Below are 60948 nucleotides of genomic sequence, written 5' to 3' on the forward strand. Positions count from 1 at the left end.
GCACTACAGAATGTTCTCAACAAAATATTCCATGAGGAGGAAATGAAAAACAACAATGTAGATCAGCAAAGGGAGGAATTTCCTTAGAGAAAAACCACTCATAGGAGAAACCAAGCCAACTTAAAAACCAAAAATAAGCCAAATGCCTGGGAAATCAAATCATATCTCAGTAATAACCCTGAATGTTAATGGCCTAAACTCATCAATCAAAAGACACAGACTGCCAGGATGGGTTAAAAAGAAAGACCCAACAATATGCTACCTGCAAGACACTAATCTCATAGAAAAAGACATCCACAGACTAAAGGTGAAAGGATGGGAAAAAACCACACACATGGACTCAGTAAAAAAGCGGGTATTTCCATCCTTATATTATATAAAGTTGACTTCAAGCCAAAGTTAATCAGACGGGATAAAGAAGGACATTTCATACTGCTTAAGGGAACCATAAATCAGGAAGACATAACGATAGTAAATATTTATGCCCCAAACAATGGTGCATCCCTGTACATAAAACAAATCCTTCTCAATTTCAAGAATCACATAGAGCACAACACAATAATTCTGTGTGACTTTAATGCACCGCTGTCACCACTAGATAGATTTTCCAAACAAAATCCAACCAAAGAAACCATAGAACTCAATAACACAATCAATAACCTAGACTTAATAGACATATATAGAATAATCCATCCATCAACATGCAGATTCACTTTCTTCTCAGCAGCACATGGAACCTTCTCGAAAATAGACCATATGTTATGCCACAAAGGAGTCCTTAGAAATGCAAAAAAATAGAGATACTGCCTTGTGTTCTATCAGATCATCATGGACTGAGAGTAGAAATCAATGACAAAATAAAAAACAGAAATTACTCCAATACCTGGAAATTAAATAATATGCTATTGAATGAAACATGGATAACAAAAAACATCAGGGAGGAGATAAAAAAATTCTTAGAGGTCAATGAGAATGACAATACAACATATCAAAATCATTGGGACACTATGAAAGCAGTACTAAGAGGAAAATTCATTGCATGGAGCACATTCCAGAAAAGAATGAAAAGTCAACAACTAAATGACCTAACCTTACAGCTCAAAGCCCTAGAAAAAGAAGAATAGACTAACAGCAAAAGTAGTAGAAGACAGGAAATAATTAAAATCAGAGCTGAGATCAATGAAATTGAAACAAAAGAAACAATTCAAAAAAATGACAAAATAAAAAGTTGGTTGTTTGAGAAAGTAAACAAAATAGATAAACCCTTAGTCACACTAACAAAGAGAGGAGAGAGAGAAGAGTCAAATTACTAAAATATATGATGTAAAAGGAAATACCACTGAGATACAGAACATAATGAGAAGCTACTTTGAAAATCTGTATTCCAACAAAATAGAATCTACTGAAAACATTGACAAATTTCTAGAGACATATGCTCCTCCCAAACTGAACCAGGAGGACATACGCAATTTAAACAGATCAATATCAAGCAATGAAATAGAAGAAGCCATTAAGAACCTACCATCCAAGAAAACCCAGGACCAGATAGATTCTCAGCCAAGTTCTACAAGATCTTTGAAGAAGATCTCATTCCAATACTTCTCAAAGTATTCCAGGAAATAGAAAAGGAGGGTACCCTACCAAACTCATTCTATGAAGTTAATATCCAGAGTAGCTGCACTAATTTGCAGTCCCACCAGCAATGTATGAGTGTACCTCTTTCCCCACATCCTCTCCAACACCTATTGTTGCTTGTGTTCTTGATAATCACCATTCTAATTGGGGTGAGATGGAATCTTAGTATAGTTTTGATTTGCCCAAACCAGGAAAAGACTCATCAAGGAAAGAAAATTTTAGACCAACATCCTTGATGAATATAGATGCAAAGATCCATAACAAAGTATTGGCAAACCATATCCAAAAACATATTAAGAAAACTGTTCACCACGATCAAGTGGCGTTCATCCCTGGAATGCAAGGATGGTTCAACATTTGTAAATCAAAAAACGTAATCCATCATGTCAATAGACTTAAGGGTAAGAATCATATGGTTATTTCAATTGACACAGAAAAAGCGTTCGACAAAATACAACACCCCTTCAGGCTAAAACACTAGAAAAAGAGGGATAGTAGGAACATACCTGAACATTGTAAAGGCTATTTATGCTAAGCCCATGGCCAACAACATTCTTTTTTTTTTTTTATTTATTTTTATTGTAAACAAATGGGATACATGTTGTTTCTGTTTGTACATGGAGTAACAGCATACCATTTGCATATTCATAAATTTACATAGAGTAATGATGTTTGATTCATTCCATTATTTTTTGCCTTCTCTCCCACCCCTCCCACCTCTCTTTTCCCTCTATGCAGTCCCTCCTTGCTCCATTCTTGTCCCACTACCACACCCCATTGAGTGTCATCATCTGCTTATCAGTGAGATCATTCCTCTTTTGGATTTTTGAGATTAGCTTATCTCAGTTAGCATGATATCCTCCAATTTCATCCATTTGCCTGCAAATGCCATAATTTTATTATTATTTATAGCTCAGTAATATTCCATTGTATATATATATATATATATATATACCACAGTTTCTTTATCCATTCATCAATTGAAGGGCATCTAGGTTGGTTCCATAGTCTGGCTATTGTGAATTGAGCCGCTATGAACATTGACGTGGCTGTATCTCTGTAGTGTGCTGATTTTAAGTCATTAGAGTATAGGCCGAGGAGTGGGATAGCTGGGTCAAATAGTAGGTCCATTCCTAGTTTTCTAAGGAATCTCCACACTGCTTTCCAGAGTGGCTTCACTAATTTTCAGTCCCACCAGCAATGTATGAGTGTACCTCTTTCCCCACATCCTCTCCAACACTATCATTGCTTGTGTTCTTGATAATCACCATTCTAATTGGGGTGAGATGGAATCTTAGTGTAGTTTTGATTTGCATTTCTCTTATTACTAAAGATGTTGAACATTTTTTCATATATCTGTTGATTGCTTGTAGATCTTCTTCTGTGAAGTGTCTGTTCATTTCCTTAGCCAATTTGTTGATTGGGTTATTGGTATTCTTGGTGTAGAGTTTTTTGAGTTCTTTATAGATTCTGGAAATTAGTGCTCTATCTGAAGTATGGGAGGCAAAGATATTATCCCACTCTGTAGGCTCTCTCTTCCAATTGCTGATAGTTTCCTTTGTTGAGAGAAAGCTATTTAGTTTGAATCTATCCCAGTTATTGATTCTTGCTTTTATTTCTTGTGCTATGGGAGTCCTGTTAAGGAAGTCTGATCCTAAGCCAACAAGGTGAAGATTTGGACCTACTTTTTCTTCTATAAGATGCAGGGTCTCTGGTCTGATTTCAAGGTCCTTGATCCATTGTGAGTTGAGTTTTGTGCAGGGTGAGAGATAGCTGTTTAGTTCCATTCTGTTGCATATGGATTTCCAATTTTCCCAGCACCATTGTTGAAGAGGCTATCTTTTCTCCATTGCATATTTTTGGCACCTTTGTCTAGTATTAGAAAATTGTATTTATTTGGGTTTGTGTCCGTGTCCTCTATTCTGTACCATTGATCTACCTGTCTAATTTGGTGCCAATACCATGCTGTTTTTGTTACTATTGCTTTGTAGTATAGTTGATGTTCTGGTATTGTGATACCCCCTGTTTCATTCTTCCTGCTAAGGATTACTTAAGCTACTCTGGGTTTCTTATTCTTCCAGATGAATTTCATGATTACTTGCTCTATTTCTGTGAGGTATGTCATTGGGATTTTAATTGGAATTGCATTGAATCTGTATAGCACTTTAGGTAGTATGGCCATTTTGACAATATTAATTCTGCCTATCCAAGAACATGGGAGATCTTTCCATCTTCTAAGGTCTTCCTTAATTTCTTTCTTCAGTATTTTGTAGTTTTCATTGTAGAGATCTTTTACCTCTTTGGTTAGATTGATACCCAAGTATTTTATTTTTTTTGAGGCTATTGCAAATAGAGTTGTTTTCCTCATTTCCCTTTCAGCTGTTTCATCACTTGCATATAAAAATGCTGTAGATTTATGTGTGTTGATTTTATAGCCTGCTATTTTGCTGAATTCATTGATGAGGTCTAGAAGTTTTCTGGAGGAGGTTTGGATCCTCTAAATATAGAATCACTTCATCCGCAAATAGTGACAGCTTAAGTTCCTCTTTTCCTATTCGTATCCCTTTAATTTCTTTAGTCTGCCTAATTGATCTGGCTAGAGTTTCGAGGAAATGTTGAATGGAAGTGGTTGAAAGAGGACATCCCTGTCTTGTTCCTGTTTTTAAAGGGAATGGTTTCAGTTTTTCTCCATTAAGAATGATGTTGGCCATGGGCTTAGCATAAATAGCCTTTACAATGTTCAGGTATGTTCCTACTATCCCTATTTTTTCTAGTGTTTTCAGCATGAAGGGGTGTTGAATATTGTCAAATGCTTTTTTCTGCGTCAATTGGAATAACCATATGATTCTTATCCTTAAGTCTATTGACATGATGGATTACGTTTATTGATTTACAGATGTTAAACCATCCTTGCATTCCAGGAATGAACCCCACTTGATTGTGGTGCACAATTTTCTTAATATGTTTTTGGATATGGTTTGCCAATATTTTGTTAAGGATCTTTGCATCTATATTCATCAAAGCTCAGAAGCTCTCCCATAAAAATAAAGACTTAAAACTTCATCTGAGAGCCAAGTCTTCATTGTACTTGCTGGACAAGACAATTGGTGCTGAAACCCTGGATCCCTCACACCGCCACATAAAGAGCCATCATCCTGACATGACTGAGATGTTCCTGTGGAAGTGACAGCAGAACTTCCCGTGTGCATCCTGCCTGAGATGTCTCTACCCAGTGTGCCTACTACGACCTTGCGGCTCTCCTTCCCCTTTCCAACCATCCTTGCTGATCAGGACTCCAGCTGGAGGGAGCCCCCCAGTGAGATCTCCTGAGTGGTCTTCCTGACTGACTTCTGGGAGTCGCTGCCCTTGGACTCAAGAAACGTCACACCGGAGTGGACCTTAGGAATGGGTCTCAGTAAGAACAGATTGACCTCAGTCCGCCAGTGGAGAACCAGCTGCCTGCTGCTGCCTGGAAGTTCACTGTTACAGTACCGGCAGGACCCCCATACCAACTGACTGTGCCCTATCACCAGGAACCCAGACCAACTGATTGCACCTGGCCTCCTGGATCTCACAACCACACCAAACACACCTGACCTCCAGGAGCACTGCCTGACCAACTGCATCCTGCCTCCAGGACCTCCAGCTGACCACGTCCACCCCTAAGCTGCATCCCCACATTTGCCAACACATTTGGAAGCCAGAGCAGCCATCTTGGATAATCCTGGAAGCCGTAGCTCCAATCTTTGGGTGGGGCAAATCCCATAACAAGATGCCTGCTGGAAGCTTGAAGCTCATTGTCAGGTACCTCTCATACATCAGGCTACTGAACACTGAGAGGTTTCATTAGTATATGACTATTATACAGTAGATTTTCTTTTTTTTTTCCTTTTTTAAAAATATTTAAGTTATATTTCTTTACGTTTCTTGCTTTGTTTTCCTTCTGTTTACCTGTTCCCTCAGAGTCCATTTCTCCCTCATTTACATGATGTTATTGTCCCCATAGGGGCTATTTGGTCTAGGATTGCATAGTGTCTGGTTTGGGCACTGCTAATATTGATCTCCCCTTAAAGAAAGGGTTTTGGAAACCTATAGGGCCACTATAAGCCTATAGGGGGAAATCCGAAATACCCCAGATCTGCACTGCTAGAGGGGAAGATACATGAACAACATGGAAAACAAGGGAAGAAAGAAAATGATCCAAACAAATCTAGATTCTTTAGTAATAGAATCCAATGACAGTATGGTAGAAGAAATGTCAGAAAAGAACTTCAGATTATACATGATTAATGATGATTCGCGAAGCGAAAGATGAGATAAGAGAGCAAATGCAAGCAATGAATGATAATACCAATAAGTCTGAAAGAGCACCTGCAGGAAGCAAAAGATCATTTCAACAAAGAGATAGAGATTCTCAAAAAAAAAAAAAAAAAAAAACCAAATGGAAATCCTTGAATGAAGGAGACAATAAACCAAATAAAAAACTCAATGGAAAGCATAACCAACAGACTAGACTACTTGGAAGACAGAACCTCAGACAATGAAGACAAAATATTGAATCTTGAAAATAAAATTCCCCAAACAGAGAAGATGGTAAGAAATCATGAACAAAATCTCCAAGAACTATGGGACATCATGAAAATACCAAATTTAAGAATTATTGGGATTGAGGAAGGCACAGAGATACAACCAAAGGAATGAACAACCTATTCAATGAAATAATATCAAAAAATTTCCCAAACTTGAAGAATGAAATGGAAAATCCAGTACAAGAGGCTTACAGAACACCAAATGCACAAGATCACAACAGATCCCACCAAGACACATTATAATGAAAATGCCTCACATTCAAAATAAAGATAACGATTTTGAAGGCCACAAGAGAAAAGCATCAGATTACAATAGTGGGAGACCCCATACGGATAGCAGCAGACTTCTCACCCAGACTCTAAAAGCTAGAATGGGCCTGGAACAACATATTTCAAGCTCCTGAAATGAACATGTTTGCCAACCAAGAATTCTATACCCAGCAAAAACTAACCTTCAGTTTTGAAGATGAAATAAACTCCTTCCATGATAAACAAAAGTTAAAAGAATTTACAATAGAAAGGCCTGCACTTGCAGAATGTTCTCAACAAAATATTCCATGAGGAGGAAATGAAAAACAACAATGTAGATCAGCAAAGGAGGAGGAACTACCTTAGAGAAAAACCACTCTCAAAGGTGAAACCAAGCCAACTGTCTAAAAACCAAAAATAGGCCAAATAATGACCTGGGAATAAAATCAAATCTCAATATAACCCTGAATGTTAATGGCCTCTAAAATCATCGATCAAAGACATAGATCTGCCAGAATGGAATTAAAAGGAAAGACCCCAACAATATGCTGCCTGCAAGAGACTCATCTCATAGAAAAAAGACATCCACAGACTAAAGGTGAAAGGATGGGAAAAACCTACCACAGACATGAACCCAGTAAAAAAGCAGGGGTTCCCATCCTTATATCAGATAAAGTGGACTTCAAGCCAAAGTTAGTCAGAAGGGATAAAGAAGGACATTTCATACTGTTTAAGGGAACCATAAATCAGGAAGACATAAGGATAGTAAATATTTATGCCCCAAACAATGGTGCATTCCTGTACATCAAACAAATCCTTCTCAATTTCAGGAATCACATAGACCACAACACAATAATTCTGGGCAACTTTAATGCACCGCTGTCACCACTAGATAGAACCATGTGTTATGGTTCTCGAAAATAGACCATGTGTTATGCCACAAGGCAGCCATTAGGAAATGCAAAAAAAATAGAGATACTGCCTTGTGTTCTATCAGATCACAATGGACTGAGAGTTGAAATCAACAACCAAGTAAAAAAAGGAAATTACTCCAACACTTGGAGACTAAATAATATGCTATTGAATGAAACATAGATAACCAAAAACATCAGGGAGGAGATAAAAAAATTCTTAGAGGTCAATGAGAATGTTGATATAACATATCAAAATCTCTGGGACACTATGAAAGCAGTACTAAGAGGAAAATTCATTGCATGGAGCGCATTCCAGAAAAGAATAAAAAGTCAACAGTTAAATGACCTAACATTACAGCTCAAAGCCCTAGAAAAAGAAGAATAGACTAACAGCAAAAGTAGTAGAAGACAGGAAATAATTAAAATCAGAGCTGAGATCAATGAAATTGAAGCAAAAGAAAGTATTCAAAAAATTGACATAACAAAAAGTTGGTTGTTTGAGAAAGTAAACAAAATAGGTAAACCCTTAGCCACACCACATCATTCTTAATGGAGAAAAACTGAAACCATTCCCTTTAAAAATGGGAACAAGACAGGGATGTCCTCTTTCACCACTTCTAGTCAACATTTTCCTCGAAACTCTAGCCAGAGCAATTAGGCAGACCAAAGAAATTAAAGGCATACAAATAGAAAAATAGGAACTTAACCTGTCACTATTTGCAGATGACATGATTCTATATTTAGAGGATCCAAAACCTCCTCCAGAAAACTTCTAGACCTCATTAATGAATTCAACAAAATAGCAGGCTATAAAGTCAACAGGCATAAATCGAAAGCATTTTTACATGCAAGCAACGAAACAACTGAAGGGAAATGAAGAAAACAACCCCATTTGCAATATCCTCAAATAGAAAATAAAATACTTGGGCATCAGTCCAACCAAAGAGGTAAAAGATTTCTACAATGTGAACTACAAAACATTGAAGAAAGAAATTGAGGAAGACCTTAGAAGATGGAAAGATCTCCCATGTTCTTGGATAGGCAGAATTAATATTGTCAAAATGGCCATACTACCAAATGTGCTATACAGATTCAATGCAATTCCAATTAAAATCCCAATGATGTACATTACAGAAATAGAGCAAGTAATCTGAAATTCATCTTCATCTGGAAGAATAAGAAACCCAGAGTAGCTTAAGCAATCCTTAGGAGGAAGAATGAAACTGGAAGTATTGCAATACCAGACTTTGACTATCAAGAATACAAGAATACAAGCAACAATAGGTGTTGGAGAGCATGTGGGGAAAAAAATACATTCATACATTGCTGGTGGGTCTGCATATGAGTGCAGCCACTCTGGAAACAGTGTGGAGATTCCTTAGAAAACTTGGAATGGACCTACCATTTGACCCAGCTATCCCACTCCTCGGCCTATACCCAAAGGACTTAAAATCAGCATACTACAGAGATACAGCCACATCAATGTTCATAGCTGCTCAATTCACAATAGCCATACTGTGGAACCAACCTAGATGTCCCTCAGTTGATGAATGGATAAAGAAACTGTGGTATATATACAATGGATTATCAATCAGCTATAAAGAATCATAAAACTATGGCATTTGCAGGCAAGTGGATGAAATTGGAGAATGTCATGTTAAGTGATATAAACCAATTTCAAAAATCCAAAAGACGAATGATCTCAGTGATAAGCGGATGTTGACACTCAATGGGAGGTGGGAGGGGGGCAAGAATAGAGGAAGGAGGGACTGTGTAGAGGGAAAAGAGAGGTGGGAGGGGTGGGGGAGAAGGGAAAATAATGGAATGAATCAAACATCATTACCCTATGTAAATGCATATGGTATGCATATGGTATGCTGTTACTCCATGTACAAACAGAACCGACATGTATCCCATTTGTTTACAATAAAAATAAATTAAAAAAAAAAAAAAGAAATAAAGAAATCATCCTGTCAAACGCAGCTTTCACTTCCAGACTGTTTCCATTCTCTCATGGAACTGAATATTCCAAAAACTCACTCTATGGGTGTTTCCAGATTCGAAGTCATGCTGATAAAGAGATCAGAAAAAGAACTGACATCTGTAAGAATGCAGTGTCATCCAAACATCAATCTCTGCATGACCAGAAGCATAAGAACTGGTTATTACTGAACCAATGTAGGCATGATATAGTTCATGAATGTTAGGTCCAGCAGAAGGGCATTATACCTCACATGACCCAAAGACACGGGTTTATGTCCAAGTATGGGACAGGCCAGAGGCAAAGGAAAGGACTCTTTCCCCAGGTTCGTCAATGGACCTTGAGGGAAAAGAAAAACAAAACAAAACAAAAAAAAAACAAAAAAAAACAAAAAAAACAAACAAATAATATTACTAAAAATAGGTAAGTAAATATATAACCCTTAAATAGTTGTAGCTTTCAATGTTTGGAAATGAGGAAGGCATATGTTCCCAAAGTGTATTTTCCATTTAGGTAATTATTTTTCCTTATGGTTGTGTACATATATCCCAGGTTCCTGTGGCTGGACCAAGTATTTTCTTCTTTGAACTTGTGAATGTGTGTCAGTGTATTTGTGTGGGAATGTGTGGGCCGATAAGTATATAAAACTATGTTATTAATTTACACTCAATTTGAGGAGCTCCTTGACTGTAAAAAAACAATAACTTCTTAAAATTCTAAATTTTCACAAGTGAAGGCAATTAATGATGAAAATAGTGAATCCTCGTTGGTCACATGGCGATCTAGCTAGACATTACATTTTACAGCTTCCTGTCCAGGTTGCTATAGTCCGTAACTAAATTTTAACCGGGGGATTCTTCCTGAAAAGTCTGCAAGACTTTTCTAGTTTGGGCAATTGGAAAGGTATAGTAAACACTGCTTTTCATTCCCCTTCTCTCCCTTTCTTTATGGGGGTGTTGATGAAGTCTCAGTACCCAGTGTGCATTTATAGGTGGCATACTCCTGTTGAAGAGGGCAGGAGCAACTGAAGAGCCTGAAACCTCTTGAGAACTTTTAATGACACATAAACTAAACTTCATTCTAATTGAAGGCACTGAACATTTGTAGTTTTGTTAGAATATCTTTATTTGTACAATAATTAATTTGCAGTTATAAATTGTTGATTTCTCAGTGTTTATAAGTGCAAAAAGGAAGTGACACTGAGAATATAAGGGCAGAATAGCCATTCATGTTTTAGTGTGTTAAATTCCTTGAATAGCAGGAAATTAATTTCCTCCATCAGTAAGCTACCTGGGAAAAGACTAATCCCCAGGGCAGACACTATTTCCTACCTCAGGAGCACTGTCTATTTTTTTATTTTTCATTTATTTATTTATTTTTTTCCCTGAGAGTAGAATATATATTAGACAAGGCGACCCTCTGTTACAAATGAAGGTAAATTCCTAACACATGAAAAGAAAAAACTTCTTTATTATTTTCTGTCTTTGAACAAACAATGAAGGTAAGAATTAAGATTAATTCTAAAATAGATAATTCTAAAATAGATAAGCATGGAATACTTTTGACATATATAGAATTTGTTTTCATATCTACCTTTATCTTTATGAACATGAACAATAAGAGAAATTTAAAATTTTAAAGGAACACTTTATTGTTTACTTTTTCAATTCCAAATTGATCTTGTAGATTAAATTTGTTCTCTTGTGACTTTTGCTATTATTAGGTGAACTGAGAGCAAAATGGAAAATCCTTCTCAATATAAAGAGAAAACATGAGAGTTTATTGTTCATATAATCTTCTTACATGCTAATATTTCCTAAACAATTATGTGATGAACATATATTTAACAATTTCACATCAAAAGACTTGGAGATCATATCTCTTGAAAACCCAATTATATAAAATGCATTAGAAAAAATATTAAATACACCTTATAACAATGGCTCTGTATCAAACTACTATTGAAAAGTTTCCTGGTTTAAGAGTCAAAATCCATGATAAATGAATCTAAAAATGCTAGAGAAATGTTAGCATGCTTATATTTTTTTCTATCTTTAGAGATTTCTGGCAGAAAGATATCCTTCTGCTTTGTGTACACTGATATATCCTTTCATTTCTTATTTTTAATTTGGTTCTATCAACTTCCTCTGAATATACTATGTATAACAGAAGATCTGATTAATTCAACACTATTTGTACCAAATTAAATCATTGTTTCAAAGTAGCTAACAGTTAAATAAACATGAAGTATCAGAACTCTGAAAAGGTGGTTATATCTAACTGAATTACTGGTGATTTTCTCTCTGAGTAGTATAAATGAAAATTTCTATAGGTTTTCCAATCAGAGAAACCAGCAGGAAAGTTGGGTAATTTAAGTAAACTTCTTATGTTTAATTATATCTAGATTTAAGAACAATTTGAATAATTATAATTATAATTTTTCTCTCTTATTTAGGTATTGAGTATTGAATCCAGGGCACTGTAGCAGAAGCTTCATCCCCACGTCTTTAATCCTTTATTTTGAGATAAGATGTTGCAAATTTGCCCAGGCTGATCTAAAAAATTTCATTCTTCACTCTCAGACTTCTGAGTAGTAGGAATTATAAAATGTTTTCTTTATACAGTTAGGCATAGAGAATCAACTTAAATATTCATACAATTGCTGGTCCATTTTACAAATGGAAATTTGAGACTCTCCCCCCTATGAAAAAAAAAAAAAAAGGTAAGATATCATTAGGTGTAGATGAAGATGAAACACAAGTTCTGTTCATATTGCTGTTTCTTGCTTATTATATTTTGAAAACTTGGTCATAAATTGCTTTATCAGTGTACACTCCTACTTGAACAGAGGGAAATGAGAGCCAAAGAAGATTACCTTGTGTAGAAAGCATTTAAAAGAGTGAGCTGATGTAGCAAAGAGAAAGAAGAGGATGGCACTTCCTAATGATTAGGGTTAGATTATCAATTGTGGGCAATAATACATGATAGTCCACAATAAAGTAATGATTCAATGAATGGTTTTTATAATTATCCATGTAGGGCTGGGGAAATAGTTCAGTTGGTAGAGTGTTTGCCTTGCAAGCACAAGGCCCTGGGGTCAATCCCCAGCACCGTAAAAAAAAAAAAAAAAAAAAAAAAAAAAAATATATATATATATATATATATAAAACTGTAAAACTGTTCATGTATTAAGCTCTCAGATTAATTATATACAAGAATATTTGTTTAAAAAATTTTATGTCAGAAAATAAAAAACTTTGTGGTAGAGTTTTATATCCTTAAAATCACAGTAAAGCCACATTTTTTTTTTTTCAATCTGGTAGTTTGTGTCATCGAAGAGTCTCAGATACACAATTTTATATTGTAATATCAAGTTTTCATTTCAAGTAATTGTATAATTATGGAAGAAGTTTAAAGAAACTTAGAACATCAATATTTGGTGGAATATTATGCATGTAATAGAAATTCTTATTTAACTTCCCCATGTTTATCTAGAGAAAGCCCAAATAATGACCAAGTCCAGGATGAACTTTGTTCTTTCTCCATTTTAATTTGTTTTTGAAGCTGAAATCTTGACCACTGTGTACACTTTACAAAATAAGATTAAAGGTACACATCCTAATTGCATTTAGTCCCTTCGTATGTGAAATATTTATAACCAATACCGAAAATATTTAGCAAAAAATGAGATGATAGGATTTTTCTGCAAGAGTGAAGGAAAATAAAATAATTCCAACATACCAACCTCCAAAAACACAAATAGATGTATACACATACAGAAGACTTGAAAAGGAAAATCAGAAATCAAGGAAACTGTACTTGAGTCTTGGGCATTACTTCAATACTACAATTATTTGTAATTTATCCAAATGTCAGTAAATCAAAACCTTTGAAAATCTATACTATACCTATAAAATGGTGTACATAACATTAAAAAAGCTATAATATAGATCAAGAAATGAAAATGAATATATTCATAATGTAAATGAATAATAGCATACAAACACACTAATGCATGAACCCACATATGCACAAATACAGGAATAAAAAAATGAAGCAAATGAACTCAGTAGAACAGCAGCCATTTCTGAGGACATGAATGATTGAGCGAAATGTCCAGAAAATGAATGTGCTTAATGTCTTATGTATGAGTAGATCTGCATTAAGAATAAAGAGGCCTACATTCTAGCAAAGACTAGTTCTTTGACCACAGATGCTAATTAGATTGCCTCTTGAATAGTGAGATTCTCTCTATAGGAAAATCATCTTAAATGTCCCTTATCCTTCTTGAGATCCTAAATACATCCTCAATGCCAATTGTACTACAAAATCTGAACAAAATCTGTGACTTCTGATACTTACACTTAAACAAATACAGATTTTTAAAGATTGAATAGTATTGCATTGTATTTACTGGACAGTTAATCATTAATTTACATAATGGAATATAAAGAATATCAAAGCTAAATCAGTTTTTGGAAATGTACAAAAATCTGTTTCAAAGATTAAATATACTGTTCCCAAAAATTATTAGAGATGTCTTAAGGTTTGAATTGATCATTATATATAAAACAATGTTTGGAGAGCTGAAAAATGTAAACTAAACTAGTAAAATTATTGCTTCAGTTGAACCTAGATTCAGATATAGAATTTTGAGGGTTTAAATGAAAATTAAAGTGACATACCTTATCAGAGAAACAGGAGGATTGTTTAATAACCCTCAACAGAAAATAAATACTAAAAATTTGGAACCAAAAAAAATCTTCACCACAATTTCAGCCAAATGGAAGTCATAGACTTTTATCTTACGCATCTGGGAAATTGGGAAGCAAACCATCTTCTGTGTACATTTAAGGAAACAAAAGGAAAATGAAGTTAATTCTCTATTTTTGATTGAATCTTTCCCACAGATGAAGCATGAAGAGGTAGAAGCAGAAGAAAATGTCTCCACAGTGGTCCAGTTTGTCCTACTGGGATTTTCTGATCTTCCAAACCTCCAGGGGTTTCTATTTGGGGTGTTCTCCATTATTTACATAGTTGTCCTCATTGGGAACAGCCTCATAGTCATAATAACCAGGCTTGACCCTGCACTTCACAAACCTATGTATTTTTTCCTGGCACATTTTTCTATTCTGGAAATCTGTTATGTTTCAGTCACTCTCCCTAGGATGCTGGTCAGCCTTTGGACTCAGGATAGGAGCATCTCCTTACTGGGCTGTGCCACCCAATTGTGCTTCTTCCTTGTGCTTGGAGCAACAGAGTGTTTCCTCCTGGCTGTGATGTCCTATGACCGCTATGTGGCCATCTGCAACCCTCTTCACTATCCCCTAGTCATGAACCCAAAGAAGTGCCATCAACTGGCAGCTGGTGCCTGGCTTGGGGGAATGCCAGTCCAGGTAGGGCAGACATGGCAGATATTCTCTCTGCATTTCTGTCATTCTAACCAAATCAACCACTTCTTCTGTGACATACCTCCTATTATCAAGCTAGCCTGTGGGGACACCTCTGCACATGAGGTGTCTGTCTATGTTGTGTGTATGTCGTTTGCTGTAGTCCCTTTTATGTTGATACTTGCTTCTTATAGCAAAATTGTTCTTACTATTCTGAGGTTGCCCACAACCCAAGGACGTGTGAAGGCATTCTCCACTTGCTCCTCTCACCTACTGGTTGTGGTTTTATTTTTTGGATCAGCATCCATTACCTACCTTAGGCCCAAATCTAACCATTCTGGAGGAACTGACAAACTGCTCTCTCTTTTCTACACCATAGTGACTCCAATGTTTAATCCCATGATATACAGCCTTAGGAATAGGGATGTGATTGCTGCATTGAATAGATTGTTGTTTAAATGATAGTGTCACAAATTAATGTATGAATGCTTGCATTGTTTGTCATGAAGTTATCAGAAAAATGTTTTAAATCTTACATTCTCCCTTTGAGATACTGATTACTTCCAATTCAGTATCTCTTTGTGTTACTTTTGAACACAAGCCTGAATTTTAGTCTGGTTGTTCCTATTTTGGGCAAATTACTTTATCTTCAATAATTGGTATCTAAAAAAAAATTTTCTCACCAAAAACATTGCAGTGTATATGAAATACCCCTTGTAAAATCCACAATCAGAATCAAATGTTATGACTAGCAACTGAAATAAACTGGCAGATTATTTACCTAAATAATTTCTTATGTACTCACAGCTAAGGTTGTTAGTTTTCTTCTTTGATTCTTAATACATTTACTTACCAATTGTAAGTTGAATATTAAAATGTTTGTTAAGTGAGTGCTTAAATGAGTGCATAAACAATATTTTTTGCTTCATTCCTCAGACACTTGGCCATCTCTACAGATTTTAGAGCATCGCTAAGAATTAAGTATACATTTATTTAATTCACTATGTCTCAGTGTGAAATTACTCCAGAGACAATATAAAAAAAAAAAATCTTACAAGCATTTAATTCTCTTCCTTAACATTTCCTATCTGAGTACATGATAAAATATAACAAGCCTATCTGGTAAGTTATTCATTCCATTAACCAATTACAGTCATTGGTTAATATGAATGCATTAGAATTTAGTCTAAGAACCTAATCAACTTTCCCTGGAATGCAATATTATATGTGTCAGTTAATAATGTTAGTAGAGATCTGATCAAATAAAGACCATGTAAACAAGTCATTGCATTTCACTGTAACACTGTGATAGGCAAAAAACCCTAATTCATGGGATCATGAATACAGTAAGGACATGACAAATGGAACTTTGCACAAGTGTGCCAGATTAAAAACTAGGAGATTAAGAGGTCATCAAGGCAACCCATGACATGAGACCCTCAAAAAAGAAAGATGAAAGAAGAGTATGTCAGGTACATGGAACAACAAAGAGAAAGAGAAAAGGAGGCATAAGAAGGATTCAGTTTGTCTTTACTGCCTTTCCATAAATGGGCCATATACACCAAAGTGGTCACTTTGGAAGCCACCAATGACAACCCAAAAACAATTATCTGACATTCACTAAGAAAGCAATTTCACATTTCAGTGTCCTCAAAGAACAGAATTCTTCCAATAATGTAATTGACCAAGTAAATGGATTCCCCAGGATAGCCTCCTGAAAACATGCAGTGAGACTGAGCAAGAGAGAAGACACAGGTGGACCTACAGAATAGCTTAATTTCAACTCAGGAGTCTATCAACAGAGTGCATGAACAACCTACAGAATGGGAAAGAGTATTTTCAAACCCTAACTGTTTAATATCCAAAGCATACAAAAAACTCAAAGTGCTCAATACCAAGAAAACAAATAATCTAATTTAAAAATGGTGAAAAAAGTGAGCAGACATTCCTCAAGGTATAAAAATGACCACAGTTACATGAGGCAACTACTCAACATGACTGTCGTTCAAAAGCAAATAAAAGCAAAAATGATATCACTTCATGTCTGCAAAATGATGTCTTCCAAATATGTTGGTCAGAATAAGAAAAAATAACACTTTGAACACTCTTTGTGGGAATGTAAATAAATTCACCCAATGTGGAAAAGAGCATGGAGCCTCCTCAGAATATTAGAAATAGAACTGGAGTATGGTCCAGCAATCACACTAGTGGGTATGTGTCCAAAGTAGATCGACCAGTGTGTTCAGGTGATACCTGTACTGCTGTGTACAGCATGAATTACAAAGACATAGAGTAAGTCTATCAGTACCTCAGCAACTGAATCCATACATAGAACCTGGTATATAAACAACGTGATGTTGTTTTTTCTTAAAAACCAAACAAAATCCTGTCATTTTTAGCAATGTGGAAGAACCGGGAGGACATTAGAATTGGTGATGTCGGCCAGACGCAGAAAGAAAAACAAATCACAATCTCACTCCTGTGTGTAATCTTCATTTGTGAACTCGGAAGAAGAGTATAGAATGGAGTGTGTGAGGGTAGAGTGGAGGGATTGCAGGGATGCTTATCAGAGCAGGGAAAATCACTCAGAGGAGGAGCAAGCTGAAGTGATCTGGTACTTCATGCTGAGTGTAGACACCAATATAGCTTGATGACTATAGTTCATGTTTATTAATTTTAGATTATATGTAATTACACAAAAGTTTACATATTAATGGTGTACCATGTAATGTTTTGGTACATGAATAAGTTATGTACTTTTTACATCACAATAAACCTATATGTCCAAAAGCTTTCATCATGTCCTTCTGGGAATATTTTCAAAATCCCGTTTTTCCAAGGTTTTGAATGATGGAGTAGAGTACTGCTACCTCTAGTCACCGTAATGTGCAATAGTGCAGCAGAATTCTTTCTCATTTGTAACTAGGAACCCGTTGATAAAACTTTCCCTTTCCCTTTCCCTCACAACCCCCTGCTCTTCCCTGCTTCTCCTAACCAGCAAGGTACTCTGAATGTACGTGAGATCGACTTTTTTAAGATTCGACATGGGAACGAGATCTGTGGTACCTGATCTGTTCTTGTTTTTTTCTCATTTAACATAATAATCTTCAGATAAATCCATGCTGTCACAAATCACAGGATTCTATTCTTTTAGTGGCTGACTCATAGTACATTGTGTGTAAATAAAATACCTTAGTTACTCAACTGTTGATTGATGGATAGTTAGAGGGTTTATATTTCTTGGCTGTTGTGAATGAATACATGAATGTGCATTCATTCAATATTCTGGTTTCATTTCCTCTGAATATTTACTCAGAAAAGGGCCTGTTAGATTCCATGGTAGTGTTATTTTTAATTTTTTGAGGAAGTCCCATACACTTTTCATAGTGTCTGCACTAATTTGCAGTCTCACCAACAGCGTGCAAGTGTTCCCTAGTCTCTACATCCTCACTAACTATTGTTTTGTTCTGTTGATCACAGTCCTTTCTGTCAAGGTGATGTTTCAGTTTGCATTTCTGTCATGATTAGTGAGGTTAAGTATTTTATCCCATACTTGTGGATCATTTTTTTGCTTTTGCAAAATATCTATTCACCTCTACTGTCCATTTCTAATTGAGATGTTTGTAATTTTTGCTCTTCAGTTTCTGCAGTTTCTTATATATTCTGTTTAGCCAGAACTAGGTAAATAAAGAAAAATTACTAGACTTTTGTAGTCTATACCAATTCACCACAAGTTGTGAATCAATTTTGTATTTTAGGTGAATATTATAATTATGTAGTTTTTCAGTGTTTCACGTTTCTTTGCTTTTTGTTCTCTTTCACTCTACATTATGTTGGTAACATTTCTTGATGTGATTGATATGCAGGTAATTCATTCACTCTCATTTCTGTGTAACATTCCAGTAGGAAATGTATCTTAATGTTATTTATTTAATTTAAAACTAAAGTCAGCATGGTATGGCACACACGATATTTGGAACTCAAAGCAAGATGTTATTAATATACTGTGTATTACTGTTTATATGACAGAAAGGTAAACCTGAGTGGCTGTAATAAAGTTCAGGGCTGCAAACCTTAAGATATACGCTTGTTGATGCCTGGTTGTAATCCCCAGCACTATGTGCACATGAATAAATATACACATGAAAGTAGCTCTTCATTGGAGAATTAATAAACAGGTAAGTGTCAAATTAGGATGGTTACAGATGATATTGCTCATTGCCCAATTTATATTAAATAGTAAAATGTTCTGTGTATTCTATTCCATAAGGAGCCTGAAGATGGTGTATTCTGGGTATAATAAGAGTTTTCTGGGAAAAATTATATAAAGCAAATAATCAGATGCCTAGGAGCTACTCTTAATTAGAAATTTAAATGTGTAGGTTGAAGAAGTCCCTGGAGTAGACAGAATTGTTGATATTTGAAGAGCAATTTATAAAGAACGAGTATCTTAAAAGCAGAAGGAATATCTATGTTGATATAAGTGGTCTCACTTTAAGCAATTTAAATATAAAAATATTTAAGACTTACAGTGAGAAAGAAAATCTACCCATTCAAGAAAGGTAAGTATGGACTATTTTATCCTGATAGTGAGCTTTACTTCATAAGACAAATTCAATATTTATGATCAGAACATAATAAGAAAATGTATTTTTATTAAAGTAGCTCATATATAATTCTTATTATATTAAATATAACTTGCAATGAAATAATAATTATTAAACACTGATATGAAGTTATTTGAAGTGAAAAAAACTTTTCTAATTGTTGTATTTTAAGCAAAGATAATATAGAAAAATTTCATTTCAAGCAAACACTGTGTAAGCAATACATTCCATATATACCTATTCAGTCTAGATTATATTTTAATAGATGATTTAAAGTCAAACAATTCATGAAGTGAACTTATAATCATTGAGGAATACAAGCAATATAGTAGTTAGAAATATAGGATAATTTTTTAAAAAAATAATTATTTGTGAAAAAAAGACCTATAGGATGTATTTTTTTTTCTTTAATTTTAATTTAGAATTTAAGTTGTTAATGTGCAGGAAATATACACACAGAGTTGAAGCTTAGGGAGATTGTAGTCATTGTCCCCACTTGATATAATTACTTATTACTTTAATCTCTTGGATTTTTCTGAATATAGGAGCTTGAATTTAAAAGAGACAAACTAGAGCATTAAGTTTTTTTATGTTTGGCTAATACAAACATAAACATGTACCAAAATGAAGGGCAGTATAATTTTATTTGAGCATATTGACAAATTTCTGCTCTTTCTACCTTGCTTCCTCTAATTGAAATAATATTCATTTCATTTTTAGGTACTAATAACTTCGTAACAAATGTTGGGGTTTTACAACATTAATTTAGATTATATTTATCATGAAAGTTATTGTAATAGGAAATTATTATTTTAAAATATTGCCTTTCACCATAACAATAAAGGTTGAATTCTTTTTATTTTCTTTCTCTTAAGAGGGATAATTTTAAAAGTGTCTTTTACTTTTAATCATTTCTGAGTAAAATATTGAGCACTATAAAAGGTGGACAACCACTTTTTTACAATCTGTCTTGCTCCGACATAATAAATAGTTATAGTCTTTACCTCTCAGATCATTTACTGATAATAAAAGGCATACAGAAAAATTGGACCAAATTTCAACACACTGGGCTGAGGAGTCATTTGTATTTTGGGTAGTAAAACCACAGAATAGAGATAAGAATATAAACAACAATGTGACAGAGAAGCTATGGATATTTCATATTGAGAGTTCTGGAATTCCATAAGTTTAGAAGATTATTCAAAGATCTCTTTCTATGCCCACAATATATATATAGGTCATGGAAAAGAATAAGAATTTTAAAATGTTTTTCCCCTGTTGCTGGAAATTGAATAAAATTAAAAGAATCTTAAAAAGAATAAGCAGCATTTAAATAGGCTTACATGAATATCATGCCCTCTAAAGCTGCTTCACATATATTAAGATCAGTAACTGACATACTAATCCTAAGTCTGGGTACAACTCGTAGACTATTTTTTTTGAAGACCCGTGGCACAGGGAATAGAGCAATTTGCATGAATCTCACACCAGTAGGAAGAGGAGCTGTAATTCAATTCCAAACCATTGAGGTAGGATTCCGTTACACTTCCATGACTACCCTTATTTTGTGTTTTGGGGACAAGGTCCAAAGCTGCAGGTTTGGAGGAATGACAGGCAAGGCTGGGATTAGTGAAGAGCCAGAAGCAGAAGACACCTTGGCACATATCTAAACTAGCAGTACCTTTTAGAATTGGGCACTTACTAAATGGCCCCTGAGAACGAAGGAGTACCTCTTAATTATTTTACCAAAGGAGTCAACTTCAACAATTGTCTATCATTATCAAGTCTCAATATGTTATTATCTAAAAAAAAAAAAAAAAAAATGAAAATTGGAAAGTTTGTTAAAGATTTTTGGTTTGGGGTTTTTTCTTTGTTTTGTTTTTGTTTTTCATTTTTAGAACAGCAAAGACTTTGGTCCCCTGGACATGGAGTTTAAGATAGTGGCCAGTCTCTTTTATATACATGTGCCATAGCCATGCACATGATCACATACCTCACTCCCCATCCTGGTTTCCCTCAGTTACTTTCTTAATTGATTCTATCCAAGTTCCCATACTAAGTAAAATCCTGTGGTACTTCCCACTTAATATCCTACTGAAGGATGCATTTTTCCTTTGGTCATAAAATATTCTCAATTTTGCAACTTCCTATAATTGTGGAAAATATAATAAAGGCATTATGTTAAAATTAATCGATGGGAAGAAATGGACAGTTGAAATGTCCACATAAAAATGTACTTTATTCTTGGTGTAAAGTTTTTTGTGTTCTTTATATATTCTGGAAATTAGCACTCTATCTGAAGTATGTGTGGCAAAGATTTTCTCCCACTCTGTAGGCTCTCTCTTCACATTGCTGATAGTTTCCTTGGCTGAGAGAAAGCTTTTTAGTTTGAATCTATCCCAGTTATTGATTCTTGCTTTTATTTCTTGTGCTATGGGGGTCATGTTAAGGAAGCCTGATCCTAAACTCACATGATGAAGATTTGGACCTACTTTTTCTTCTATAAGATGCAATTACCCTATGTAAATGTATGATTACACAAATGGTACGCCTCTACTTCATGTACAACCAGAGAAACAAGTTGTACCCCATTTGTTTACAATAAAAAGAAGTACTTTAATTTGAAAAGTTAGAAAAAAATGATCATGAAAATTTCACAATAAGGAAATAATGTTTGTGGCAATAGATGTGTAACGTGATTTAAATATTTTGCAATGCATTCATGCATCACACGTAACATGGTACCCCATTGTTATATACGATTTTAATGATTTTAAATAACCATTAAATTTTGAGCTATGAGAGCTGAGAGTGTAGCTGTATGGATGTAGGTATGAGTACCAGCTCCACCAAAAATATAAATAAATACAATTTTTAAAACTGTGGGAAAAGGTAATCTATGATACAGTGTGATTGAAGCATGCCTGACAAAATACACAAAACATTCTAGAGGAGTTTCATGAAATGCAATTAAATAACCTAATTAAATGTAATTAATTAAACTCGAGATACCACAGCAGACCTCTGAATTCTTCCTCAGGAGTTGCCAGTACTACAGATGACTACGCGTAATTTGGATTATCCTGAATTATTGACAAGGAGGTACCCTGGGATGATTCTGAAGAAATTTCAGGGCAATGTGTACAGTGATCACCCATAGGGTCTAAGGTAGGAAAAGGTGGAATGTGTAAGAATTCATATTTTGGAAGCACAAACAATCCCAGTGGCCTTGAGTATTGCTCTGGATGACCAAATTCATTTACAGAGCAGCACCTATCCCTGAAGGTAAAGTGAGAAGCACATGCTGAGATTTGCTTTCCACAGATGAAACACCAGGTAAAAACACCAGAAGGAAATCTAACTGCATGGATGGAATTTGTCCTTTGGGGGTTTGCTGATGTTCCCATCTCCAGTGGCTTCTGTTTGGAATGTTCTTTGTCATCTACATGATCATCCTGCTGGGCAATGGAACTATAATGGTAATAACCAAAGTGGAACCTGCTCTCCACACCCCCATGTACTTTTTCCTTGGCCATTTTTCCTTTGTGGAGATCTGTTATGTTTCAGTTACTCTCCCCAGAATGCTCATGAATCTCGGGACCCAGAGAAGGACCATCTCTTTGGTTGCCTGTGCTACACAAATGTTCTGGTTTCTTGTTCTGGGAGCAGCAGAATGTTTCCTTTTGGCAGTGATGGCCTATGACCGCTATGTGGCCATTTGTAACCCTCTGCAGTATCCTCTGGTCATGACCCACAAGGTCTGTCTCCAGCTAGTGGCTGCCTCCTGGATCACTGGAATTCCTGTCCAGGCAGGGCAGACCCTCCAGGTTTTCTCTCTGCCATTTTGTGCTTCCAATGTAATCAACCATTTCTTTTGTGACATCCGCCCAGTGCTTAAGCTGGCTTGTGGGGAAACCTTCACTAATGAGCTCATGATCTTTGTGGCTGCTGTGATGTTCGTTTCTGCCCCATTTCTGTTAATACTTGTATCTTATAGCAAAATCATATCTACAGTTCTTAAGTTGCCATCAGCCACAAGCAGGGCCAAAGCCTTTTCCACCTGCTCATCTCATCTTACAGTGGTGCTATTATTCTTCGGATCGGCCATTATTACATATTTCAGACCTGAGGCTAGTCATTCAGCAGAAACTGACAAAGTGCTTTCTCTTTTCTATACTATTGTGACTCCCACATTTAACCCTATTATATATAGCTTAAGGAACAAAGATGTCATATTGGCATTGAAAAAATTATTATTTAAATAGTTTACTTGACGAAAGCATATATTTTCAGAGCTTGCTTTTTTCTCCATTTGTAATAAAATTTCAAGTGGTGTATATTTTTAGCTCTGTTTCTTACGAATTTCTTCAATACTATTTTCAAATTTTTTTCTATGTTGAGAGATGTTTCTGTCTTCATCTCTATGGGTGATATATGTTTCATCAAATTTTAAATCATTGCATTGATAATTATTTATTTTTGTATGTTTGTGCAACACCTATTCTCAACATACTATTAACAGCTCTTACTGTAATGATACTACTAATATTACAGACTCTGTTGTACTACTTATTGAAAATCATGTCATTCACATCCATAGATTTGTTACAACCATTTTTAGAAAAGGTAGATAATGGACATTAAATGAAGAACACACACACTGACACACACACATATGCACACATATTTTCAACTAACAATTGACTATTCAGAGAAACCATTTGTTAGAAGAATGAAAATATATTTTCATAAATGATGTTGGTGAACATTATGCATGGTTTATGTACCCTTAAAAATTAATATTCCTATATTGTAATCATATCATATTATAATGAAAGTTATTAAAATATACACATGTAATCTGAAGAACTGGAAGAAGGAGAACTCTGTAAATAACTGAAAAGTATTTTTTAATGAATGCTGACAATTTGTTTTTCAAAATGAAAATCTTGGGGAGTTAGGAGATAGAGTTGAATTAGGAAAGATAATTACATATTTTATGAAAGCAAGTATCTGCTATAAAATCACTGGTATATCACACTTTTACACTGTACACACTGAAAATGATGAATTAAATATAATTACTAAGGTTTATCTGAGAATAAATTTTTCTCTGTTGTTTCACAGAGTTTATTATTAATTTGTGCTATTTATGTAGTAAACAAGCAAATGATAACTTAATATCCATTGTGGATAAAGAGAATCTAATAGTTTTTTGTGATATTTTAAAATTTATATTGATACAGGTAAACTTATTACTGTTGCACAAAGGTAACATATTTCTGGGAAACCGTGACCTGTCACCAGGATTTATGATTTAACCAAATGTAAAGTTTGCCCCTGTTCTTAAAAGCATTTTCCTTTAAGTGAATATTCTTTCTTAGCACATTTATATGGAGATGCCTAACCCAAAGTGGAAAGAAAATGTGGTACTCCTTTCTGTGTAGCAGAAGACATCCAGAATAAGTGTCAACAACCTAAATGACAACCCAAGAAGTCTACCTCAGCTGAGATCAAAGAAAAGCATGAGTAAATCACCAGTAATCTCAGATAAAGCCTCTATCAGAAGCTACTAAAATCTAACATAAATGATTGGTAATAGAAGAATGATAAAGGAAAGAAAAATATAGTAAGAATAATTTCAGAAAAAATTTCCAGGAAGAAATTGGACAAATCACAGGCTATTGCCTTTCAGAATGGAGTGAAACAGAACTTGAGGAGTCTTTCCATTCTTACTGTTCCACCTTTGGAATATAGAATGAGACACTGTTTGAGAGAAGAGAGTTTGTGAAGAAGCAATGTCTACTCTAGTGACCACAGGGCTCTTATCATGGTGAAATATATCCAATGTATTCAACCTGCCATTAGAGAGCTGGGAGGGCCCCCCCAGAAATGATATCATACCAGGAATTTGTGGTTAATCCCTGCTTCTGACAGATTGGCTGTTCATCAGTGGCTCTAATCAGATTTAGGATGACGATTGGAAGTTAGTGTGGCGGTGTCCATGCATAGCTTGGCCCCATGTCTGCATGGTCATTTGGCACAGCAGCCCAGTGGACAATACTAATGGTAACTGGGAAAGAGGCTGCTGGTAATCACAGAATGGGTTTCCTTGCCCATCTGATGATTCAAAACCTCCTCAGCTGAGGTTAACCTTTGAAAAACATTCACATGGTTCACAAATACCTTCACTTTTTTTTTGATGAGAGAAGTATGTTTATGTGTCTTTAATAAAGACTTCTTAATGATCAATTTTCAATTTAATTTCTTCCAAATCTCAGATTATTCACTCACACCGTTACCTTTAACCCATGGATGGGTACACATCTGGCCATTTTTCTTTCTAAACTAAATGAACAACCAGAAGTGCGGCTCAGAGTCCCTCCCCTGGGAACCTATTCCCTCACCAGTGCGCTTGAGTCAAGTCCCAGGAGGGGCTGCATTGTGACAGAAGTCAGCTCTAGGGTTATTCCTGAGTGTCACATAGAAACAGGTAAACGATGCCCATACATTTTTTTATTAAGTCAATTTTCATGAGGTCATAATTATACAATTAGAAAATAATGTAGCAGAAAAAATATAATGTAGCAGCTGAAGAAAGGACCCTGAGAATTTTGACCTTTCTCTGAATTAAATTACTTGCAACATCCGGTCTTGTTGAAGACCTTCATACACCACTTCAGTTTGATTCTTGGCCCTTTTAAATAAAAAAATAAATTTCCCTGCTAGTTAGATGGACTATACAAATGATCTATTTCATTTTGAGAAAGGAAGACTGTTTGTGGATTTTAAGGAATTCTTTTTATCTATCTGGCATATTTATAGTTTTAAAGTTATTAGGAGTGTTTTCATTAGTGCTTTAATAATATCTATGAGTTCTGATGTGAAATTTCCTTTTTTTCATCTTAATTTACTATTTGTGATGAATCTCTTTATCATTCTCAATCATCTTATTATATATACATATATATTATTGAACTTTATGAAAATGATATTTTGGTTTGATGATCTTTACAGAAAGGGAAGAGGGAAGGGATAAACAAGACATTGGGAATGGAAATGGAACAAATTAAATCCATGCCAGTAAGATTATATCAAAATAAACCCAACTATTACATATAATCATACATATAATTATAATGCAGTATAAAAGCATTAAAATTGATGATAAAAATTGAAAGTAGGAAGAAGAAATAGATTCATTAGTGAGGCCATCTGGTACTTGGCATTTTAGGCAGTGATGTTTTTAATTTTTAATTAAATTACTCATTAGTAGTCTATATGGATATTTTATTTCACATTATTGCACATCATTTTTGTGTGATGTCATTCCAGTAGTTGATTTGCCTAGCTGTGCAATTGTTTGTGATAAAATTGTTCATATTATCTTTTCAGAATCAGTTGTAATATATGCAAAATCACAGTTTTTAATTTTTGATTTGGAATTACTACTTTATTTAAGTGGAAAATAGAAAATACTTAAACACTATGCCTTATAATTCCTGGTATAATTAGCCTCACAAAGGCTCTCTTTGTTTTTAGTAATTTTGACTTGCTTTCTGGTGTCACTTCTGTTCATCTCTAAGACTTTATTTAATATTTCTCATAGGATAGGGCTTCAAGCAGCAACCTGCTTTTGACAATGTTATTGAATTTGTTTTTGTATACAGGTTGCAATTTCTTGTTTAGTTACATATTTCATAAAGTCTGGTTAAAACTGAACAATTTCTAAACACACTATAGCAACTTCAGATTCTAGTACCATTTAGAAAAAGTTGTTGTTGACATTTGTTTGTTTTGTCTTGCCTGGACTAATTTTGCAGAATCTGTTTTCTTTATGTTGTGAAACTACTGATAAAACCTGGTCATTATTATTATTATCATCATTATTATTAATTATCATTGCTTATATTCCAATATCTGAACTCCTAAGTAGTCCCCATTGACTAGTATAGCTTAGTGAAAAGACAATGACCTTGTCCTTAAATACCCTAGTTAGGGAGGTTTCCAACACTCATTTATGATGAATCTGGGACTGGCTTGAAAAATGAATTAAAATTTCAGGAACTTTGCAATGTTGGTTGAATTGTACTCTCTGCATGTACACAATCATTCACCAGATCCCTCTTGGGACAGCCTTGAGCGTGTCTGTGGGCTTGCACTTGCACCCAGTCATTCAGATCACTACAATGATTAGGATTTCAATAGTATCCACTTATTTTCTCATTCTCCAGAAACTCCTGTTAAATTGTTGACTAATGTGTCCCGAAGTCTATGGACACCCAGGTATAACAATACTTTTACCCTAGTCTTGATGATTTCGTACTGAGATTGACATCATTTATAGTAATAATCCAGGAAATTTCATTGCTATATGCTGCTTGAATTTACATGAAACTTCTATAATAATCAGAGAAGAGCTAACCTTTCTGGCATGTGGAGTCCTGGTAGATATTCTGTTCCATGTAACTCAAAGTGGGTAAAGAAAGTTGTCTCATGTAAAATGCAGAAAATTTTCTCTATTCTTATTCAGGGTAGTTTAATTTTCTTAAAAATGTTGTTGGTGCATTGTTGTTGTACGTAGTATTTTGAGAAGTACGCAAAGACTTTTCTTAAGAAACTTGAACTTCTATGCACAAAAACTGTAAACTTAAAATTCTTGCTTCAAGAAATCTAACTCAAAATGTCTTATTGATTTAGATGTAGAAGGTTTAAAAATATAGTTGTTGGAAGAAGACGTATGAAAAAATATATGTCACTATGCATGGACGTATATCATGAATGTTACCAAAAGCACCAACCAAAAAAAAAAAAAAATCTTATATTAAATTAGACTTCATCAATATTAAGTATTTTGTTCTGGGTTAGAAGTCTTAGAAAAATATAAAAACAGACTATAGACTCAGGAAAATATTGGCAAATCACATATCTGACAAAGAAAATGTACATAAAATATATGAAAATATATATAACATAGCAGGATGAGAAAGACATGGCCTAATTAAACAATGTACAACATTCAAGTGATATTTGAAACAAAAATTAATGTTTCATGTAAAATTTAATGGCTAAAATTAATTGATCACAAAAATTATCACTCAACATAGGTAAATAAATATAGAACCCTTGAATAGTTATAGCTTTCAAAGTTTGGAAATGAGGAAGGCATACGTTCCTGAAGTGTATTTTTCATTTAACCAAAAAACACACACACATATATATATAAATATATATGTATTTATATATAGTGTGAACAGACACGACGTGTGTGTGTGTGCGTGTGTGTGTGTATTGTTCCTGTGGTTGGATCTAATATTGTCCCCTTTGACCATGTGTGTCTAAGTGTGTTTGTGTGTGGATACCTGGAGCTCCTTGACTGGAAACTCAAGCAATAATTTGTTGAAATTCTAGGTTTTGACAAGTTCAGGCAATTAATGATAAAAATAGGGAATCATAGTTGGTCACACTGCAATCCATCCTGAAATTACATTTTATAGCATCCTATCCAGGTTGTTATAGTCCCGATAACTAAATTTTACACTGGGGATTCTTCCTCGAAAGTCTACATGACTTTTCCAAGAAAAGCAAATACTAGTCTTCCTTCCCCTTCACCGTCTTTCTTTATATGGGGGATCACGAGGACTAACCTCTCAATGTGGACACACAGAAGGCAGATTCACGTGGAAGATACTGAGACTGCCTAAAGCACCTTGAAACTCTTGAGAACATTTCATGACACAAACTTCTTTCTAACAGAGGGCACTGATCATTTGCAGCTTTGTTAGAATACTTCATTTGTATCATAATTAAAATGAAGTTATAAATTTCAGATTTTTCAGTGTTTATATGTCTTAATAACCACAGAAAGAAGAGAGACTGAGAATATGAGGGGTGGTATAGCCATTCATGTTAGTTTGTTCACAAAACTTGAGTAGAAGGGAAATGCTTTCCTCAATTTGAGCTAACTAGGAAAGGATTTATTCCCAGGGCAGTCGCTATTTCCTACCTCCGGAGCACTTTTTTGTTTTTTTACTATCCTGACAGTAGAATATACATTAGAAGGGTTTACCCTCTGTTACAGAAAAAGGTAAATTCCTAAGTTATCAAAAGGACAAAGTTCTTTATTACTTTGTATCCTTTACCAATCAAGAAAGTAAGTATTATAATTAAAGTAATTCTAAAATAGATATGCATGAACTACTCTGACAAATAGAATTTATTTTCAGGTCTACTCGTGTCTTTATTAGCATGAGCAATAATAAATATTTAGAATTTAAAAGGAATACTTTGTTGTTGGTTACTTTTTCAATTTAAACATGCTTTTCAGATTATATTTGTACTTGTGATGTTTGCTATTGTTAGATGCTATTATCCTTTTCAATAAAAAGAGGCAACATGAAAGATTATTGTTTACATCATTGTTTAAGGTGCTAATGTTTGCTAAATAATTATGTGTTAAGCATGTGTTTATTTTACATTAACAATATCTGGAAAGCATATCTCTCGAAAATCCAATTGTATATAATGGGTTAGAAAAATATTGAATACACAGTATTAAAATGCTTTGCATTCTACTACTATTAAGAGGGTTCCTGCTTGTGAAGAGTCCAAATGCATGATAAAAGAATTTAAAAATGCTAGAGAAATGTTAATATGCTTTTTTTATCATTAGAGATTTCTGACAGAAACACATCCTTCTATCTTATGTACACTGATATCTACTTTTATTGCTTATCTTTAATGTCATTTCATCAACTTGATTTGAATGTGTTATGGATTATAGAAGCTCTAATTTAACTCCACACTATTTGTACTAAAGAAGATCATTGTTTCAGAGAGGGTAACAGTTAAATAAACATGAAGTATCTGAACCAAAACAAACAGGGATACATCTAGGTTAATTACTAGAAATTTTCTCTCTTAGTACTATAAATAGATGTTTCTAAAGTTTCTAAACGTTAGAGATAGCAACAATAACGTTGAGTGATTTGAGGAGGCTTCCTAAGCCAAATTGTGTTTAGAGTTTAAGAACAATTTGAATAGTTGTGAGTAATCATAATATTTCTCTTTTTAGGTATTGTATATTGAGTCCAGGGGCACTCTACCATTGAGCTTCACCCCCAGATCTTTATTCTTTTCTATTTTGAGATAAGGTTTTGACAAGTTGCCCAAACTGGTCTGAAACTTTTCATCCTCCCACCTAAACCTTCTGAATAATAGAAATTATAATATTTTTTTCCTTCACATACAGTGGTACATGAAGAATTACGTTAAATATTCATGAAATTGCTGGTTCATTTCACAAATGGAAATTGAAGACTCTCCCACCTAGTAAAAAGAAAAGGAAAGGAAAGAAAAGAAAAGAAAAGGTAAGATTTCAGTGGCTATAGAGGAAGTGCAACTTCTTTCTGTTCATATGGCTCTTGCTCATTATATTTTTGAAGCTTGGTTGTAATTTGCTTTATAAATGTATACTCCTACTTGAACAGAGGAAATAAGAGCCAAAGGAGATTGCAATGTGCAAAACGCATGAGAGTTAGCAGATGAAGCAAAGAGAGAGAAGAGAATGGCAATATCTAAAAATTAAGGTAGAATAATCAAATGTAAGAACACAACCTATGAAAGTCCACAAGGAAATAATGACTCAAGCAACAATTTTTATAATTGTCCGGGTATTAATATCTAGGCTACATTAATATAATAATAAAAATAATAATGTTTAATTTTTTTTATTTTGTTGCAACAGGAAAAATACTTAGCGGTGTAGTTTCATATCCTTGCAATAATAGTAAAGCCACCTATCATCTGGTAGTTTGTGATCCTCTTAGAGTCTCAGTTACACCTTTTGAAATTGTAATATCAAATTTTCATTCAGAGTCATCGTACAATTATGGAATAAGTTGAAAGAACCTTTAGGACTTCAATATTTGATGACCTGTTGAAGATAGAACAAGAAATTATTATTTGATTTTCCTATGGTCAGTTACAGAAAGTCCATAGGATGCCGAAGTTCAGCATGGACTTTGTTCTTTCTTCATTTACATCTTTTTTCGAAGCTGAAATCCTGACCACCATACACACTTTAACAGTTTTAGAATAAGATTAGTGGTATCTGTCCTTATTGCAGTTAATTCTCTTGTATTTAAATCATTTATTACTAATATGGAAATTATTTAGCAAATAATGAAATTATGGATTTCTTCTGCAAGAGTAAATAAAAATATAATAATTTCTACATAACCAAGCACACAAACATGTATACGTACACACGAGGCATGCATACAAACTCAGAAATCCATGAACTTGTACTTAAGTCTTGGGCATTACTTCAATTAGTTGACTCATTTATAATTTACCAAGAAGTCAGCAAATCAAAGTTTTTGGAAAACTATACAATATCTCATATAACATATTGTATATGGTATCACATATAATATTATAGTTATAATAAAGGCCAAGAAATAAAAAGTAATTCATTCATAATGCAAATAAACAAAGCATTCAAACACACTCAAGCATGAACTCACCACATACACAAGCAAGGGAATAGACTGAATGGAAAAAATGAACTCTGTAGAAGACCAACCATTGCTAAGGACATGTAAGATTTAGGAAAATCTCCAGAAGACTTGCTTTTAATGTCTTATGTATACAGTAGATCTGCATTAAGAATAAAGAGGTGCACATTGTAGTTAGGACTGGTTCCTAGACCACATGTGCTAATGATCCTGTATCATTACTATTGAGATTTCCTGGTTAGGAAAACCATCTTAAAGGTTCTTACTCAATCTCCAGATTCTAAGTAATCCTATCAACATTGATTATACTACAAAATCTGAATGAGATCTGTTACTTCTGATTTCATAGGCCTTATAGTAAATGAACACAGAGTTTTAAAGATTAAATAGTACTGCATTATATTTGCTGTACTGTTAATAATTAACTTTTATAAAAGAGTATGAAAAATATCAAAGCTAAAACAGTCTTTGAAAATATATAAAATCAAATTTCAAAGATCAAATATACTCTACCCTAAAATTATTAGAAATAAAGAACTATGATCTCATAAATTTAATTTTGACCTGATAATTAATCAAAAACTACATTAGGAAAACAGAAAACATAATCTCAAACAGTAGAATTATTGTTTCTCTTGAACCTGGATTCAGATTTAGACTTCTGGGGATTCAAATGAAAATAAAGTGAAATGCCTCATCAAAGACACAGGAGGGAGGTGTAATAACACTCATCAGAAAATAATACTGAAATATTTCTTATAAATATACTTAGAAATTTAAAAAAATCTTCACCACAATTTCAGACTGTATGAATTTATCTTATAGATAACTGGGAAATTTGAAAGCATGCCATCTTCAGTGTACATTAAGAAAACAAAAGGAAAATTGCCGGGGTCCAGCCCCAGCAGGGGTCCATGGGTACCACACTGGTAAGGGGTCCCAGGGAGACAGTGTCAGCGATGGATGGAGAATGAGAGACACAGACTAGTTCTGGTGCAATCATTCCCACTTTATTCTGGGGAAGGCTGGGTTTATATAAATTTTTTTTCAGGCTTTGATGACAGGCTTGTGACTAACAAAATCAAAGAAGTTTCCAAAGCATAGGCAGAAATGGTTTTTACTGAAAGATTATGAGAAAACAGTAACCTTACAGATTATCCTTACTTAATCACCAGGGCTTGCCATTGATAAAATAAGCTGGTCCATATCTAGTATCTACTGTGGGAGGTGCTTTGTGCTTAGAACTTGGGGAAACATTGTTATCTATAAGTTTCTGTGCCCCAACAGGTTCTGGCTGTGCCAGTAAATGTAGTGTTTGGTTTTTAACATAATAAAAACATTCTGCTGTAGTGAGGTTAATCATCACAGGGTTTCAACATGTGTTTTGTCTCCATGATGTTTTTCTGGAAATTTGTAGAATTATTCCCATCACCTCTACCAAGATCCCCAGACTGAAGTGAGTAGTATATTATTAGGAAAACTCCAAGCTAGGGAGGCATACATCTGGCATGCAATCCTTTTAGGATAAGACTTTGCAATCATCCTTCAGTGGAACTCTGTCAAGCACTATAAGGAGAGCCAGGCGCCCCCACAGAAAATGAAGTTAATTTTCTACTTCTGACTGAATTTTTCCCACAGATGAATCATGAAGAGGTAGAAGCAGAAGACTATGTCTCCACAGTGGTACAGTTTGTCCTGCTGGAATTTTCTGAAATTCCATACCTCCAGGGGTTTCTCTCTGGGTTGTTCTCCATCATTTACATGGTTGTCCTCACTGGGAACAGCCTCATAATCATAATAACCAGGCTTGACCCTGCACTGCACAAATCCATGTATTTTTTTTTCCTGGCAAACTTTTCTATTCTGGAAATCTGTTATGTTTTAGTCACTCTCCCTAGGATGCTGGTCAGCCTTTGGACTCAGGATAGGAGCATCTCCCTACTGGGCTGTGCCACCCAATTGTGCTTCTTCCTTGTACTGGGAACTGCAGAATGCTTCCTCCTGGCTGTGATGTCCTATGACCGCTATGTGGCCATCTGCAAACCTCTGCACTATCCTCTAGTCATGAACCCAAAGAAGTGCCATCAACTGGCAGCTGGCTCCTGGCTTGGGGGAATGCCAGTCCAGGTAGGGCAGACATGGCAAATATTCTCTCTGCATTTCTGTCATTCTAACCAAATCAACCACTTCTTCTGTGACACATCTCCCATTCTCAAGCTAGCCTGTGGGGACACCTCAGTGCATGAGGTATCTGTCTATGTAGTTGTGATATTGGTTATTATAACCCCTTTTATGTTAATACTTGCCTCTTACACCAAAATTATTCTTACTATTCTGAGGTTGCTCACACCCAAGGACATGTGAAGTTATTCTCCACTTTCTCCCCACACCTAGTGGTTGTGATTTTATTTTTTGATCTGGTACCATTACCTAGCTTAGACCCAAATCCAACCATTCTGCAGGAACTAACTACTCTCTCATTTCCACACCATAATAACCCAACGTTTAATCTCAGGATATACAGCCTTAGGAATAGGGATGTGATTGATGCATTGAAAAGACTGTTGCTTAAATGATAGTATCACGGGTTTATGTATGAAGGTTTGCATTGCTCATCACACAATTATCAGAAAAATATTTCATATCTGTACATTTCCCTTTTGAGATGCTTATCACTTCTAACTTATCCATTTGCATTATTTCTGAACATTTGCCTGAAATTTACTCTGCTTGGACATCTCTTAGGCAAATAAATTTATCTTTAGTATTTTGTATCTAATGAAAATTATTTTCTCATCAATAAAATTGCAATGTATGTTACGTGTCCCTTGTAAATTATATGAGCAGAATTCAATGTTATGACTTGCAATTGAAATAAACTGGCAAATTATTTACCTAAATAATTTCTTATGTATTCACAGTTATAGTGGTTGTTTTTCTCCTTTGATTTAATATATAGACTTGCCAATTGTAGTTGAATACTAAATGTTTGTTAAGAGAGTGATTAAATGAGAAAAGCATAAAAGATATTGCTGTTGTCTACCTCAGCCTCTTGGCAATCTCTTGAGATTTTATATTACCACTAAGCAAGGATAGCACATTTAACTCACTGAGTGTCAGTGTTAAATTTATCCAGAGATAATATCAAAATAAAAGTTTATGAGCATTTAATTTTCTTCCCTAACCTTTCCTATCTGAGTACAAAATAAAATACAACATTCTTTTCTGATAAGTTATTCACTCAATTAAACATCTAAAGCCACTCATTAATATGAATGCATTAGAATTTGGCCCTAGGTAGCCTAACAAACTTTCCATAGAATGCAATATCATATGATGTGCCAGTTAATAATTTTAACAGTTAGAGATCTGATCAAATAAAGTCCTTATAAACCAGTCATCCAATTCACTGGAACACTGTGATAGACTAAAAATCCTAATTCATGGGGCTTTTGTATACAGTAAGTACATGACACATGGAACTTTGCATAGTTGGGCCAGATCACATACTGTGAGTTTAGGAAATTATCCAGGTATCCCATTGATGACATGTGCCCTAAAAGAGAGAAGGAACAAAGAAGAGTATGTCGGAGATACTCAATGACAAAAGGAAGTAAAAGTGAGAGATAATAAGGTAATAAGGACCCAACGGCCTTTGCTGTCTTTCCATGAATGGACCACATGCCAAAGTGGTGACTTTGAGAAGCCACCAATGACATTTAACCAACACTCACTGAAAGCAGAGATCACAGTTGAACTTCCTCAAAGAACAGAATTCTTTCAATAAAATAATTGAGCAATGAGGGGTTTTCTCAGGCTATTCTCCTGAAAAACATGCAGCTCTGCTGATACCTTTATTTTAAAATGAATAAAGCCACTGCTGGACTTACAGAATAGCTTAATTTTGGCTCAAAGCTATAAAATAATCATGAGAGTGAATAAACAACCTACAGAATGGGAAGGAGCCTTTTCAAAATCTAATGGGTTAATATCCAAAGCATATCAAGAACTCCAAATCTCCATACAATGAAACAAATAATCTAAATTTTCAAAAGGGGAAAAAAAAAAAAAAAAAAAAAACATAAGCAGACATCCTCAAGGCCTAAAAGTGACAGTTATATAAGGCAACTACCCAACATCACTACTTGTCAGAGAAAAACAAATTAAAGGCACAAGGTGATATCACTTCACTTCTGAAGAATGTTGTTATCAAAAGATGAAAGATAAAAGTCTTGGTCAGGATGTGCAGAACATGAAACTTTGAACACATTTGTCAGAATATAAATTAATTCAGTCAATATAGAGAAAAGCATGGAGGTTCTCAGAATATGAGAAATAATGCAATATGATCTAGCAAGCACACTAGTGAATATGCGTCTGAAGGAGACTGGTCAGTATGCTATACTGCCATGCTAATTTTAGCATTAATTACAAAGTGTGAACATGGAATAAGTCTAACTGTACATCGACGGCTGAACAGATCCATAGAAGCTGGCATAAACACAATGGAATATCGTTTGTTCTTAAAAAATGAAGAAAATCGCATCATTTGTGGCAATGTAGAAAAAACTGGGGGCCATTAGAGTAGATGATGTGAGCCAGACAATGAAGAAAAAACACATTATGATCTCACTCCTATGTGTAACCCACAAATGTGAACTCAGAGCAGAGAGTAGAATGGAAGGTGTGAGGACAGAGTGGAGGGATAGCAGAGATGCTCATCAGAGCAGGAAAACAACTGAGAGGAGCAGGCTGAAGAGGTCTGTGTACTTCTTGTTGAGTATAGACACCAAAAATGATATAGCTTTATGACTACAGATCATTTTAATCAATTTTAAGTGATATGTAAACACACTAAAGTTCACATATTAATGATGTACCATGTAATATTTTGATATTTACATAAATTATGTACTTTTTACTTCATGATAAATGATGTATCTATCTCCAAAATCTTTCATGATTTCTTTCTGGGAATAATTTCAAAATCCCATTTTTCTAGGGATTCAAATGATGGAGTACAGTATTGCTATCTCTAGTCACCCCGAAGTGCAATAGCACAGCAGAATTCTTTCTCATATGTAAGTGAATCTGAGAACTCATTGAGAAAGCTTTCCGTTATCCTCGTAACCTGCTACTCTCCCCTACTTCTCCTAACCAGCAATGTACTCTGAATGTATGTGATATTAACATTTTTAAGATTCCATGTGGGAGTGAGATCATGCGATACCTGATCTGCTCTTGGCTTACCTCAGTTAACATAATGATCTCCAAATATATCCATACTATCACAAATCACAGGATTCTATTTTTAAAATATTTTTGGATGTTGATGGAGGGTTATTTTATTTAATTATATATGGTGCTGAGAATTGAACCCAGTACCTCACATATGCTAGGCAAGTGCTCTACCACTGAGCCACAACCCCAGTCCCTGGATTCTATTCTTTTAGTGGCTGACTAGTAGTCCATTGTATGTATGCAGAATATTTGATTACTCAACTGTCAGTTGATGGACACTCAGATGGTTTGTATTTCTTGGCTGTTGTGAATAGTACTGTAATGACTACATGAATGCAGATTCCCTTTAATACTTTGGTTTCATTTCCTCTAAATATTACTCAGAAAAGGGACTGTTAGATCACATGATAGTGCTATTTTTAATTTTTTGAGGAAATCACATACACTTTTTCATAATGTCTGCATGAACTTATAGTCTCACCAGCATTGTGCAAGTGTTCCCTAGTCTCTACATCTTCTCTAACTATTGTTTTGTTCTGTTGATCACAGTCTGTTCTATCAAGGTGAGGTGATGTTTCAGTTTGCATTTCTGCCATGATTAGTAGGTTGAGTATGTGGACACACGCCTGTTGACCATTCGTCTTCTTTTGCAAAACATCTATCGAGGTCTCTTATCCATTTTGAATTGCGATATTTGTTATTTTTGGTGTTGAGTTTTTGGAGTTTCATATATATTCTGTTTACCCATAACTATGTAAATAAAGAAAATTACCAGTAATGTATGGTCTCTGCCAATTCATCATGAAATGGCCATCGATTTTGTATTTTTGCTGAATATTGTAGTCATGAAGTTTTTACACTATTCCATGTTTCTTTGCTTTTTGTCTTCTTTCACTCTACTTTATGTTTGTGATATTTCCAAATGTGATTGATATGCAGGTAATTCATTCACTCTCATTTGTGTGTAAAATTCCAGTATAAACATCATAATTTTTTTGTTTAGTATAAAGCTAAAATTGACAAAATATGGCACATAAAATTTTGGGGACTCAAAACACAAAGTTATTAATAAACCACCTAATTCTGTTTATATGATAGAAGGGTAAACCTGAGTTATGACAGAGTGTTCAGGTCTCCAAAGTCTAACATATATGCTACCTGACATTTTAAAGAAAAGCTTGTTGAATTGATGTAATAAATTTTTAAAAATTGAGTTTTTTTTCCCATGTGTGCTATTACAAATAAAGCAACAGTGAAAAAATTTGCATCTCGGGGTATGTCTCTCAGAGCACAATTCTCTTGAGCATGAATCTAAGAAAAAACTGGTTCTTGTGGCATTTGTATATCTAGGTAGAGCAGAAATGGTCAGGCAGGTTTCTGAAGTGAAATGTCAGTTCTCATTCCACTGTCAAGAAGGTTGTTACACATCTTCACCAGTGTTTTGTATTTTCAATGCTTTCACTTTGACTTTTGTAAATTAATCATAGTAGTGCACCATGGTATTATTTTTAATTCACTTGGGCACAAAATAAGTTGTGTGTCCACCGTGATATCACACCTATGAAATTTCAAGTTCGAATAAGAGACCAGTTGAAGAACATATGTTTATGAGTTTGGGGCCTCATGACCCCCATGCTACCACTATCTCCCTGACACCATTATTCTTTTGACTCTTATTTCATTTAGGAAAAAAAAAAAAAAACTAGAGACATTTTAATGATTTATATAAGGTATCCCCCAAAGCTCATGTGAGAGACCATGCAAAAATGTTCAGACGTGAAAGGATTAGATGATGAGATGTATAAGCTAATCAGTGGGCTAATCCACTGATGCGGATTAACTGAGTAGTAACAGCAGTCATGTAAGGTGTAGCTGGAGGAAAGAGATTACTGGGGGCAATCCTAGGCAGTTTATATTTTGTTTCTGGTGTGTAGATCTTTCTTTTTTTTTTTTTTTTTTTTTTGCTTCCTGACTGTGATGTTCTGAACTGCTTTCCTCTGCTATTACTTTCTGCAATGATGTTCCACCTCACCTGAGGCCCAGATCTATTGAGTTAGTGGATGATGAACTGAACCTATGAAAACAGAGCCACAATGAACATTTTCTCCCTTAAGCTGTTCTCCTCTGGTCTTTTGGTCACAGCAACACAGAGCTGACTAAAACGGATGTAACACAAACTTTTTGTACAAACAAGAATTCATTCAAATTAAAGTCATTTCAGTAGTGGGGATGGGTTCACATGAGATTAAAATAATAATTCATAGAGACAGAATGTTCTATCTGGAAAGGACATTACAAATAATCTAGACTAAATTCCTGTTTTATGCAGAAATAGATTAAATTATATTGTGTTGCATATCTACACAGATATCCCATCTCCTTCTCATTTGTATATTTAGTATTTTCAGCAGCAAAGATGAAGAATAATGTCAAGGTGTGGAAACTATGATATTAACTCTCCACAATCACTGGTACCACAATATTTGGACAGTAATGCTTGTTGCCAGAATCCGATTTGAACAGATGGAGAAGGGAAGGAATTTCAGCATGAACTAGACAGTATGAAAGAGATCATAACATTTCACGTTGCATTGACTGTGTGGAATCTTGAGATAGAAGAGTATGACCATCTGCCCAAGTTTCCATTTGTCATGAATTCCCGCAAACTAATTACATATAATGAATACTCCACTTTAAAATTCAAAGTGAAAAAGTCATAATTAATCAAATCAGTACACTCTTCTGGGATACCCTTGTGTAGGATTTTAACTTTCCTTCTCTTTAGTTCTTACCCAATGATTCTAAAAATAAGGGAAATTGTGAAGCTCAAAGCAGTCTGTAGATGCTGCAATAAAAGTGCATATAGGAGAGGGAGGTGAGTTAATGTGGAGGACAATCTGCCTTTTCTAAATTATTGGCAATTCACTGCCATTCAATTTTGCTAATATTTTAATATAATTCAAACAATGTTTCTGCCATCTTTCTGTTTGTCTCCGACTGTTTGAGCTGGTATGATAAAATACTAACAATTGGCTGGCTTATGTTTTAATCCACTTATGCATCCCTATGACAAAAAGACCTGAAGAGAACAATTTGGAGGAGGAAAAGTTTATTTTGGCTCCACATTTCAGAGTGTCAGTCCATGGTCAGACAGTTTCAACTCTCTGAGCCTCAGGTGAAACAGATCATGATGGTGGAAGTGTATGGCAGAGGAAAGCAGCTCTGTACGTGGCAACCAGCAAGCAAAGAGAGAGGTCTACTCTCTCTGTTTGTTTGCATACAAATCATGTAGGCATGCCCCCCAGTGACCTCCTTCCTTCAGTCACAGCCTACCTGCCTACAGTTGCCACCAGTTATTCCATGTTAGTGGAGCAATTCACTAATTAGACTATAGCTCTCAAAATGTAATCATTTTACCTCTGAAAATATTTTTAAATGGGAAATACATCTTATTCAAAAGATAGAATCATATTTATAAAGTTTTCTAAAAATTTAATTTACCTACTGTTATTTATATATATATATATGAAAAATACTTTTTGGAATCTATAGCAATGAAAATAAATTATATTTGTATATCTAATAAATATTAAATAACATCTGTACATCTAAAATGAATTTGATGTTAACATTACAACTTGTAGAATATAGTAATTAGTTGATTCTAATAATAAATAGTACTCGATGATGCATGAGGAAAAATTCAAACTAATTTTAGAGAGAAATGTATAATTAATAAACAGATGAACACATAAAAAGTAACATTGTACTTATTTTAGCCAATACTTCTGTGTACATATATTGTCTCAAACAGGAGATTTGGGGGGACACAATATATCAAAATCATAACATTTCATCTCTGACCTCAAAAGCTCCTGACTATCACACAATGAAAAAATGCATTTCATCAATTGCCAAGAGACCCCATAGTCTTAACAGTTTCAGCATTACCTCAAAGTGCAAGTCCAAATTCTCAAGAGACCCAAGGTGAGTTCCTAGCTCTGAGAGTGAAAATAAAATGAAAACTGTGTATTTAATTATAATGGAATTATAATGGCATTATATATGCAATATATTATTATAATGGAATTAGATGTATGCAATTTGCTTTTGATTTTCATTCTCACAGCTAAGATCTCACCTTGAGTCTCATGAGATTTTGGAGTTGGAGTTTTGGGCAATACTGCAACTGTTGAGACTATGGCTACTCTTGATGATGGATTACTGGCTAAGGAATTGAACAGATATTTCACAGAAAAAGAAATACAATTGATCAACAAATATATGAAAATATGTTCAACATCTCAAGCAATTAGAGAAATGCAAATCAAAACTACACTGAGATTCCATTCCAATCCAGTTAGAATGTCAACTATCAAAAATACAAGCAACAATTAATGTTGGTGAGAATGTTGGGGAAAAGGTACACTCACAGATTGCTGGTGGGAATGCAAATTGGTGGAACCACTCTAGAAATCAATATAGAAATTCCTAAGAAAACTTGGAATGGAACAATCATTTGACCCAGTCTTCCCATGTCTAGATTTATACCCTAACGACTTAAAATCAGCATGCTATAGTGACACAGCCACATCAATGTTTATAGCACCTCAATTCACAAGAGCTAAATTATGGAACCAACCTTTATGCCCTTCAACAGATGAATGGATAAATAACTGTGGTATATACACAGTGGAATATTACTAAGAATTAAATAAGAATGAAATTATGATATTTGCCAGTAAATGGATGGAACAGGAGATTTATTCTAAGTGAAATAAGCAAATCCCAAAGAACCAAAAACTGAGTGTTTTCTCTAATATTCAATGTTAACTCACAATAAGGGGTGGGAAGAGAATAGAGTTATTTTGGACTAGACAGAAGGGAGAAAAAGTAGAGAAGTGGGTGTGGGGGTAGAAATGATAGTAAAATGAATTGAACATTGTTACTCAGTGTGCATATATGCTTACATGACATGTGTGATTCTACATCATGTTTAATCTCAAGAATGAGAAGTTATACTCCACTTAGGTATGATGTGTCAAAATGAATTCTACTGTCATGCATAAATAATTAGAATAAATTTTAAAAATTGTTAAGAAAATAAAAACTTCCTAATTCACACAATAATAAACATTTCCTTTCCACAAGGGAGAAACAGTGGAATAGAAAGAAGGAATGGGACCAAAGCTAAACCAACATCCAGCTGAGAAAACAAGCTCTATAGCTGTAAGTTCAGTATGTGGAGCATTTTACATCATGATGTTCTCTCCAAACCCTCTTTGCCCCAGGCCAAACCAGTTATCATAATCAATATTAACATTTCCTTGAGCATTATCCTCAGTTTGAACATGGGCTAAATCAGAATATTCTTATAAAAACATTATTTTGGGCAAAGAAGTCACCATTTTCCCCAATGCTTTCCAATCTCTAGGAAACAAGGCTTAACCCATTCCCTGTCCCTCTATTATATTGTGTGAAATTACATTAATTCCTCTTTCCAACACTGTCCTTCTTAATTCTTTAAACACAACAAGACAATTGTTCATATTCTGGTTTATTAACATTGTTTAATCTACGGGGGCAAAGAGCCAAGGTCTGAGTTTTTCCCTCTGCAGCTGCTTGTCTGAGACATTCAGATAAATGAGAATGTGCTAGAGGTGGAAAAGGAGGGGAAGGAGTAGGAATGCAAGTAGATGGCTGAGAAAAAACTTCAGTCTTAGAGACTGCCAGAGAAGTTTGCAACTCCATCAAGGCTATTTTTGAGATAGTGTCTTGACACAAATACCAAGCATGTAACACAGGTATAGGAGTTCTCATCTCCTCATGCCATTTTTTACCTATGTCTTCCCAATCTTTGGGTCTGAAGGACCTACCCTCTGGTTACCATGGAAGGCAAGAATCTATTTCAGACAGCAAAGCAGCGAGATCAGCATTACTTACAGAATGTTTAGTCTTACTAAGCAAATAAGAAAGTTCAGTCCAACGATGAGGTTGAGCATCAGACAGGGAATTCCCTGTAGCTTACAGTGAGATCAGTACCAGCTGATGAGTGTTGCACGTCAAAGCCTGTTCCAGGCAGTAAGGTATCCCCTTCTCCCATAAACAAGTCCCAAAGTATCCCTGCTCAGGGTGCCAGCTGTAAAGGTTAATTCGAGTCCAACTATAAGGGTTAAGGGAGAGCAATAAAGAGGCAAGCACAGAGGATGGCGAAGAGAAGAAGTAAATTCCTGGGAAAGTCAGTCCAGTTTTATATCTAATCCAGGGTCATATCAAGTTACCTAGGTTACATAGTACAGTTAGATTTGTGCATGTGCAGATCACATAACTTGCTTGCTTCTCAGAGTCCACTACTACCAAAGGTTATTATAATAAGATAAAGTCTCCAGGCCTCAAGGACAGAGGAGTTGCAGAACATCTCTAAGCCATTTAAACAGAGTACCTTTTGTCCTGAGGAGTTTGCTCCACTCAAAGGACTTTTGCTCCTCTGTGCATTGACTGACCTAAATTCCTACAGATAACAGTATAGGACAACTTGATTTCAAGTTCACACTTTGTAGGAAATGTTTTCTGTATATATTTTCAGTCTAGATTATATTTTAATAGATGATTTAGAGAAAAAAATTCCATGAAGACAGACTTACAATCTTTGAGTAATATAAGCACGATAGTAGTCGAGAAATTAGGATAATAATTTTTTAAAAATAGTTATTTGTGCATTAAAATGCTTATAGCATCAAATTTTTTCTTTAATTTTATTTTATGGTTTAAGTTTTTTTTAATTACAGGAAATATACACAGAAATATGAAGCTTAGTTAGCTTGCAATTAGTTGGTAGAACTTGAATTTTATTACATCTTACTTTAATCTTTGGATTTTTCCAGAAAGTAGGGGGCTCAAATTTAAATTAGAAAAAAAAATAGAGCATTAAATTTTTTTCTATTCACTGGTTATAGAAATGTAAACATTAGCAAAACTTTATTACCTTTGGTCATAAAAATATGAACATTTACTAAAATGAAGGGTAGCATAATTTTATTTGAGCATATTGGACAAATTTCTGCTCTCTCTACCTTGGTTTCTTTGCATGAAATAATATTTATTTCATTTTAGGTACTAATATCTTCTTAACAAATATGGAATTGTACAACATTAAGTTATATTTTGTTTATCACGAATGTTATAGTAATAGTAAAATTACTTTTATTAAATATTGGCCACTCACTTAACAATACATAAAGTTTGGATTCTTGTCATTTTCTTTCTCTTAAAAGGAGTAATTTATGTAGTGTTTCTTACTTTGAATCAATTCTAAATAAAATATTGAGCACCATACAAGGTGGACAACCATTTTTTAGATCAATACTAATCTGAAGTAATAAATGATATAGACCTTACCTCTCAGATGATTATTGATAATAAAAGGCTATAAAAATAAGAGGCCAAATTTCAACACATGGACTGAGAAATGATTTGTTTTGGGGTAGTAGAACAACAGAATAGAAATGACAATAAAAAAAAAAAAAAGTGGCAGAGAAACTCCTGAATATTCATCTTGAGAGTTTGGGGATTTCATGACTTTAAAGAGATTGCTCTAAGATCTCTCTCTGTTCCTCCAAAAAACAAGTCATGCAAAGGAAATTACTGTAGAGAATATTTTTTCATGTTTCCTGAAACAGTGAATAAACTTAAAAGAATATTAATAAGTAGCATTTATAAAAGACTTGATAAATGCCATGGCCTTCTTAAAGGTGTTTTACATATGTTAACATTGGTAATTTGCATACTAGTCCTAAGTTGGCATACAACTCTTAGCCTGTTTTTGGTTTTATATTTTGTTTTGTTTTGTTTATAGACTTGTGGCACAAGAAATAGAGCTATCTGCATAAGTCTCACAACTAACAGGAAGAGGAGCTGTAATTCAATTCCAGTCTATACAGGTAGAACTCTGTCCCACTTTCATGACTCCCATTATACTGTGTTTAGGGGACAAAGTGAAAGAACCAGGTTTGAAGGAATAATAGGCAAGGCTGGGATTAGTGAAGACAAAGAAGCAGAAGACACCTTGGATGGAACATCTAAAGTAGAAGTACTTTTAGAATTGTGTACACACTAATGCTCCCTGAGAATGAATGAGTACCTCTGATGTTTTATCAAAGGACTCAACTCAACTTCCCATCATCCTGACCCAAAGGAAAAGAAAGAATGGGATAAAGTGCCTAAAAAGTAAGCCGATAACAATATGAAATAAAATTTCCTAAGCAATGTGACATCATGCTGGGGTGATGGGCTAATGATGTGTTAACCGGAATGCCCAGTTTTTATTGTGTACCTAAGTATATGTTTAGAGACATAACTAGATGCAATCACCTTAAAATGGGTCACTGATATTTTGCCAATGTCATCTCATTTAATTTTCACAAATAAGTTACGTTAGAAATGTTAATACATTTTTCTTATATCACCGAAAATAATACTGGAGTCAGGATTCAAACCCACGTTCAATAAAAGATTTGTATTAACTTGCAATCATAAAACCTATGGGTAAATGAAGAAATTTTCCAGTTTCATCGAGCCAAAATATGTTTGTTTCTAAAAGATAAAATAAAATTTGAGTAGTTTGTAAAGGTTTTTTGATTGTTTGGGGTTTTATATTGTTTGTTCATTTTGGTTTTTGTTTTTGGAACAGCAGAGACTGTGGAGGGTCCTCTGCGCATGGAGTTTAAGTTAGTGGCCAGTCTCTTCTTTTCACATGTGCCACACGCTTACTCCCTATCACGTACCTCACCACAACTGCATTTCTATCAGTTACTTTCTTACTTGATTCTATCTGGATCCACGTTCCCATACTAATTAAAACCCTCCAGCACTTCCCACTTGATAACCTACAGAAGGATACATTTTTCCTTTTGTCATAAAATATTCCCTGTAACTTCCTACAATTATGAACTATAAGATAAAGGCATTTATTTTCAAATCGAATGATGGGAGGAAATGAAAAGTGGCAATATTCACATAAAAATGTACACTATATTTCAAAAGACTAGAATGAAAGATCATGAAAAATTTCACCATAAGGAAATAATGTTTGTGATCATAAATATGTAACATGAATTAAATATTACTCAGTGAATTCCTGTACAAAAACATAACATAACCCCATTGATATGTACAAGTTCATGTTTTTATATAATTGTTAAATTTTTTTTAAAGATGAAGGCCAGGAATGTACCTCAATGGACCTGAGTTGAGCCTCAGCACACTAAAAATAAATAATAAAATATTAAAAGTATGAAAGATGAAAATCTGTGGACACAGTGTTATTGAAGCAGGATTGAGAAAATACACAAAGTCGAAAAAGAAGAGGATTTTCAAGAACTGTAATCAACTAAACAAACTAATTGTAATTAATTAAACCTGAAATACTATGACAGGCCCATGGATTCATCTTCAATGTGGTCAGTTGCACCCGCCTGTGAATAGCTTGAGTTATCCTGCACTATTGACAGAAGACATCTGGATAATTTTAGGAAATTTCAGGGCAATGTGTGCAGGATCATTCATAGGATCTAATGTAGAAAGGTTGGATGTGTTTCTTGCAGGACAAACAATCAAAAGTGGTCTTAACTATCAATCTGAATTACCAGATTCATTTAGAGAGCAGGCTACTATCCATGAAGTTAAGTGAGAAGCAAATGTTCAGTTTTTGCTTTCCACAGATGGAAACACCAGGTAAAAACACCAGAAGGAAACCTAACTGCATGGATGGAATTTGTCCTTTGGGGGTTTGCTGACGTTCCCCATCTCCAGTGGGTTTCTGTTTGGAATGTTCTTTGTCATCTACATGATCATCCTGCTGGGCATGGAACTATATTGGTAATACCAAAACGGATCCTGCTCTCCATACCCCCATGTACTTTTTCCTTGGCCATTTTTCCTTTGTGGAGATCTGTTATGTTTCAGTTACTCTCCCCAGAATGATCATGAATCTCGGAACCCAGAGAAGGACCATTTCTTTGGTTGTCTGTGCTACACAGATGTGTGTTCTTGTCCTGGGAGCAGCAGAATGTTTCCTTCTGGCAGTGATGGCCTATGACTGTTATGTGGCCATTTGTAACCCTCTGCAGTATCCTCTAGTCATGACCCACAAGGTCTATATCCAGCTAGTGGCTGCCTCCTGGATCAGTGGAATTCCTGTCCAAGTAGAGCAGACCCTCCAGGTTTTCTCTCTACCAATTTATTCTTCCAACATAATCAACCACTTCTTCTGTGACATCCCCCCAGTACTTAAGCTGGCCTGTGGGGAAGCCTTCACTAATTTGTTCATGGTCTACATGACTGCTGTGCTGTTTGTTTCAGCCCCATATCTGTTCATATTTATCTCCTATATAAAAATCATATCTACAGTCCTAAAATTGCCATCAGCCACAAGCAGGGTCAAAGCCTTCTCCACCTGCTCATGTCATCTTACAATAGTTCTATTATTCCTTGGTACATCCGTTATTACATATATAAGACAGGAGTTTAGTCATTCAGCAGAAATTTACAAAGTGCTTTCTCTTTTTTTCTATGCTATCGTGCCTCCCATGTTTAACCCCATGATGTATTGCCTGAGGAGCAAGGATGTCAAAGGGCTTTGAGAAAATTAATAGGTGAATAGTTTACTTGAATCAATGTAAATTATATTTGCAAGACTTGTTTTTTTTTCTGCATCTGTAATAAAATCTCCAGTGGTATGTATCTTTAGCTCTGTCTTATGGATCTCTTCAGTGATAACTATCTTAAAATTAAATTTTATTTGTGATGTTGGGAGATGGTTCTGTCTTAAGCTATACATGTGTCAAAAAATTCCAGATCATTTCATTGATATTTATTTTCGTATGTGTGTGCAACACTTATTCTCAACACACTATTGACAGAAATAATTTTAATTTAGTAAGTAATATTACAGACTCCTTTGTATCACTTATTAAAAATCACATCCTTCACATCCATAGATTTGTGACAACCATTTTTAAAAACAGGTCTGCAATGGAAATCAAATGTACAACAGATACAGTAACAAATACACACACACACACAGACACACACACACACACACACACACACACACATATTTACACCAAACAATGACTATTTAGAGAAGCCACTTGTTACAGAAAAAAAAAAAAAAAAAAAACATGTAGTTTCAAAAGTGGGCTTGGTGAATAGTATGAGGAATAATTTCAGGAAAATAATTTCCAAGCAGAAATTGGAAAAATTATAAGCTGTGCACTTAGATAGAAATTGAGGAGTCCTTTTTTTCTTACTGTCCCTACTGTGAAATATAGAAAGAATATTGTTTGAAAGAAGTGAATTTTGGAAGAAGCAGCATTTATCTTTGAAAGAACACAGTGCTTCTCTTTTCATGATGGAATAGGTCCAATGTAATCCACCTGCCACTAACGAGATAGAAGGTCAGTCCAGGAAATGTTGTCATATCAAGAATTCTGGGTTAATCACTTCTCCTGACAGATTAGATATTCATCAGTGTCTCTAATCAGATTGAGGATGATGATTGGAAGTTCATGCTGCTGTGTCCATGCATAACTATGTCTGCATGGTCCCTGGCATAGCAGCCCTTGGACAACACTGATGGTACCTAGGCAAAGAGGCTTGGTGGTAACCATTGAATGCTTTGCCCTAATTCTTTGATTATCCAAAACCTCCTCAGCTGAGGTCAACATTTGATAAACATTCACATGGTTCACAAATATCTTCACTTCTTTATGGATCACTCGGAGAAATATATTTATGTATCTTTTCTAAAGATAAAGACTACTTAATGATCAGTTTTTAATTTAATTTCTTCCAAATCTACAACTCTTCACCAATTACCTTTAACCCATGGATAGGTACACAATGCCACATCTAGCCATTTTTCCTTCCAAACTAAATGAACATTCAGAAGTTCAGAATTCTTCCCCCTGGTGACCTATCCCTTCACCAATCTCCTTCAGGGATGTCCCAGAAAGGGGCTGCACTGTTGCGGAGGTCAGCTTTAGGGTGATTCCTGAATGTTAAATAGACAGGTAAACTATGCTTAGACTATGCTAAGTCGACTTTCATGAGGTCATTAATAAAGAATTAGAGAGAAAATAATGTAGTAGGAGAAAGGACCTGAGAATTTGGGCATGTAAATTACTCTGTCATCTGGACCTGTTGAAGTCCTATACACACTGCTTTCATATTATATTGGGGCCTTTTAAAGAAAAGTTCAATTTTCCTGCTAGTTAGGTGGGCTATACGAATTATACATTTCAGCTTAAGAAAGGATGAAATTTTGTGCATTTTGCAGATTTATTCTTATTTAATTGGCACACTCATAGTTTGACATTTATTAGGAGTATTGTTATTAGTACTTCAATAAAGTCTGTGAATTATGGTGTAAAATTTCCTTTTGATCCTCATATTTACTATTTGTGATTTATCTCTTTTTAGCTTTCTCAATCATTTAATATATATGTGTATATTTATTGAACTTCATAAAAACAATATTTTAAAAACAAATATTTTGATTTGATTATCTTTCTTTCTCTAAGTTTCAACATTTATGTATCTTAAAAAGTAAGTAGAAGGAAGATCAACAGATTAGAGGAAGCTTAATACAGGAAGGTTGAGGAGAGGGAAAGAGGAGGCACTTAGAACTGAAATGAATCCAATTAAATCCATGCCAGCATGAGTTGAGTATATCAAAATAATCTCAACTCTTATGTATAATTACAATGCAGTACGAAAGCATTACAATTGCTGAAATACAAAACTGAAAGTAAGATGAAAAATACAATAATTAGGGAATGCTTCTCTTACTTGGCTTTTTGTGTAGAGATTCATTAATGACTGATTCAATTACTCATTAGAAGTCCATTAGATATTTTATTTTACATTATTGCATATCATTTTGGGTGTGATGTCATACTGGTAGTTGATTTGTCTAAGTCATCTAATTGTTTCCTATAAAATTAATCATATTATCTTTTAAAGTAATTTTATTTTTTCAGAATCAGCTGTAAATTGTGCAAAATTACAGCTTTAAATTACTGTTTTAAATTGCTACTTTAAATTTTTTAAAGGGACAATGGAAGAATCATATAAACACTATGCCTCATAATTACTGGTATAATTAGTTTCACAAAGGTTCTCTTTGGTTTTTATAATTTTGACTTGATCTATGGTGTCACTTCCTTTCAACTCAAAGACTTTATTTCACATTCCTCATAGGGCAGAAGCTTGTAGAAGCAACCTAGTATTGTTGATGTATTTGATTTTATTTCTGTGCATAGATCATACTTTTTTGTTTTGTTACATATCTCATAAAGTCTGGTGAAAACTGAACAGTTGATCTAACACCCTACAGCATCTCCAGATTCCAGTGCTATTTATGAATGCGTATAGTTGCCATCTGTTTGTTTAGTCTCTTGCCTAGACTACTATCATGGAATCACTTTGTTTTAAAACAACTGATAAAATCTAGTTATTATTGTCATTATTGTTGTTGTTATTGATTATATTCCAATGTCCAAATTCCTAAGAATCCCCCATTGTTCAGTATAGTGACCAGCCAAATGATCTTTATTGTACCTTAATAATCTAGGAAAAGACTTCCAAAATTTTATTTACTGATGAATTTTTGACTGGATTGGAAAGTTGGGAAATGTATTAAACTTTCAGGAACTTTCCAAGTTCTAATGGATTAGTCTCCCTGCATACATGGTCATCTTCACCTGGATCCCTCTTGGGACAGCCTTGGGTGTGTATGGGGTCTTACACTTGCACCCAGTCATTCAGATCACTACAATAATTAGGATTTGGACAGTACCCATTTTCATTTTCTCATTCCCCAAAAACTCCTGTTAAAATGTTGGCTAATATGTTCCAAAGTCTATGAACAGCCTGGCATAGCTATAATGTTGGCCCCACCCCCACAATGACTTGCAATCGAAGGTGACATAATTTATAATAATTGTGAACATTCCATCCCAATATGCTGCTTGAAGTCACAGGAACCTTCTCCTCTAATAATTAGATAGCTGCTAATTTATCTGGCAGGTAATGTCCTGGTATATCTTCTGTTCCTTGTAACTGAAAGTGGGTAATGGAAACTGTCTCATTCAAAACACAGTGGAATTTTAGTATTCCTTTTTATGTTGGATTAATTTTCTTCAACATTTTATTGGTACAACATATTTGTACAAATTTTTTGAGAAGGATAAAAAGGACTTCTTGAAATAAATTGAACTTCTATGCAGAAAACCCAAAAACTAATATTCTTGCTTAAGAAATTATTGACTTTGTTACTTATTTAGGTATAGAATGTTTAAAATATATAGTTGTTGGAAGAAAATGTATGATAAAATATGTGTAATCATGTATAGGCATATATCATGCATTTTACCAAGAGCAAAAACTACAAAAGAAATATTTATAAATTAGACTTTATCAATATTAAACATTTTTTTCTGTTAACATTCTTGGGAAAATAAAAATACAGACTACAGACTCAGGAAAATATTGGAAAGTCATATATCCATCAAAGGAAATGTATATAAAATACATGAAGATCTCTCTAACTTAACAGGATGAGAAAGCTATGGCCTAATTCAAATTTCAAATGAAATTTAAAACAACAATTAATTATGCATGTATATTTTAATGCTAAAATTAAATTAACCATAAATAATATTGGAGATCCAAGACGGCGGATTAGAGGGAGGCTGCGTTCCTTGTCCCTCTGTAACTCCAGTTTCAAGCAGAGCATATCCGTTTCTCCGTGAGGCAGTTTTTGCTGCTTATTGATCCCCTGGTGTTTACCCCATTTGACTGCTGTGATGACCTATAGTCTGCCAGCATATTGATGCCTTTTTTGAGTGCAGATTGCTCACTGTCAGGCATCTATCATCCACCATTTGCCTGCCTCTGGCTGGTACATCGCCTTGCCTTACACCTATCCATCACCCAACACACAAGATTCATCTCCTGATCTTCTGACAACGGTCAGCAAACAGATTGCCAACCACCAGTGGAGCGCCAGCTGCCTGCTGTTGCCTGGAAGTTCACTGTTACAGTACCTGCAGGTTTGATTGCAGGTGGCTGCCGCCATTTTGAGACAACAGCCAGGCCCCGTAGGACCCCTGGCCGGACAGACAGACTGAGCCCCATCTCTAGGATCCCTCAGCCCGACTGATTACTTCCTGCCTCTGGGGCCCTCACATCAACTGACTGCTCCCTGCCGCCAGGACCCCAAGACCAACTGATTGCACCTGGCATCCAGGAACCCACAACCACACCAAACACACTGAACATCCAGGAAACCTGCCGGACCAACTGCATCCCACCTCCAGGACCACCAGCTGACCACATCCACCCCTGAGCTGCAGCTCCCCATTTGCCAACACATTTTGAAGCCAGAGGGGTCATCTTGGATAATCCTGGAAGCCAGAGCTCCGATATTTGGGTGGGGCAGGTCCCATCCTCAGACACCTGCTGGAGGCTTGAAGCTCATTATCAGGTACCTCTCATGTATCAGGCTACTGAACACTGGGAGGTTTCATTAGTATATAAATATTATACTGTAGATTTTCTTATTTTCTCCTTTTTAAAAAATTTAAGTTTTTATTTCTTTACTTTTCTTGATTTCTTTTCCTTTTGTTTACCTGTTCCCTCAGAGTCTCTTTCTCCATTTTTTTTACATGCTAATATCCAATTTCTTTTGATTACACTCTCACCCTTTCTATTTTCTAGAAATTCTGTATATTCTTTTCTTATCCCATTAACAGCCACATTCTACATCCCTCTGCATCCACTTTGTCCTCCATTAGAAACTGCAGACCTTATTGCAAACCTGTTTGTTATACTGAATATAACATTTGACTCATTCTGTTTATTATGACAATTTTATTATTGTCCTCATAGAGGCTATTTGGTCTAGGATTGCATAGTGTCTGATTTGGGCACTGCTAATATTGACCTCCCCTTAAAGAAAGGGTTTTGGAAACGTATAGGGCACTATAAGCCTATAGGGGGAAATCAGCAATACCCCAGATCTGCACTGCTAGAGGGGAAGATATATGAACAACATGAAAAAACAAAGGAAGAAAATGATCCAAACAAATCCAGATTCTATAGTAATAGAATCCAATGACAGTATGTTAGAAGAAATATCAGAAAAGAACTTCAGATTATACATGATTAAGATGGTTTGTGAAACAAAGGATGAGATTAGAGAACAAATGCAGGCAATGAATGACAATACCAATAAGCTGAAAGAGCACCAGGAAGCAAAAGATCATTTTAACAAAGAGATAGAGATTCTCAAAAAAAAAAAAAAAAAAAAAAAACAGAAATCCTTGAATAAAATAATAAACCAAATAAAAAACTCAATGGAAAGCATCACCAACAGTCTAGACCACTTGGAAGACAGAACCTCAGACATTGAAGACAAAATTTAATCTTGCAAATAAAGTCACCCAAACAGAGAAGATGGTAAGAAATCATGAACAGAATTTCCAAAAACTATGGGACATCATGAAAAGACCAAATTTAAGAATTATTGGGATTGAGGAAGACACAGAGATACAAAGTAAAGAAATGAACAAAATATTCAATGAAATAATATCAAAAAATTTCCCAAACCTGAAAAATGAAATGGAAAATCAAGTACAAGAGGCTTACAGAACACCAAATGTACAAAATCACAACAGATCCACACCAAGACACATTATAATGAAAATGCCTAACATTCAAAATAAAGATAAGATTTTGAAGGCCAAGAGAGAAAAGCATCAGATTACATATAGGGGGAAACCAATACAGATAGCAGCCGACTTCTCAACCCAGACTCTAAAAGCTAGAAGGGCCTGGACCAACATATTTCAGGCTCTGAAAGAACATGGTTGCCAACCAAAAATTCTATACCCAGCAAAACTAACCTTCAGATTTGAAGATGAAATAAAATCCTTCCATGATAAACAAAAGTTAAAAGAATTTACAAATAGAAAGCCTGCACTACAGAATGTTCTCAACAAAATATTCCATGAGGAGGAAATGAAAAACAACAATGTAGATCAGCAAAGGGAGGAATTTCCTTAGAGAAAAACCACTCATAGGAGAACCAAGCCAACTTAAAAACCAAAAATAAGCCAAATGCCTGGGAAATCAAATCATATCTCAGTAATAACCCTGAATGTTAATGGCCTAAACTCATCAATCAAAAGACACAGACTGCCAGGATGGGTTAAAAAGAAAGACCCAACAATATGCTACCTGCAAGACACTAATCTCATAGAAAAAGACATCCACAGACTAAAGGTGAAAGGATGGGAAAAAACCACACACATGGACTCAGTAAAAAAGCGGGTATTTCCATCCTTATTATATAAAGTTGACTTCAAGCCAAAGTTAATCAGACGGGATAAAGAAGGACATTTCATACTGCTTAAGGGAACCATAAATCAGGAAGACATAACGATAGTAAATATTTATGCCCCAAACAATGGTGCATCCCTGTACATAAAACAAATCCTTCTCAATTTCAAGAATCACATAGAGCACAACACAATAATTCTGTGTGACTTTAATGCACCGCTGTCACCACTAGATAGATTTTCCAAACAAAATCCAACCAAAGAAACCATAGAACTCAATAACACAATCAATAACCTAGACTTAATAGACATATATAGAATAATCCATCCATCAACATGCAGATTCACTTTCTTCTCAGCAGCACATGGAACCTTCTCGAAAATAGACCATATGTTATGCCACAAAGGAGTCCTTAGAAATGCAAAAAAATAGAGATACTGCCTTGTGTTCTATCAGATCATCATGGACTGAGAGTAGAAATCAATGACAAAAAAAAACAGAAATTACTCCAATACCTGGAAATTAAATAATATGCTATTGAATGAAACATGGATAACAAAAAACATCAGGGAGGAGATAAAAAAATTCTTAGAGGTCAATGAGAATGACAATACAACATATCAAAATCATTGGGACACTATGAAAGCAGTACTAAGAGGAAAATTCATTGCATGGAGCACATTCCAGAAAAGAATGAAAAGTCACAACTAAATGACCTAACCTTACAGCTCAAAGCCCTAGAAAAAGAAGAATAGACTAACAGCAAAAGTAGTAGAAGACAGGAAATAATTAAAATCAGAGCTGAGATCAATGAAATTGAAACAAAAGAAACAATTCAAAAAAATGACAAAATAAAAAGTTGGTTGTTTGAGAAAGTAAACAAAATAGATAAACCCTTAGTCACACTAACAAAGAGGAGGAGAGAAGAGTCAAATTACTAAAATATATGTAAAAGGAAATACCACTGAGATACAGAACATAATGAGAAGCTACTTTGAAAATCTGTATTCCAACAAAATAGATCTACTGAAAACATTGACAAATTTCTAGAGACATATGCTCCTCCCAAACTGAACCAGGAGGACATACGCAATTTAAACAGATCAATATCAAGCAATGAAATAGAAGAAGCCATTAAGAACCTACCATCCAAGAAAACCCAGGACCAGATAGATTCTCAGCCAAGTTCTACAAGATCTTTGAAGAAGATCTCATTCCAATACTTCTCAAAGTATTCCAGGAAATAGAAAAGGAGGGTACCCTACCAAACTCATTCTATGAAGTTAATATCCAGAGTAGCTGCACTAATTTGCAGTCCCACCAGCAATGTATGAGTGTACCTCTTTCCCCACATCCTCTCCAACACCTATTGTTGCTTGTGTTCTTGATAATCACCATTCTAATTGGGGTGAGATGGAATCTTAGTATAGTTTTGATTTGCCCAAACCAGGAAAAGACTCATCAAGGAAAGAAAATTTTAGACCAATCCTTGATGAATATAGATGCAAAGATCCATAACAAAGTATTGGCAAACCATATCCAAAAACATATTAAGAAAACTGTTCACCACGATCAAGTGGCGTTCATCCCTGGAATGCAAGGATGGTTCAACATTTGTAAATCAAAAACGTAATCCATCATGTCAATAGACTTAAGGGTAAGAATCATATGGTTATTTCAATTGACACAGAAAAAGCGTTCGACAAAATACAACACCCCTTCAGGCTAAAACACTAGAAAAAGAGGGATAGTAGGAACATACCTGAACATTGTAAAGGCTATTTATGCTAAGCCCATGGCCAACAATTCTTTTTTTTTTTTTATTTTTTTTATTGTAAACAAATGGGATACATGTTGTTTCTGTTTGTACATGGAGTAACAGCATACCATTTGCATATTCATAAATTTACATAGAGTAATGATGTTTGATTCATTCCATTATTTTTTGCCTTCTCTCCCACCCCTCCCACCTCTCTTTTCCCTCTATGCAGTCCCTCCTTGCTCCATTCTTGTCCCACTACCACACCCCATTGAGTGTCATCATCTGCTTATCAGTGAGATCATTCCTCTTTTGGATTTTTGAGATTAGCTTATCTCAGTTAGCATGATATCCTCCAATTTCATCCATTTGCCTGCAAATGCCATAATTTTATTATTTTATAGCTCAGTAATATTCCATTGTATATATATATATATTATATAACCACAGTTTCTTTATCCATTCATCAATTGAAGGGCATCTAGGTTGGTTCCATAGTCTGGCTATTGTGAATTGAGCCGCTATGAACATTGACGTGGCTGTATCTCTGTAGTGTGCTGATTTTAAGTCATTAGTATAGGCCGAGGAGTGGGATAGCTGGGTCAAATAGTAGGTCCATTCCTAGTTTTCTAAGGAATCTCCACACTGCTTTCCAGAGTGGCTTCACTAATTTTCAGTCCCACCAGCAATGTATGAGTGTACCTCTTTCCCCACATCCTCTCCAACACTATCATTGCTTGTGTTCTTGATAATCACCATTCTAATTGGGGTGAGATGGAATCTTAGTGTAGTTTTGATTTGCATTTCTCTTATTACTAAAGATGTTGAACATTTTTTCATATATCTGTTGATTGCTTGTAGATCTTCTTCTGTGAAGTGTCTGTTCATTTCCTTAGCCAATTTGTTGATTGGGTTATTGGTATTCTTGGTGTAGAGTTTTTTGAGTTCTTTATAGATTCTGGAAATTAGTGCTCTATCTGAAGTATGGGAGGCAAAGATATTATCCCACTCTGTAGGCTCTCTCTTCCAATTGCTGATAGTTTCCTTTGTTGAGAGGAAAGCTATTTAGTTTGAATCTATCCCAGTTATTGATTCTTGCTTTTATTTCTTGTGCTATGGGAGTCCTGTAAGGAAGTCTGATCCTAAGCCAACAAGGTGAAGATTTGGACCTACTTTTTCTTCTATAAGATGCAGGGTCTCTGGTCTGATTTCAAGGTCCTTGATCCATTGTGAGTTGAGTTTTGTGCAGGGTGAGAGATAGCTGTTTAGTTCCATTCTGTTGCATATGGATTTCCAATTTTCCCAGCACCATTTGTTGAAGAGGCTATCTTTTCTCCATTGCATATTTTTGGCACCTTTGTCTAGTATTAGAAAATTGTATTTATTTGGGTTTGTGTCCGTGTCCTCTATTCTGTACCATTGATCTACCTGTCTAATTTGGTGCCAATACCATGCTGTTTTTTATACTATTGCTTTGTAGTATAGTTGATGTTCTGGTATTGTGATACCCCCTGTTTCATTCTTCCTGCTAAGGATTACTTAAGCTACTCTGGGTTTCTTATTCTTCCAGATGAATTTCATGATTACTTGCTCTATTTCTGTGAGGTATGTCATTGGGATTTAATTGGAATTGCATTGAATCTGTATAGCACTTTAGGTAGTATGGCCATTTTGACAATATTAATTCTGCCTATCCAAGAACATGGGAGATCTTTCCATCTTCTAAGGTCTTCCTTAATTTCTTTCTTCAGTATTTTGTAGTTTTCATTGTAGAGATCTTTTACCTCTTTGGTTAGATTGATACCCAAGTATTTTATTTTTTTTGAGGCTATTGCAAATAGAGTTGTTTTCCTCATTTCCCTTTCAGCTGTTTCATCACTTGCATATAAAAATGCTGTAGATTTATGTGTGTTGATTTTATAGCCTGCTATTTTGCTGAATTCATTGATGAGGTCTAGAAGTTTTCTGGAGGAGGTTTTGGATCCTCTAAATATAGAATCACTTCATCCGCAAATAGTGACAGCTTAAGTTCCTCTTTTCCTATTCGTATCCCTTTAATTTCTTTAGTCTGCCTAATTGATCTGGCTAGAGTTTCGAGGAAAATGTTGAATGGAAGTGGTGAAAGAGGACATCCCTGTCTTGTTCCTGTTTTTAAAGGGAATGGTTTCAGTTTTTCTCCATTAAGAATGATGTTGGCCATGGGCTTAGCATAAATAGCCTTTACAATGTTCAGGTATGTTCCTACTATCCCTATTTTTTCTAGTGTTTTCAGCATGAAGGGGTGTTGAATATTGTCAAATGCTTTTTCTGCGTCAATTGGAATAACCATATGATTCTTATCCTTAAGTCTATTGACATGATGGATTACGTTTATTGATTTACAGATGTTAAACCATCCTTGCATTCCAGGAATGAACCCCACTTGATTGTGGTGCACAATTTTCTTAATATGTTTTTGGATATGGTTTGCCAATATTTTGTTAAGGATCTTTGCATCTATATTCATCAAAGCTCAGAAGCTCTCCCATAAAAATAAAGACCTTAAAACTTCATCTGAGAGCCAAGTCTTCATTGTACTTGCTGGACAAGACAATTGGTGCTGAAACCCTGGATCCCTCACACCGCCACATAAAGAGCCATCATCCTGACATGACTGAGATGTTCCTGTGGAAGTGACAGCAGAACTTCCCGTGTGCATCCTGCCTGAGATGTCTCTACCCAGTGTGCCTACTACGACCTTGCGGCTCTCCTTCCCCTTTCCAACCATCCTTGCTGATCAGGACTCCAGCTGGAGGGAGCCCCCCAGTGAGATCTCCTGAGTGGTCTTCCTGACTGACTTCTGGGAGTCGCTGCCCTTGGACTCAAGAAACGTCACACCGGAGTGGACCTTAGGAATGGGTCTCAGTAAGAACAGATTGACCTCAGTCCGCCAGTGGAGAACCAGCTGCCTGCTCGCCTGGAAGTTCACTGTTACAGTACCGGCAGGACCCCCATACCAACTGACTGTGCCCTATCACCAGGAACCCAGACCAACTGATTGCACCTGGCCTCCTGGATCTCACAACCACACCAAACACACCTGACCTCCAGGAGCACTGCCTGACCAACTGCATCCTGCCTCCAGGACCTCCAGCTGACCACGTCCACCCCTAAGCTGCATCCCCACATTTGCCAACACATTTGGAAGCCAGAGCAGCCATCTTGGATAATCCTGGAAGCCGTAGCTCCAATCTTTGGGTGGGGCAAATCCCATAACAAGATGCCTGCTGGAAGCTTGAAGCTCATTGTCAGGTACCTCTCATACATCAGGCTACTGAACACTGAGAGGTTTCATTAGTATATGACTATTATACAGTAGATTTTCTTTTTTTTTCCTTTTTTAAAAAATATTTAAGTTTATATTTCTTTACGTTTCTTGCTTTGTTTTCCTTCTGTTTACCTGTTCCCTCAGAGTCAATTTCTCCCTCATTTACATGATGTTATTGTCCCCATAGGGGCTATTTGGTCTAGGATTGCATAGTGTCTGGTTTGGGCACTGCTAATATTGATCTCCCCTTAAAGAAAGGGTTTTGGAAACCTATAGGGCCACTATAAGCCTATAGGGGGAAATCCGAAATACCCCAGATCTGCACTGCTAGAGGGGAAGATACATGAACAACATGGAAAACAAGGGAAGAAAATGATCCAAACAAATCTAGATTCTTTAGTAATAGAATCCAATGACAGTATGGTAGAAGAAATGTCAGAAAAGAACTTCAGATTATACATGATTAAGATGATTCGCGAAGCGAAAGATGAGATAAGAGAGCAAATGCAAGCAATGAATGATAATACCAATAAGCTGAAAGAGCACCTGCAGGAAGTAAAAGATCATTTCAACAAAGAGATAGAGATTCTCAAAAAAAAAAACCCAAATGGAAATCCTTGAAATGAAGGAGACAATAAACCAAATAAAAAACTCAATGGAAAGCATCACCAACAGACTAGACCACTTGGAAGACAGAACCTCAAACATTGAAGACAAAATATTTAATCTTGAAAATTAAGTCACCCAAACAGAGAAGATGGTAAGAAATCATGAACAGAATTTCCAAGAACTATGGGACATCATGAAAAGACCAAATTTAAGAATTATTGGGATTGAGGAAGGCACAGAGATAAAAACCAAAGGAATGAACAACCTATTCAATGAAATAATATCAGAAAATTTCCCAAACCTGAAGAATGAAATGGAAAATCAAGTACAAGAGGCTTACAGAACACCAAATGCACAAAATCACAACAGATCCACACCAAGACACATTATAATGAAAATGCCTAACATTCAAAATAAAGATAAGATTTTGAAGGCCACAAGAGAAAAGCATCAGATTACATATAGTGGGAGACCAATACGGATAGCAGCAGACTTCTCAACCCAGACTCTAAAAGCTAGAAGGGCCTGGAACAACATATTTCAAGCTCTGAAAGAACATGTTTGCCAACCAAGAATTCTATACCCAGCAAAACTAACCTTCAGTTTTGAAGATGAAATAAAATCCTTCCATGATAAACAAAAGTTAAAAGAATTTACAAATAGAAAGCCTGCACTGCAGAATGTTCTCAACAAAATATTCCATGAGGAGGAAATGAAAAACAACAATGTAGATCAGCAAAGGGAGG

The 60948-nt window shown here is 35.1% G+C and overlaps 2 protein-coding genes and 2 pseudogenes across 4 annotated transcripts; all 4 read left to right on the top strand.

Moving 5' to 3' along the window:
- Positions 1 to 14272: 14272 nt before the first annotated feature.
- Positions 14273 to 15220, top strand: LOC306639227 (olfactory receptor 10AG1-like; the record flags this gene model as incomplete). Its single annotated transcript, XM_079102623.1, has 1 exon — positions 14273 to 15220. The coding sequence occupies exon 1, from the start codon at positions 14279 to 14281 to the stop codon at positions 15218 to 15220; it is 942 nt and encodes a 313-aa protein (XP_078958749.1). The 5' UTR covers positions 14273 to 14278.
- A 7466-nt stretch (positions 15221 to 22686) lies between these two features.
- On the top strand, positions 22687 to 23630 carry LOC306639232 (olfactory receptor 10AG1-like; the record flags this gene model as incomplete). Its single annotated transcript, XM_079102628.1, is given in 2 exon segments — positions 22687 to 22765; positions 22768 to 23630. Coding segments are annotated over 2 exon segments (939 nt in total). The 5' UTR covers positions 22687 to 22689.
- A 9891-nt stretch (positions 23631 to 33521) lies between these two features.
- LOC306638968 (olfactory receptor 10AG1-like) lies at positions 33522 to 34459 on the top strand (annotated as a pseudogene). The gene has a single exon. The product of its transcript is annotated as an olfactory receptor 10AG1-like (transcript).
- An 8871-nt stretch (positions 34460 to 43330) lies between these two features.
- Positions 43331 to 47764, top strand: LOC306638462 (olfactory receptor 10AG1-like; annotated as a pseudogene). The gene is made up of 2 exons: positions 43331 to 43362; positions 46844 to 47764. The product of its transcript is annotated as an olfactory receptor 10AG1-like (transcript).
- The last annotated feature ends 13184 nt before the right edge of the window (positions 47765 to 60948 follow it).

Source organism: Sciurus vulgaris (assembly GCF_902686455.1).
Source record: "Sciurus vulgaris genome assembly, chromosome: 11".
Taxonomy (NCBI): Eukaryota; Metazoa; Chordata; class Mammalia; order Rodentia; family Sciuridae; genus Sciurus; species Sciurus vulgaris.